The sequence below is a fragment of the Thalassophryne amazonica genome, chromosome 9, assembly GCF_902500255.1.
Source record: "Thalassophryne amazonica chromosome 9, fThaAma1.1, whole genome shotgun sequence".
NCBI lineage: Eukaryota > Metazoa > Chordata > Actinopteri > Batrachoidiformes > Batrachoididae > Thalassophryne > Thalassophryne amazonica.
The window spans coordinates 7,127,781-7,199,869 of record NC_047111.1 but is presented as its reverse complement, the minus strand read 5'-3'; the positions used below and the strand labels follow the sequence as shown (position 1 = coordinate 7,199,869).

The following is a 72,089-nucleotide window of genomic DNA, read 5'->3' as shown; positions in this document are numbered from 1 at the left end:
TCTCATTTCTAGAAATCTGGCCAATTTTCTTAAATCCTCCAAACCGTGACTATCCAGGGTTGGGACCAGGAAGCAGGGTTGTAGTCTTACACACCTCTCTGCAGCTTCTCTCCCCCTGCCATCCCCTCATTACCCCATCCCCGTAGAGACGGTGCCTGCTCCAAGACCACCAATAACCAGCAAAAATCTATTTAAGCATAAAAATTCAAAAAGAAAAAATAATATAGCACCTTCAACTGCACCACAGACTAAAACAGTTAAATGTGGTCTATTAAACATTAGGTCTCTCTCTTCTAAGTCCCTGTTAGTAAATGATATAATAATTGATCAACATATTGATTTATTCTGTCTTACAGAAACCTGGTTACAGCAGGATGAATATGTTAGTTTAAATGAGTCAACACCCCCGAGTCACACTAACTGCCAGAATGCTCGTAGCACGGGCCGAGGCTGAGGATTAGCAGCAATCTTAAATTCCATCTTATTAATTAATCAAAAACCCAGACAGAGCTTTAATTCATTTGAAAGCTTGTCTCTTAGTCTTGTCCATCCAAATTGGAAGTCCCAAAAACCAGTTTTATTTGTTATTATCTATCGTCCTCCTGGTCCTTACTGTGAGTTTCTCTGTGAATTTTCAGACCTTTTGTCTGACTTAGTGCTTAGCTCAGATAAGATAATTATAGTGGGCGATTTTAACATCAGTCAATCAATCAATCAATTTTTTTTATATAGCGCCAAATCACAACAAACAGTTGCCCCAAGGCGCTTTATATTGTAAGGCAAGGCCATACAATAATTATGTAAAACCCCAACGGTCAAAACGACCCCCTGTGAGCAAGCACTTGGCTACAGTGGGAAGGAAAAAACTCCCTTTTAACAGGAAGAAACCTCCAGCAGAACCAGGCTCAGGGAGGGGCAGTCTTCTGCTGGGACTGGTTGGGGCTGAGGGAGAGAACCAGGAAAAAGACATGCTGTGGAGGGGAGCAGAGATCGATCACTAATGATTAAATGCAGAGTGGTGCATACAGAGCAAAAAGAGAAAGAAACAGTGCATCATGGGAACCCCCCAGCAGTCTACGTCTATAGCAGCATAACTAAGGGATGGTTCAGGGTCACCTGATCCAGCCCTAACTATAAGCTTTAGCAAAAAGGAAAGTTTTAAGCCTAATCTTAAAAGTAGAGAGGGTGTCTGTCTCCCTGATCTGAATTGGGAGCTGGTTCCACAGGAGAGGAGCCTGAAAGCTGAAGGCTCTGCCTCCCATTCTACTCTTACAAACCCTAGGAACTACAAGTAAGCCTGCAGTCTGAGAGCGAAGCGCTCTATTGGGGTGATATGGTACTACGAGGTCCCTAAGATAAGATGGGACCTGATTATTCAAAACCTTATAAGTAAGAAGAAGAATTTTAAATTCTATTCTAGAATTAACAGGAAGCCAATGAAGAGAGGCCAATATAGGTGAGATATGCTCTCTCCTTCTAGTCCCCGTCAGTACTCTAGCTGCAGCATTTTGAATTAACTGAAGGCTTTTTAGGGAACTTTTAGGACAACCTGATAATAATGAATTACAATAGTCCAGCCTAGAGGAAATAAATGCATGAATTAGTTTTTCAGCATCACTCTGAGACAAGACCTTTCTGATTTTAGAGATATTGCGTAAATGCAAAAAAGCAGTCCTACATATTTGTTTAATATGCGCTTTGAATGACATATCCTGATCAAAAATGACTCCAAGATTTCTCACAGTATTACTAGAGGTCAGGGTAATGCCATCCAGAGTAAGGATCTGGTTAGACACCATGTTTCTAAGATTTGTGGGGCCAAGTAATCCTGCAGTTTAGCTAATTGGTGTGTGTCCTCTGGCTTCATGGATAGATAAAGCTGGGTATCATCTGCGTAACAATGAAAATTTAAGCAATACCGTCTAATAATACTGCCTAAGGGAAGCATATATAAAGTGAATAAAATTGGTCCTAGCACAGAACCTTGTGGAACTCCATAATTAACTTTAGTCTGTGAAGAAGATTCCCCATTTACATGAACAAATTGTAATCTATTAGACAAATATGATTCAAACCACCGCAGCGCAGTGCCTTTAATACCTATGGCATGCTCTAATCTCTGTAATAAAATTTTATGGTCAACAGTATCAAAAGCAGCACTGAGGTCTAACAGAACAAGCACAGAGATGAGTCCACTGTCCAAGGCCATAAGAAGATCATTTGTAACCTTCACTAATGCTGTTTCTGTACTATGATGAATTCTAAAACCTGACTGAAACTCTTCAAATAGACCATTCCTCTGCAGATGATCAGTTAGCTGTTTTACAACTACCCTTTCAAGAATTTTTGAGAGAAAAGGAAGGTTGGAGATTGGCCTATAATTAGCTAAGATAGCTGGGTCAAGTGATGGCTTTTTAAGTAATGGTTTAATTACTGCCACCTTAAAAGCCTGTGGTACATAGCCAACTAACAAAGATAGATTGATCATATTTAAGATCGAAGCATTAAATAATGGTAGGGCTTCCTTGAGCAGCCTGGTAGGAATGGGGTCTAATAAACATGTTGATGGTTTGGATGAAGTAACTAATGAAAATAACTCAGACAGAACAATCGGAGAGAAAGAGTCTAACCAAATACCGGCATCACTGAAAGCAGCCAAAGATAACGATACGTCTTTGGGATGGTTATGAGTAATTTTTTCTCTAATAGTTAAAATTTTGTTAGCAAAGAAAGTCATGAAGTCATTACTAGTTAAAGTTAATGGAATACTCAGCTCAATAGAGCTCTGACTCTTTGTCAGCCTGGCTACAGTGCTGAAAAGAAACCTGGGGTTGTTCTTATTTTCTTCAATTAGTGATGAGTAGAAAGATGTCCTAGCTTTACGGAGGGCTTTTTTATAGAGCAACAGACTCTTTTTCCAGGCTAAGTGAAGATCTTCTAAATTAGTGAGACGCCATTTCCTCTCCAACTTACGGGTTATCTGCTTTAAGCTACGAGTTTGTGAGTTATACCACGGAGTCAGACACTTCTGATTTAAAGCTCTCTTTTTCAGAGGAGCTACAGCATCCAAAGTTGTCTTCAATGAGGATGTAAAACTATTGACGAGATACTCTATCTCCCTTACAGAGTTTAGGTAGCTACTCTGCACTGTGTTGTTATATGGCATTAGAGAACATAAAGAAGGAATCATATCCTTAAACCTAGTTACAGCGCTTTCTGAAAGACTTCTAGTGTAATGAAACTTATTCCCTACTGCTGGGTAGTCCATCAGAGTAAATGTAAATGTTAAGAAATGATCAGACAGAAGGGGGTTTTCAGGGAATACTGTTAAGTCTTCTATTTCCATACCATAAGTCAGAACAAGATCTAAGATATGATTAAAGTGGTGGGTGGACTCATTTACTTTTTGAGCAAAGCCAATAGAGTCTAATAATAGATTAAATGCAGTGTTGAGGCTGTCATGCTCAGCATCTGTGTGGATGTTAAAATCGCCCACTATAATTATCTTATCTGAGCTAAGCACTAAGTCAGACAAAAGGTCTGAAAATTCACAGAGAAAATCACAGTAACGACCAGGTGGACGATAGATAATAACAAATAAAACTGGTTTTTGGGACTTCCAATTTGGATGGACAAGACTAAGAGACAAGCTTTCAAATGAATTAAAGCTCTGTCTGGGTTTTTGATTAATTAATAAGCTGGAATGGAAGATTGCTGCTAATCCTCCGCCCCGGCCCGTGCTACGAGCATTCTGACAGTTAGTGTGACTCGGGGGTGTTGACTCATTTAAACTAACATATTCATCCTGCTGTAACCAGGTTTCTGTTAGGCAGAATAAATCAATATGTTGATCAATTATTATATCATTTACCAACAGGGACTTAGAAGAGAGAGACCTAATGTTTAATAGACCACATTTAACTGTTTTAGTCTGTGGTGCAGTTGAAGGTGCTATATTATTTTTTCTTTTTGAATTTTTATGATTAAATAGATTTTTGCTGGTTATTGGTAGTCTGGGAGCAGGCACCATCTCTACGGGGATGGGGTAATGAGGGGATGGCAGGGGGACAGAAGCTGCAGAGAGGTGTGTAAGACTACAACTCTGCTTCCTGGTCCCAACCCTGGATAGTCACGGTTTGGAGGATTTAAGAAAATTGGCCAGATTTCTAGAAATGAGAGCTGCTCCATCCAAAGTGGGATGGATGCCGTCTCTCCTAACAAGACCAGGTTTTCCCCAGAAGCTTTGCCAATTATCTATGAAGCCCACCTCATTTTTTGGACACCACTCAGACAGCCAGCAATTCAAGGAGAACATGCGGCTAAACATGTCACTCCCGGTCCGATTGGGGAGGGGCCCAGAGAAAACTACAGAGTCCAACATTGTTTTTGCAAAGTTACACACCGATTTAATGTTAATTTTAGTGACCTCCGATTGGCGTAACCGGGTGTCATTACTGCCGACGTGAATTACAATCTTACCAAATTTACGCTTAGCCTTAGCCAGCAGTTTCAAATTTCCTTCAATGTCGCCTGCTCTGGCCCCCGGAAGACAATTGACTATGGTTGCTGGTGTCGCTAACTTCACATTTCTCAAAACAGAGTCGCCAATAACCAGAGTTTGATCCTCGGCGGGTGTGTCGTCGAGTGGAGAAAAACGGTTAGAGATGTGAACGGGTTGACGGTGTACACGGGGCTTCTGTTTAGGGCTACGCTTCCTCCTCACAGTCACCCAGTCAGCCTGCTTTCCCGGCTGCTCGGGATCTGCCAGGGGGGAACTAACGGCGGTTAAGCTACCTTGGTCTGCACCGACTACAGGGGCCTGGCTAACTGTAGAATTTTCCACAGTGCGGAGCCGAGTCTCCAATTCGCCCAGCCTGGCCTCCAAAGCTACGAATAAGCTACACTTATTACAAGTACCGTTACTGCTAAAGGAGGCCGAGGAATAACTAAACATTTCACACCCAGAGCAGAAAAGTGCGGGAGAGACAGGAGAAGCCGCCATGCTAAATCGGCTAAGAGCTAGTAGCTACGCTAAGCTAGCGGATTCCTAAAAACACGCAAAGTGAATAATGTGTAAATAATTTATAGGTGATTCAGCAGAAGGAGTGCTTTAGTTAAGGCACGTAAAGATTACACTGGGAAACAAATCGTAATCTAGATAACTAGATCAATCTAACTGCGCAGAGTAAACAGCTAACAGATACAGAAAAACACCGCTGTGCTCCGGAACAGGAAGTGATACAATACCGCCTCAGATCATCCACACAGATGCTGAGAATGACAGCCTCAACACTGCATTTAATCTATTGTTAGACTCAATTGGCTTTGCTCAAAATGTAAATGAGTCCACCCACCACTTTAATCATATCTTAGATCTTGTTCTGACTTATGGTATGGAAATTGAAGACTTAACAGTATTCCCTGAAAACTCCCTTCTGTCTGATCATTTCTTAATAACATTTACATTTACTCTGATGGACTACCCAGCAGTGGGGAATAAGTTTCATTACACTAGAAGTCTTTCAGAAAGCGCTGTAACTAGGTTTAAGGATATGATTCCTTCTTTATGTTCTCTAATGCCATATACCAACACAGTGCAGAGTAGCTACCTAAACTCTGTAAGTGAGATAGAGTATCTCGTCAATAGTTTTACATCCTCATTGAGGACAACTTTGGATGCTGTAGCTCCTATGAAAAAGAGAGCTTTAAATCAGAAGTGCCTGACTCCGTGGTATAACTCACAAACTCGCAGCTTAAAGCAGATAACCCATAAGTTGGAGAGGAAATGGCGTCTCACTAATTTAGAAGATCTTCACTTAGCCTGGAAAAAGAGTCTGTTGCTCTATAAAAAAAAGCCCTCCGTAAAGCTAGGACATCTTACTACTCATCATTAATTGAAGAAAATAAGAACAACCCCAGGTTTCTTTTCAGCACTGTAGCCAGGCTGACAAAGAGTCAGAGCTCTAATGACTTCATGACTTTCTTTGCTAATAAAATTTTAACTATTAGAGAAAAAATTACTCATAACCATCCCAAAGACGTATCGTTATCTTTGGCTGCTTTCAGTGATGCCGGTATTTGGTTAGACTCTTTCTCTCCGATTGTTCTGTCTGAGTTATTTTCATTAGTTACTTCCTCCAAACCATCAACATGTCTATTAGACCCCATTCCTACCAGGCTGCTCAAGGAAGCCCTACCATTAATTAATGCTTCGATCTTAAATATGATCAATCTATCTTTATTAGTTGGCTATGTACCACAGGCTTTTAAGGTGGCAGTAATTAAACCATTACTTAAAAAGCCATCACTTGACCCAGCTATCTTAGCTAATTATAGGCCAATCTCCAACCTTCCTTTTCTCTCAAAAATTCTTGAAAGGGTAGTTGTAAAACAGCTAACTGATCATCTGCAGAGGAATGGTCTATTTCAAGAGTTTCAGTCAGGGTTTAGAATTCATCATAGTACAGAAACAGCATTAGTGAAGGTTACAAATGATCTTCTTATGATCTCAGACACTGGACTCATCTCTGTGCTTGTCCTGTTAGACCTCAGTGCTGCTTTTGATACTGTTGACCATAAAATTTTATTACAGAGATTAGAGCATGCCATAGGTATTAAAGGCACTGCGCTGCGGTGGTTTGAATCATATTTATCTAATAGATTACAATTTGTTCATGTAAATGGGGAGTCTTCTTCACAGACTAAGGTTAATTATGGAGTTCCACAAGGTTCTGTGCTAGGACCAATTTTATTCACTTTATACATGTTTCCCTTAGGCAGTACTATTAGACGGCATTGCTTAAATTTTCATAATTACGCAGATGATACCCAGCTTTATCTATCCATGAAGCCAGAGGACACACACCAATTAGCTAAACTGCAGGATTGTCTTACAGACATAAAGACATGGATGACCTCTAATTTCCTGCTTTTAAACTCAGATAAAACTGAAGTTATTGTACTTGGCCCCACAAATCTTAGAAACATGGTGTCTAACCAGATCCTTACTCTGGATGGCATTACCCTGACCTCTAGTAATACTGTGAGAAATCTCTGAGTCATTTTTGATCAGGATATGTCATTCAGTGCGCATACTAAACAAATATGTAGGACTGCTTTTTTGCATTTACGCAATATCTCTAAAAATAGAAAGGTCTTGTCTCAGAGTGATGCTGAAAAACTAATTCATGCATTTATTTCCTCTAGGCTGGACTATTGTAATTCATTATTATCAGGTTGTCCTAAAAGTTCCCTGAAAAGCCTTCAGTTAATTCAAAATGCTGCAGCTAGAGTACTAACAGGGACTAGAAGGAGAGAGCGTATCTCACCCATATTGGCCTCTCTTCATTGGCTTCCTGTTAATTGTAGAATAGAATTTAAAATTCTTCTTCTTACTTATAAGGTTTTGAATAATCAGGTCCCATCTTATCTTAGGGACCTCATAGTACAATATCACCCCAATAGAGTGCTTCGCTCTCAGACTGCAGGCGTACTTGTAGTTCCTAGGGTTTGTAAGAGTAGAATGGGAGGCAGAGCCTTCAGCTTTCAGGCTCCTCTCCTGTGGAACCAGCTCCCAATTCAGATCAGGGAGACAGACACCCTCTCTACTTTTAAGATTAGGCTTAAAACTTTCCTTTTTGCTAAAGCTTATAGTTAGGGCTGGATCAGGTGACCCTGAACCATCCCTTAGTTATGCTGCTATAGACTTAGACTGCTGGGGGGTTCCCATGATGCACTGAGTGTTTCTTTCTCTTTTTGCTCTGTATGCACCACTCTGCATTTAATCATTAGTGATCGATCTCTGCCCCCCTCCACAGCATGTCTTTTTCCTGGTTCTCTCCCTCAGCCCCAACCAGTCCCAGCAGAAGACTGCCCCTCCCTGAGCCTGGTTCTGCTGGAGGTTTCTTCCTGTTAAAAGGGAGTTTTTCCTTCCCACTGTAGCCAAGTGCTTGCTCACAGGGGGTCGTTTTGACCGTTGGGGTTTTACATAATTATTGTATGGCCTTGCCTTACAATATAAAGCGCCTTGGGGCAACTGTTTGTTGTGATTTGGCGCTATATAAATAAAATTGATTTGATTTGATTTGAAAACACCACAAAGACAAGATATTTAATGTTCAAACTGATAAACTTTATTGTTTTTGTGGAAATATTGACCCCTTTTTTAAATGAAAGAAAAGAAGTGCACTGTATGGAAGCTGGACTGAAAAAAAAGACCCCTGAATTGTAATTATGAGAAAAGATGTTGTAATTATGAGCTCAGTTGTCTAATTTTTTAGACAGATTTAGCTTTTATTGTGTACGGTCAGGGCAGAAAATGTGTGTTTTTCCCTTGCAGGTTGCTTGACAACTGACTTGGAGCTTCTTGGTATTTTTTATTTTGTTATCCAGCAACCACCATAAGCACCTGTTACATGTTGTGGAAAATTACTCTTTCTTTCTGGTCAACAACTGCATTTCATTCATATCTGAAGGATGACGCGGGTTAACAGTCACTTTGTACAAGACGATGTCAGAACACTGGACCAGAACACTGTAACACTTCAGGGATTACTTACTTTTTCTACACTTACACCACCTGCTTGGAGGCATGTACGTGCATATTTAAAGGTAACAGAGTTATTAAGTTGAATATAGTAGAGTGCAATTCCCCCACCTTTTTTTTCCTGAATGCTCCACACCCAAACAGTTGGTGGGGGTATTGCACCGTGTCGGTTTGCAAAGCGCCAATAAACTCGACAGAAGAAGAAGGAGCGTCGCTGTGGGCGTTCCTCGCCTCACCCCTCTCTCTCTCTCTCTGTGTCTCTTCTCTCTCACACACATAACTTTGTTTTCGCTTCACTGCTCTGCAAAATAAACAAATAAAGGCTATTAGAGCTTACTATTTCGAGTGATAAGAACCGCAGATGGCAAGAATCGATATTCACGTATCCCTTATTGTAACAGTTTTTCCCTCGTGATGACATCCACGGGTTTTCTGAATAACTGTTTTGATGACGTCATTCTGCAGGCGGATCTGAATCCAAATCCCGCTTTGTTGTGTTGGCACTAAACGCACATGATTTCAGTCCAGATATCGGCACAAACATGTTCTGGATGTGAGTGGCGCTTTCTGGTGGTTTCGGAGGGGGCGGTCCTTCCTGTGAGCCACGAATAGATCTCGGACTTTCTATAATGACGTTGGGGATGATGGGGGATATAAATGCTGCGTGCCGACAATCACACAGCACTCTGGAAAACTTTTACTGAAAAGTAGTTGATCTGTGGTGTGCAGCCATGGCAGAGAGGCGGATTCCGTTCACCCTGCTCCGGACACACAGCTGGGACCCGCTCCGGGATTTTCACCACCGCATTTTCGACCAGGCTTTCGGCATGCCCGTCCTGCCCGAGGACTTCGCCACATTCCCCACCACCCACTGGCCGGGGTACATCCGGCCGTCCTTCCTGGGCTCGGAGCTGTCCGCCCTGATGTACCCCGGGGCCGTGATGGCCCAGCAGGCTCAGCAGGCCCGGGCCCTGTCCCGGCAGGCCAGCAGCGGCGTGTCGGAGATCAGACAGACCCCGGACGCCTGGAAGGTGTCCCTGGACGTCAGCCACTTCTCACCCGAGGAGCTGGTGGTGAAGACCAAAGACGGGGTGCTGGAGATCACCGGTGAGCTCCCGAATCCTACTGAATTCAGTTAATACTCACATGAAACTGGAAGATGCTTCAGTAATAATAAAACAAACGTTGTTTTCCCGTGGTAGGTAAGGTTTACTTAAAAAAATTAGAGTCTTTGGGGAGAAAAAGGCCACTTATTGATCTAATTTTCGAGTCTGTTTTGTGTTGTCTTCTCCTCGCGCTCAGCTCCGTGCCTGATTACACGGTCGCTACGCAACGCTGCTCTGGATAAATGTGATTGGTTGAACAGTGTCGCGTGGGATGAGTTACGGTGCACGTGCAATAAAACAAAGAGCCTGCGTGTGGTTAAAATACGACGACGAGCACATGCAGGGGGAAAGAAAACTCGAAATGATCCGTAAAATCCTAATAATAGGTCTGAGCGGGTTCTGGGTCTGGACCCGGACCGCAGGTCGATCAGAACTCGGAGGAGAAATTTGATCCTTTATCTGCCATTTCCTACGGAAGCGTATTGTGTTCATTGGGGGGAGAAAAAAATCTAACACTGATCTCATAATTACAAGAAAAGATCAGGTGTCTAAATTATTTTTTATATATACTGCTGTACTTCCAGCTTTCACTCACACAGCACCACGGGCCACTGAGGGACAAAGCGGGGTCACTCCCAGCCGGGTGCATGCCAGTCTGGGTGCCCTGCATCTCGCCTCGCTGGAGGAGTGTTACTAATCCAGGATCAGTTTAGGGGAAAATCCACACTGTGTGCATATAGAAGTGGTGTGCAATCACAGTGCAGTGTCGGAGGTTACAAATTGGCTGATTTTTGATTATTACTCTTGAATTCTCACGTTTGTCTTTACTGAGGTACTGGAAGTACAGAAGCCCATTGTATGGAAGTGATTACAAAAAGCAAAACTTATCTTGTAATTACGAGATCCTGATCTCATAATTATGAGATCTTTTCTCGTAATTACGAGATCAGTGGTCTGATCTTTTTTTATCCAGTGAATTCAGTGCGCTTCCATCATTTTTTTCATTTTTGCATATATTTTACCACAAAATACACCACAGAGAAAAGAAACTTTATAACCTGTTTTTGTGTTTGTTTTTTACTAGTACACAACTTTTTTTGGCACCCTTCACCTGGGGTATCAAAATAATGGACCAGATACATAAAGGGACCTAACATCAATGCTGTTCATTGATTGGCTCAGCAGCAAACCTCACACAACCATTGCAACTTCCATTTTTTTTTTCAAATATTAAAACATACATAAATATAAATATTTTAATTTTCTTTACTACAGCCTGACTCTTGCTGCTGTGACAAGTGATTTTCCTTAATTGTGGAATCGGTTTATCTTATCTTAAAGTCTTAAAGATTAAGACTTTAAGATAAGATAATCCGACTGAATTAATCTTTAATTCAGTCTGATTCATCATCACTGATGAAAGCTGTTATCCACATAAGATGCCCTTGTTTTGGAAAACAACATCTAGCAATGCTCTCATTCCTTATCATGGAAATTACTTAATAAACACAGTGTTTTTAAAGAAGTCCCTCTGTGTTTGTCTGCTCCGGGTGTGTTTTTCAGCCTAAACCAGAGGATGCTAGTGCTTTGTCCCACAACAAGAAGAAACAAATAACATTTTAAAAGTTGAGAACGTCACAGCATTCATTCACGCCAGTGTTTGCCACAGCCACCAGTCGTCTCTTCAGTGTTCTGCTCGTAAAGAAAATAAGTCCATCCGTGATCCACCAAGACAAAAATGAATTTAAGAAATGTTAAATTGCACGGTGTGGACTCCTTGTGAAGGGGGCCAGGCTGCACGACACGCTCTTGATGATGTGCTTGTCAGCGCCTACCAAACAAAGCGTACTGCTTGTGGTGGAAAGGCAAGCCAAGCCAGACTTAACCATGCTGCACCGACCCGGACCACTTGGTGGAAACGAGGCTTTAGAAGCCTGTTGTAAAGCAGAATGTCTTAGTTTAAGACATTTTAAGCCATAAATATATTACATCCGCCAAGGACGTAATAAAATCATTGGTGTCTGTTAGCAAGATTAGGTCAAAACAACTGCAAGGATTTTGACGAACGTTTCACCACAGAGAGATACTAGGCCGTGGAAAACTACATGAAATTTTAGAGGTGATTCAGGTCGGTGGACGTCACAAATCTGATTGCTCTTGTTTGGTGTGCTAATCTTTCTATATCTCATGATTTGACCCTGATTCATGGGGTCATGATTCATTTCAAAATCTTTGTCTGCCCCCCCCCCCCCCCCCCAAAAAAATTTAATCTAAATCAAGTCTGCTGCTAATTTCAGGATCTACTCAATATGCTGCAGTGTGTAAAAATATTAATCCTTTTATTTCAACCAATAATTTGCAGTATTTTTACTGAAATTGGAGCAACTTTAACCTTTGACCCCTGTAAAAACTGATACTGGCATTTGTCATTTTTGCTGTTTTTATCCCATAACTTCATAACATTCAGTCATAGATAGTCACAAATATACCTTTTTGGAATCTTTATGATCAGACAAAATATGGTATATTTTTCAACATGATTGGAGCATTTTTATATTTTGACCTCTGTAACCCTTCATTGACCCCTACTTGGCTACAACTACCACCCTGGGATGGCCACCATACATTTTAGGGTGCACTGGGGCTGGATTCTAAGTGTCGTTTAGTCCCCTTAAGAGGTACTGATTAGGTCAAAATTGATTACTGGCTCATAGACTGAGAGAAGAAACAGACAAAATGGACACTACATTATTTTAATAATTTTTTGTGAGTGGTTTGAAACGATGAATGCTTTTGCAAGTCAATTCATCTCTTATTTATTTTTTTGTACGGCTCGTCATCAGCATATTGTTTCAGTGTGTTTTGAAACGTCAAATAATTTTCTGAAACAACCGATTCATTTGGTGGTGAGTTCATTTGGTTTGTTTGTCTGTTGCCTGTGTGGAATATTTGGGAAAGGGGAGTTCAACCCCCCCACAGCTGCTCTTATGCTGTGGCACATTTTTGGCTGCACATTCACATTTGTGCCCCGTTAGAGGATTTATCTGACTGGCGGAGGCGCCGCGTGTCTCTTGCTTTAAAAGGACTGCTGGCTGGTCTGAGGCTTCGGTCACACACAGGAAGAGCGCCGATAAAGAACAGGACTCAGCCCAGATGGCATTTCTCACATCATGTTTTAATGTGAATGATGACATCACAGTTTGTGCAGCCATCATGTAGAAGTTTAAACGGTGCCCACTCGTCCAAAAACAGGCCAGCTTCTTCAGGAAAAAACAATCTTTATCTTCCCGTTGTCATAACAAACACAGTGTGTCCAGAGGTCAACATGACACCAGGCCGCCGTCTGCAGCCACGAGCTGGTCGACATCTGTGACACAAATAGTGCAACAAAGGAATGCGCAGACGCACAACGCCAACAAGCCAAAGCAAACATTAATACAACTAAATACAGAGATTCTAACAGCGCCCCCTGTCCTGGACGAGGTGGTTTTAAAGGAAATATACTTTTTATCACTAAATCATGTTTCATGGGCTGCAGAATCATTCATGGATTTATTACCCGAGGCTATCAAATATGGTCACCGGGTACTGCAAAGGGTTTGCGTCTGTCCGTCTGTCTGTGCTCAGCACAAGTCCAGTCCTTTTACTGCCAGACTTTTCAAATTGACAGGGAACATTCTTGAGACACAGACCTTGGACAAGTTCAAAGATGGCTAACCTTAACCTATTTTAAGAGGTTAAAAAGTCACATACTGTTCTTATTTTTATGGGGTGATTTCGTGGACATTTAGCGTGGTGACTTGACTTCCTGGTGTTGCTAGCTGCTAATTTCACTTTGTTTTTGGAAAATTGTGGGTAAATGTAAACTCAACTCCTTCACGATCTCCTGTTCGTTGCCCTTCTTGGCGGTGGCAGTGTTCCCCGTGGTGCTGGAAGACACAATGAACAGACGGACGGACGGCTAGCTAACGACGCTACTGCTGACGGTGGCGCTCCCGAGTTTTTTGTCCAAAAACAAAATAACACAACACAAAAGCCCAAATCGATACAAATAATTACTGTAGCAAAAATCAATAAACTTGAACCCCTTCTCACTTTGATATCCCTTCTGTCTGGACTTTTGTGGCGCATTGGGAGATCGAAAAAACACACTTTTCGATCTTTCAACTTATTGTCCTTGGTACAGCCAACTGCAACACACGATCGCAGCATACTGGTGTATATTAAGTAGAAAAAAAAGTGGCAGAACGATGCAAGCGCAATGGGCAGTAAAAGCTAGTGAGAAATAAACACTTCAAAAAAGAAAATGCTGTTTTTGTAACCTAATAACGCCTCTGGAGTGATTTAGAAGACATTTTGCAAACCTTAGCATGCACACTAACTTCCGCTAACTTCCTGTGGAGTTAAATTTGTCTCAATAGGTACGGTTAGGCCTACATCACTTCCGCTTAGTTACGGCCGCCATTCTGGATCACTGCTGAAAACAAACTGTACGCGCACTCAAGACTATTGTCTTTACCACTGTTTATTCACAAAGGCCTGCCAATTTGGTCATGTGGAGAGCCTTGATAGGTGTGCAAAGGTTGCTGCAGTTAAAAAGGTTGTAGTAGAATCTCGGGATCGAGTTGACGGCCTGCCGCGAGGCAAGCTGCCTTCTGTCCCAGTCCCTGCTTCTTGGCGCCTCCTCGATGCTCTTAGCTGAGTCTCCCGTGAGGTCCGAAGTGTTTACTTTAAAAAAAATTGGAGTGTTCAAAGCAGGCCGGTCGCCTGAATAGCCCCGCTAGGAATAATGGAATATGACTCTGGTTCTGTTTTGTGGGTTTCCTTTCTCTGAACTGGGGCCATGATTAAGAGGGACGGCCGGGGGCATTTGTATTGTGCGGCTAGAGGTGAAATTCTTTGACCGGAGCAAGACGGGCGAAAGCATTTGCCAAGAATGTTTTCATTAATCAAGAACGAAAGTTGGAGGTTCGAAGATGATCAGTTACAGTCATAGTTCCGACCATAAATGATGCCAACTAACGATCCGGCAGCGTTATTCCCATGACCATCCTCGTTTACTTGGCTGATAGCAGCCAGCCATTTATTCCTTCTGTCTGGACTTTTTTGGTCCTTTAGGAGCTCGAAAAAAACACACTTTTCGATCTTTTAACTTATTGTGGTTGGTACAGCCAACTGCAACACACGATCGTGGCATTTTCTGTGAAAACTGGTGTATATTAAGTAGAAAAAAGTGGCAGAACGATGTGAGCGCAATGGATGTCAAGTAGGACATGAGCGTGGTGGCAATTTGTTTTCAGCAGCTCGCTGGTTACTGTGCGCGCACATCAGGGACCGGCTGTCCAACCGTACCTATACCTGCAAATGCACAGAGGGTGATCTACAAATATTCCTTGATTTGCACAACTTCCATTCATGTCAAAACCTCATCTACACGCACACACAAGGCCTCCTGCAGACACCGTTAAAACGTAAATATTGATTAATAGAGGAGCTTTATTGAACATGTACAAATTGTACGTGAGACTATTGGATCTTAATCATGAATTAAACAACTGTAAATTATAAAGAACACACGGCTCATACGGTCAAGGGGATTTTAGCACTGTTGGATTTATTAAAAGCTGTCACATGAAGCATGAAATGAAAACATGAAAACAGTCTAGAACTGAAACAACTAATCGATTAAAATCGATTATTAAAATAGTTGTCAACTAATTTAGTCATCGATTAGTTGCTAAATAACTTTGTTTTACCGCAAATGTTTCATTTCTTCCATATAATCAACCGAGCTTGGCTTTGAATCTTGAACCAATGAAGGAGCGCTTCGAGCTGCTGCTTCATTGGTTTCATTTGTTTTATTTCGCTTTATCTAAATTTTTCTCCATTAAAACCCTAAAGAGCATATGTCTGTGAGGAATATTTACCTTTTTTATGTTAAACTGACCTGTTATGGTCTTCTGAAACAGTTGATAGATGTATTTTATGCTAACGCCGATGCTAATGCGTTAGCATGTTTGTGGCGTTTTCAATGTTAAAGTTAGCATTAAGCTGCTGGCATTTCTGCATGTTTGTTCGTTTTCTGTATAATAATTAATGGCTCAGCATTTGTTGTCGTAAAAGAGTCAAATGTATTACAAATTATAATTTTTTTAATTATTTTTATTTATATATTAGTAATAATAGCAACAGTAAGAGTAATAACTAATAATGCTACAATACAATTTTAGAGAAAGAGTCACATGTGTCATTGTGAAATGACCACATAGTTTACAAGTTATACAGAGAATGTTGAACATATAATGACTCAGGCTACAGTTTCTGATTTAGGTTTTATGGTTAACTGGTTATGCTAATTGCTCATTTGCAGCAACAAAAATACCTTTTTTTTTTCACCATATATTTTATAACATTTATATGTTTCAATGTTGTTTTATGGCAACTCAGCACTTTGATAAAGCAATGCCATTTGAAATAATTATTTTTGTTCTTTATTATAAACTGTTTTATTCTTTATTATTTTATATTTCAACAGCCAAGGGACATTTGATGATTTGTTGATTTTCAAGTATTTTAAGTTTTCAAATAATGTTCTGTTTTTAAATAAAGTGATGGAAGGAGAGAAAAATTGTTTCCCTGGCACATTTTTTAAAAATTCCCCGCTAATCCTATTAATCGTGTCGAAACCCCATCAGATTCATCGATGATCCAAATAATCGTTTGTTCCAGCCCTACTGCAGTTATCAGAATGTGAATGTCATCCATTGTTTTGTTATACACTCACATACTAAAACTACAAAAGTTTTTCTTAATTCAAAAAGCTGTGCTTTTTGTGTTAACAAACAATTACAACAAAAAAATCTTTGTCTTTATTGACAAGTTATTTATATGAACAATTCAACAATCAGCAGCTTCTAAAAAAATATTATTTTTAACAAGGTGATATTGTCTATCTATTTATATCCACAACAACTTCAAATCAGAAAACGGTGGGATGATTTTGAAAATGCAATTTAAAAAAAAAAAAGCAGTGATTCTTACATTTACTTTTACTTCTGCTTCATTACAGACTTGATGAAGCAGAGATATTTCATGTTATCATTTAATTTGTTAACATACATCCCTTCTTGCATTTAAAGCCTACAAAACATTACAGTAGTATGTGGAAAATCTGTGTGAAGTAGGTAATTCTCAAAAATAGAGCTGGAAAGAGAGTGGTGAGGGAAGACACCCAGACAGCTGTGAGGGAATTATAGGCCTCTGCAGTTGTGGCTGGAGACACTGCAGTTATACTGACAGCTTCATGATGGAGTCGTACACAGAAGGATTTTCTCCACAAGAACATGCACAATTTCAGCTGCAGTTTGCCAGAAGGCACATGGGAAACCTGAGCTCAGATTTGAGCTGTTCTCTTGTCTCACCGTCCTTCTTTGCTCCATCGTGAAGCTGTGAATGAGGGATGCAACCAGCAAAAGTTGCACAGTTTCTCCACTCAAATCCACAGGCGCCTGTCACTCTTTCTTGGTGGCTTCCCTCACTCGTCTTCTTCCAGCAGCATGGTGACAATCAATCAATCAATCAATTTTTTTATATAGCGCCAAATCACAACAAACAGTTGCCCCAAGCTGTAGCCATCATCCTGCTTCATCAGGTCTTTCTCGATTTGGTTTCAGCGTGTGTTTTTGTAAGACATGTGCACGTCAGTCATCGGCTGGTGTTTGTGTTCACTCACTTGGAGCCGTCTGTGTGTTTGTAGGTAAACATGAGGAGAGGAAGGACGAACACGGATTTGTGTCCAGAAGCTTCACCCGGAAATACACGTAAGTACCACAGTGATGTCACAGAGGACTAAACTGACTTTGCCTAAACTTATTTAATTCACATTAAATTAAATTTCCAGTCAACCAGTTGAAATTCCAGACAAACATTTGACTTTGAAGCCGCCTGGTTTTGGGTTGAGGCCCCAACAGCAGTCTGTCACTTTAGCTTCTGCTGCCCTCTAGAGGCCACCACCAGCACTGAGCTGATCTGAATGTGTCCCGTCATGTGGTTTCTGCTGTAAGATTCAGTTTGTCTCTGACCTCACTGCACTGTGACCTCTGACCCGATGATGCCGTGTTGCTCCCCTCCAGCCTCCCCCCGACTACTGACATCGAGAAGGTGACCTCGGCTCTGTCTCCTGAGGGGGTGCTGACCGTGGAGGCTCCAGCGGTCAAACCAGCCATCGAGGCCACAGAGACCACCATACCGGTGAAGGTGGAGAGCAGCGTGGCGACGAAGTAGACAGACACGCCGACGGGCAGCACCTCACAGCGACGCCACCAATCAGCCCACCTCCTCTTTAGATGTTTGTTCTTCTTAAAGCAGAAGAGGGGTCGGCCTCGCTCCCCGCAACACTGTTTCCTCACTTCTTTGCTCACCTTTCTTGTTCCTGTTAGTGATTGGCGTATGTGTGTGTGCGCTCCCGCTGCCTCACCAAAGTCAACAGCAAAGCCAACTGTAATGACAGCGATAAATAAAGGAGCCAAAGGTCCCAGAAGGGCGGAGCCCCACCCACATAACACCTCCCTGTAGCTGCTGCCATCTTCCTGCAGTCGCTGAACCTGCTGTTGTCTCTTGTAATCAGCTGTTCAAATAAAGAAGCTAAAACACAATGGGTCTGTAATTGTTTTTTGTTTTTTTTTGTAATTCTACAGCCACTTGGTTAATTACATCTGGATTTTGATGAACTTTTCACCACAGATATTAGAGAGTGGAAGACTCCACTGAATTTTGGAGGTGATCCTGATCTGGATTCAGGATCAGGATTTCAGTTTGTAGATTTTTAATGATTACATCAAAACTACTTCACAGATACAACATCATGATGTTAAACCAAGATCAGGAAGACACTATGTTGTTTCACCTTGTGAATTAAGTATCAGATTGCAACAGTATTCAATAATTGCATTGTGGAATCCAGATCCAGGTAAAGTCCAGGTCATGATGCGAGTTAATTATTTCTTGGAATCAAAGGTCAACATGAGTGTTTCCAGACATTTTCTAGAAAAAATATTTAAAGGTATTTGATTCTTAACGAAACTTGCTTTGACTTCCAGCTCTTATGAAGCCACCAAATATTTTGAGTATATGATTAGACTATAATGAAGTGACATGGCAAGTTGCCTGAGTTGCATGACTGCAAAATTCAGAACGCCATTAAATGACTAATTTAAATTCTTGGATTTGAGCACTCAGTTACCATATCCTGGTCACAGCACCATTTCTGTTAGGTTCTTTTATGTGGTGAGTGATCTCAAAAAGAATTGGACAGGGAAATGGACTTCTAAGTTTAGATGTTGCATTGAAAAAGTTCAACCACTGATACAGAGTCAACTGCAGTGCTGGGGTCTCTGAACCAGACCACATGGGACTAAGAGGCCAGATTTCCTGTTGACACCAAGTGGTTCTTGCAGCTGGCCCCCATGTGGGCGGTCCTTAGCCTGTCGTGAATCAGCGGCTATGTGATTGGCTGTACAGTGAAGTAGGCGGGTATTAACAGGCGTCTACTCATGTTGCGTTCAAGGTTATGTAAAATTCTTATTGTGTTTGTATGTCGATGCCAAACAATAAATCAGTGTTCCATCATGCTCTCCAAATAGATGCGAATACTTTGGTTTTATCAATTAGCAGCCATTTTGAAAAGTAGTTAGGTTAAGATCGGATAGTTACAAGGACATTTTGGATGTGCGTTGGCCATTTTGTGATATGCATCATGGAACACTGACGAGCAGATTTGGTAAATGATGTTTTGGAGATGTTCTGAAGCATAGTTACATCAAACAATCACAGCTGATAGTATGCACTCTGAAATTTGGAAATAAAGCACAAGTTCAAGTCCACTATCTGCACTAGGGTTGGAAAGACTGATGAAAGTCATCAGTCAACTAGTCGGCAACTAAATTAGACATTGAATGAATTAAGTCAGTTTTGAATCTTCGTGGTGAAATTCAAAGGTGACATTTATTTTAACAAATACAAGCACAAAATCTCAAATACAATAAACAGCACCAACATGAAGACACCTGCATTTGTTTACTAAGCACAGATGACACGATGGAGGTGACTAATTCACACACGTCCTTCACTGAGTGAAGGGAGCGGTGGCAGCTCCAGCAGGGCTGTTCTTTTAACCGGCCTCAAGTGACCGAGTGGGGTCATTTGATATTTTTGTGCAACATTTCTCTCATTTTAATTGGAAAAAGTTTCCTACCATGAATTTGTCAATCTATTTGTCCTGCATTTGTGCATAGAGTTTTGTAAGGATTGGCCGATCCGTGTGGCAAGTATAATCCAATTGTGATTGTGCATGAGCTGGACATGCCAGAACATGTCCTGGAAGGCTTCATCACGGCGTTGCTTTGCGCCATGCGGCTCCACCGCGACGCACGGTGGAGCCGCCCCTCTTTCCATGACAAAAACTCCTGTAACAGTGGAATGTGCCAGTTCATTTCTAAACTGGACGATGTCTTGATCCGGTATGTCGTCTGACTAGCACAGGAATTGTGAAAAGATGTGGACATCAGCACTTTAAGACAGACGTGTGGAGGAGTTCCGCGAGTCGCGGTGGAGCCGCATGGCGCAAAGCAACGCCATGATGGGGCCTTCCAGGACATGCTGGGGCATGTCCAGCTCATGCACAATCACAATCGGATAATCACACGACTGAAAAGCAACCGGAAGCCGTCTGAAATCCACCTGAAAGCCGTCCTGTGAGACCAACACGGAGGTGGTTTTGTGCCGCGTAATGAACGGCTCCGTGGCGCGTCCCTCCGCTTTTCTTTCCATGAAAAAACCTCCTGTAACAGTAGAATGTGCCGAAAAAGTGCTGATGTCCACGTCTCCTGCCTTTTTGTGAAAATCAGACGAGGTCCCAGATCAACAAAGCCTTCACGTTGGAAATGATCTGGTTGTTTGAGCATGTCGATCAGCGCTGGGAGCGCGCCGTGCTCTCAGCAGTTGTGGGCCGTCCTTAAAGCAGAAGTAACACTCCTTAATCTGTATAATCCCCATAAAATTGTCCCTGAACGGTGTCCACCTGGAGGTCTCTCACAGTTTCTGGAAATAAATTGATGCAGTAAAGCTCCAAATCGTTCAGACATTTATTCGCAATAAAAATCCGCCAAGAGGGGTGGACCACTGCTCACACAAAGCCTGCTCACAGGTGAATGACGCAACCGACAGGCGTGAAAAAACTCACGCATGCGCACGAAGGTTCAAGCTTGGCTGATGCAATCACACGTGATTCAAATCCATATGGTTTTTGAAAAAAATAAAAAGGTCCGATACTTTTCTCACAGACCTCGTATGTTACTGGGGAGCACAGTGACTTAGTGGTTAGCACTGTTGTCACACAGCAAGAAGGTCATGGGATTGATTCCCACTTGTGGCCTTTCTGAGTGGAGTTTACATGTTCTCCCCGTGTTTGTGTGGGATTTCTCCGGGTGCTCCAGCTTCCTCCCATATCCAAAGACATCCAGGTCTCCCAGGGAGACCTCAATCTCAATGGGACCAACCTGATTAAATTAAAACTGTTTTGCCGGGAAACATGGCCAACAGACCAAGAATAGCAAGATTTACAGCTGCACAAGCACCAAGACTGATTCTTGATGCCCAGAGTGAGAATGAAAATAGCTCATGATTGTCTCAATGGATGAGTGATGGGTTCACTGAGATTTGTGTTAAAATATTGGCGTATTTACTAGTCACCGGTTCTTCTATACTTGATGCTATAATTATCCTACCATATTAGTCGCTAAAACAGCTTAGTCGCTTGAGGGTTAAATCAGTTTAATAAATGGATTTTGACTATTCAACCAATAAAAAATAGTCCTCTAGTCGGATGTTAGCTAGTTGTAGTTGACTATTACGACTAGTTGTCCCGTCCCTGATCTGCACAGGATGCTGCAGCACAGCAGCACTCTCTATAAATAGATCTACCCTGCAGCTTTGGAGTGAACAGCAGTAATTGCATTTGAACGTTGGCATGCAGCAGAACTGGAAACTGACTGAAAAGTTAAAAAAAAAAAGGAAAAAGAGATGGGAGCCACCAAGTGGCACTGCTACAGCGGTTTGAGGTTGTCTTTCATTTTCTAATGAGTATGAACTGAGCATGTTGCAGGCAGTTTTGAAAACAGAACACATTTTTTAATTCTGTCTTAGTCAGTTGTCTTTCATTTTTGTTGCTGTTTAGTGTTTCCCATTCTGCCTTTTAGTCCATTTCAGCTGCATACCTCAAAAGGACATGAATTAACTTTAAGGTCAGCCATCACTCCACAAAAGAACTTTAAAATTGGTGTGAATTTGAATGAAGGGCTGGATTATGTCTTTGATCTTTGACATTGAGTCCCTTGATCCTGATTCTGCTACTGATGCTTAAACTGTAATCCAGATTGATTTGATCCTGTAATAAGGATTGGTGATTAGTTTATAATTCAGGATCAAAGATTGGGAGGTGATGGTCTAGTGGTTAAGGTGTTGGGCTTGAGTCCAGAAGATCATGGGTTCAAATCCCCGCCTGACTGGAAAATCACTAAAGGCCCTAGGGCAAGGCCTTTAATCCCCTATTGCTCCTGGTGTGTAGTGAGCGCCTTGTATGGCAGCACCCTGACATCGGGGTGAATGTGAGGCATTATTGTAAAGCGCTTTGAGCGTCTGATACAGATGGAAAAGCGCTATATAAATGCAGTCCATTTACCTCTTGATGTAGATTACTTTGATCTTGAGTATGAAAGCACAACAAACAATAAAATGGACCCTCCTTGTTGAGGTTAAAAGCTCTGTGATCATGTAAGATTAAAGACCAGAAATCAGTGTACAAGATCAAAGATGAGTTATCGGGATCAAAGTTCAGCAATCAGATCAAGGTGTAGGATGAAAACTCAGGATGAAAGATGGGTAAAGAGATTAAGGTCTAAATTTGATTATCAGGACAAAAGGTCAGTGATCAGAATCAAAGATCAACCACCAAAATGAGTGATTAATAACAATGTTCGGGATCACAGACCAGCAACTGGCAATAAGGTTAGCAAATGGGACCAAAGCTCAGCAATCAGGATGTAACCCCAAGCTCATATATGAGTTATCGGGATCAAAGTTCACAATCAGAAATGAGGATAATGTGTAATCAGACCAACATCAAGTGTGATCGGAAGTAAAAATCAGCAATTACATTCAAAGATCGGCCATCAAAAATTAGTGATCAGAACAAAGATCAGGATTACAGATCAGTTGATAATGAAAAACAGGAAAGAAAAAATGTGTTTTTAAAACATGACAGGAAAAAGGATTATAATGACTCATGTTTTAATATAAACGAGATGGACGACCGCCCTGCATACTGGAAGCCTGGGTTCAATTCTCTCTTTTTATCGCCATAGCAGAGACAAAATTCAAAGTTCAGTTGTGAATAATTAACAAGATGGTGGAGGCTGGAAACAGCAGAACACATCAATCAATCAATCAATCAATCAATTTTTTTATATAGCGCCAAATCACAACAAACAGTTGCCCCAAGGCACTTTATATTGTAAGGCAAGGCCATACAATAATTATGTAAAACCCCAACGGTCAAAACGACCCCCTGTGAGCAAGCACTTGGCTACAGTGGGAAGGAAAAACTCCCTTTTAACAGGAAGAAACCTCCAGCAGAACCAGGCTCAGGGAGGGGCAGTCTCCTGCTGGGACTGGTTGGGGCTGAGGGAGAGAACCAGGAAAAAGACATGCTGTGGAGGGGAGCAGAGATCGATCACTAATGATTAAATGCAGAGTGGTGCATACAGAGCAAAAAGAGAAAGAAACAGTGCATCATGGGAACCCCCCAGCAGTCTACGTCTATAGCAGCATAACTAAGGGATGGTTCAGGGTCACCTAATCCAGCCCTAACTATAAGCTTTAGCAAAAAGGAAAGTTTTAAGCCTAATCTTAAAAGTAGAGAGGGTGTCTGTCTCCCTGACCTGAATTGGGAGCTGGTTCCACAGGAGAGGAGCCTGAAAGCTGAAGGCTCTGCCTCCCATTCTACTCTTACAAACCCTAGGAACTACAAGTAAGCCTGCAGTCTGAGAGCGAAGCGCTCTATTGGGGTGATATGGTACTATGAGGTCCCTAAGATAAGATGGGACCTGATTATTCAAAACCTTATAAGTAAGAAGAAGAATTTTAAATACACATGAACAAACACAACAGACATGAAGCATCAACGGTCTTCAAAGCCAGAATGAGGATGCTGGACATAAAGGACACCTTCAGGAGCAAAGTAAACACAAAAATGAACATGACACCATGAAAACATACTGAATAAGATGAGTAAGGAACTCAAAATCAAAAATACAGTAATGTTCAGAATAATAGTAGTGCTATGTGAATAAAAAGATTAATCCAGGTTTTGAGAATATTTCTTATTGTTACATGAGAAACAAGGTACCAGTAGATTCAGTAGATTCTCACAAATCCAACAAGACCAAGCATTCATGATATGCACACTCTTAAGACTATGAAATTGGGCTATTAGTAAAAAAAAAGTAGAAAAGGGGGTGTTCACAATGATAGTAGCATCTGCTGTTGACGCTACAAACTCAAAACTATTATGTTCAAACTGCTTTTTTTAGCAATCCTGTGAATCACTAAACTAGTATTTAGTTGTATAACACCACAGTTTTTCATGATTTCTTCACATCTGCGAGGCATTAATTTTGTTTTGCTTTTGATACTGTTGACCATAAAATTTTATTACAGAGATTAGAGCATGCCATAGGTATTAAAGGCACTGCGCTGCGGTGGTTTGAATCATATTTATCTAATAGATTACAATTTGTTCATGTAAATCAAATCAAATCAAATCAATTTTATTTATATAGCGCCAAATCACAACAAACAGTTGCCCCAAGGCGCTTTATATTGCAAGGCAAAAGATTTCTCACAGTATTACTAGAGGTCAGGGTAATGCCATCCAGAGTAAGGATCTGGTTAGACACCATGTTTCTAAGATTTGTGGGGCCAAGTACAATAACTTCAGTTTTATCTGAGTTTAAAAGCAGGAAATTAGAGGTCATCCATGATGTCTTTATGTCTGTAAGACAATCCTGCAGTTTAGCTAATTGGTGTTTGTCCTCTGGCTTCATGGATAGATAAAGCTGGGTATCATCTGCGTAACAATGAAAATTTAAGCAATGCCGTCTAATAATACTGCCTAAGGGAAGCATGTATAAAGTGAATAAAATTGGTCCTAGCACAGAACCTTGTGGAACTCCATAATTAACCTTAGTCTGTGAAGACGATTCCCCATTTACATGAACAAATTGTAATCTATTAGATAAATAAGATTCAAACCACCACAGCGCAGTGCCTTTAATACCTATGGCATGCTCTAATCTCTGTAATAAAATTTTATGGTCAACAGTATCAAAAGCTGCACTGAGGTCTAACAGGACGAGCACAGAGATGAGTCCACTGTCTGAGGCCATAAGAAGATCATTTGTAACCTTCACTAAAGCTGTTTCTGTACTATGATGAATTCTAAAACCTGACTGAAACTCTTCAAATAGACCATTCCTCTGCAGATGATCAGTTAGCTGTTTTACAACTACCCTTTCAAGAATTTATGAGAGAAAAGGAAGGTTGGAGATTGGCCTATAATTAGCTAAGATAGCTGGGTCAAGTGATGGCTTTTTAAGTAATGGTTTAATTACTACCATTAATTAATGGTAGGGCTTCCTTGAGCAGCCTGGTAGGAATGGGGTCTAATAGACATGTTGATGGTTTGGATGAAGTAACTAATGAAAATAACTCAGACAGGACAATCGGAGAGAAAGAGTCTAACCAAATACCGGCATCACTGAAAGCAGCCAAAGATAACGATATGTCTTTGGGATGGTTATGAGTAATTTTTTCTCTAATAGTTAAAATTTTATTAGCAAAGAAAGTCATGAAGTCATTACCAGTTAAAGTTAAAGGAATACTCGGCTCAGTAGAGCTCTGAGTTTTTATCAGCCTGGCTACAGTGCTGAAAAGAAACCTGGGGTTGTTCTTATTTTCTTCAATTAGTGATGAGTAGTAAGATGTCCTAGCTTTACGGAGGGCTTTTTTATAGAGCAACAGACTCTTTTTCCAGGCTAAGTGAAGATCTTCTAAATTAGTGAGACGCCATTTCCTCTCCAACTTACAGGTTATCTGCTTTAAGCTGCGAGTTTGTGAGTTATACCACGGAGTCAGGCACTTATGATTTAAGGCTCTCTTTTTCAGAGGAGCTACAGCATCCAAAGTTGTCCTCAGTGAGGATGTAAAACTATTGACGAGATAATCTATCTCACTCACAGAGTTTAGGTAGCTACTCTGCCCTGTGTTGGTATATGGCATTGGAGAACATAAAGAAAAAATCATATACTTAAACCTAGTTACAGCGCTTTCTGAAAGACTTCTACTGTAATGAAACTTATTCCCCACTGCTGGGTAGTCCATCAGAGTAAATGTAAATGTTATTAAGAAATGATCAGACAGAAGGGGGTTTTCAGGGAATACTGTTAAGTTTTCAATTTCCATACCATAAGTCAGAACAAGATCTAAAGTATGATTAAAGTGGTGGGTGGACTCATTTACATTTTGAGCAAAGCCAATCGAGTCTAATAATAGATTAAATGCAGTGTTGAGGCTGTCATTCTCAGCATCTGTGTGGATGTTAAAATCGCCCACTATAATTATCTTATCTGAGCTAAGCACTAAGTCAGACAAAAGGTCTGAAAATTCACAGAGAAACTCACAGTAACAACCAGATGGACGATAGATAACAACAAATAAAACTGTTTTTTGGGACTTCCAATTTGGATGTACAAGACTAAGACTCAAGCTTTCAATGAATTAAAGCTCTGTCTGGGTTTTGGATTAATTAATAAGCTGGAGTGGAAGATTGCTGCTAATCCTCCGCCTCGGCCCGTGCTGAGCATTCTGGCAGTTAGTGTGACTCGGGGGTGTTGACTCATTTAAACTAACATATTCATCCTGCTGTAACCAGGTTTCTGTAAGGCAGAATAAATCAATATCAAATCAAATCAATTTCATTTCAACAAACAGTTGCCCCAAGGCGCTTTATATTGTAAGGCAAAAGCCATACAATAATTACAGAAAAACCCCAACTGTCAAAACGACCCCCTGTGAGCAAGCACTTGGTGACAGTGGGAAGGAAAAACTCCCTTTTAACAGGAAGAAACCTCCAGCAGAACCAGGCTCAGGGAGGGGCAATCTTCTGCTGGGACTGGTTGGGGCTGAGGGAGAGAAATGGAGGAATATTTTGTTTTGACTGTTGGGGTTTTTACGTAATTATTGTATGGCTTTGCCTTTCAATATAAAGCGCCTTGGGGCAACTGTTTGTTGTGATTTAGCGCTATATAAATAAAATTGATTTGATTTGATTTTGATTTGTGTTCAGACATCAAAGAATCCTGTGCAAATCCAACTCCACCAATGACACGGATAGAAAACAATCAGCCTTAAATGCAATTTGCGCTGTTCAGATTCAGAAAAACCTGTCAGGCTCGAGCAGGATTTGGCCCGAATCCAAGTGCATATGCCCCACAGGTAGGTTGTGAGATGAAGGAGAAAGAAGATTTCTGAAGTGAGTTAGATGAGGTGGTAGAGAGAGAACCCAAGCATGAAAGAGCGGTGATAGGAGCGGACTTCAATAAGCATGTTGGTGAAGGGAACAGAGGTGATGAGGAAGTAATGGTAGTACTTTACTTAGGTAGGCCTAAGTAAAGCTTAGCCGCCGCTAGTTCCCCCTCTGGCAGATCCCGGGCAGTCGGGAAAACAGGCTGACTGGGTGACTGTGAGGAGGAAGCGTAGCCCTAAACAGAAGCCCCGTGTACACCGTCAACCCGTTCACATCTCTAACCGTTTTTCCCCACTCGACGATACACTCGCCGAGGATCAAACTCTGGTTATTGGCGACTCTGTTTTGAGAAATGTGAAGTTAGCGACACCAGCAACCATTGTCAATTGTCTTCCGGGGGCCAGAGCAGGCGACATCGAAGGACATTTGAAATTGCTGGCTAAGGCTAAGCGTAAATTTGGTAAGATTGTACTTCATGTCGGCAGTAATGACACTCGGTTACGCCAATCGGAGGTCACTAAAATTAACATTAAATTGGTGTGTAACTTTGCAAAAACAATGTCGGACTCTGTAGTTTTCTCTGGGCCCCTCCCCAATCGGACCGGGAGTGACATGTTTAGCCGCATGTTCTCCTTGAATTGCTGGCTGCTTGAGTGGTGTCCAAAAAATGAGGTGGGCTTCATTGATAATTGGCAAAGCTTCTGGGGAAAACCTGGTCTTGTTAGGAGAGACGGCATCCATCCCACTTTAGATGGAGCAGCTCTCATTTCTAGAAATCTGGCCAATTTTCTTGGATCCTCCAAACTGTGACTGTCCAGCGTTGGGACCAGGAAGCAGAGCTGTGGTCTTATACACCTCTCTGCAGCTTCTCTCCCCCTGCCATCCCCTCGTTGCCCCATCCCCGTAGAGACGGTGCCTGCTCCCAGACCACCAATAACCAGCAAAAATCTATTTAAGCATAAAAATTCAAAAAGAAAAAATAATATAGCACCTTCAATTGCACCACAGACTAAAACAGTTAAATGTGGTCTATTAAACATTAGGTCTCTCTCTTCTAAGTCCCTGTTGGTAAATGATATAATAATTGATCAACATATTGATTTATTCTGCCTTACAGAAACCTGGTTACAGCAGGATGAATATGTTAGTTTAAATGAGTCAACTCCCCCGAGTCACACTAACTGTCAGAATGCTCGTAGCACGGGCCGGGGCGGAGGATTAGCAGCAATCTTCCATTCCAGCTTATTAATTAATCAAAAACCTAGACAGAGCTTTAATTCATTTGAAAGCTTGTCTCTTAGTCTTGTTCATCCAAATTGGAAGTCCCAAAAACCAGTTTTATTTGTTATTATCTATCGTCCACCTGGTCGTTACTGTGAGTTTCTCTGTGAATTTTCAGACCTTTTGTCTGACTTAGTGCTTAGCTCAGATAAGATAATTATAGTGGGCGATTTTAACATCCACACAGATGCTGAGAATGACAGCCTCAACACTGCATTTAATCTATTATTAGACTCTATCGGCTTTGCTCAAAAAGTAAATGAGTCCACCCACCACTTTAATCATATCTTAGATCTTGTTCTGACTTATGGTATGGAAATAGAAGACTTAACAGTATTCCCTGAAAACTCCCTTCTGTCTGATCATTTTTTAATAACATTTACATTTACCCTGATGGACTACCCAGCAGTGGGGAATAAGTTTCATTACACTAGAAGTCTTTCAGAAAGCGCTGTAACTAGGTTTAAGGATATGATTCCTTCGTTATGTTCTCTAATACCATATACCAACACAGTGCAGAGTAGCTACCTAAACTCTGTAAGGGAGATAGAGTATCTCGTCAATAGTTTTACATCCTCTTTGAAGACAACTTTGGATGCTGTAGCTCCTCTGAAAAAGAGAGCTTTAAATCAGAAGTGTCTGACTCCGTGGTATAACTCACAAACTCGTAGCTTAAAGCAGATAACCCGTAAATTGGAGAGGAAATGGAGTCTCACTAATTTAGAAGATCTTCACTTAGCCTGGAAAAAGAGTTTGTTGCTCTATAAAAAAGCCCTCCGTAAAGCTAGGACATCTTTCTACTCATCACTAATTGAAGAAAATAAGAATAACCTCAGGTTTCTTTTCAGCACTGTAGCTAAGCTGACAAAGAGTCAGAGCTCTATTGAGCTGAGTATTCCATTAACTTTAACTAGTAATGACTTCATGACTTTCTTTGCTAACAAAATTTTGACTATTAGAGAAAAAATTACTCATAACCATCCCAAAGATGTATAGTTATCTTTGGCTGCTTTCAGTGATGCCGGTATTTGGTTAGACTCTTTCTCTCCGGTTGTTCTGTCTGAGTTATTTTCATTGGTTGCTTCGTCCAAACCATCAACATGTTTATTAGACCCCATTCCTGCCAGGCTGCTCAAGGAAGCCCTACCATTATTTAATGCTTCAATCTTAAATATGATCAGTCTATCTTTGTTAGTTGGCTATGTACCACAGGCCTTTAAGGTGGCAGTAATTAAACCATTACTTAAAAAGCCATCACTTGACCCAGCTATCTTAGCTAATTATAGGCCAATTTCCAACCTTCCTTTTCTCTCAAAGATTCTTGAGAGGGTAGTTGTAAAACAGCTAACTGATCACCTGCAGAGGAATGGTCTATTTGAAGAGTTTCAGTCAGGTTTTAGAATTCATCATAGTACAGAAACAGCATTAGTGAAGGTTACAAATGATCTTCTTATGGCTTCGGACAGTGGACTTATCTCTGTGCTTGTTCTGTTGGACCTCAGTGCTGCTTTTGATACTGTTGACCATAAAATTTTATTACAGAGATTAGAGCATGTCATAGGTATTAAAGGCACTGCGCTGCGGTGGTTTGAATCATATTTGTCTAATAGATTACAGTTTGTTCATGTAAATGGGGAATCTTCTTCACGGACTAAAGTTAATTATGGAGTTCCACAAGGTTCTGTGCTAGGACCAATTTTATTCACTTTATACATGCTTCCCTTAGGCAGTATTATTAGACGGTATTGCTTAAATTTTCATTGTTACGCAGATCAATCAATCAATCAACTTTTTTCTTATATAGCGCCAAATCACAACAAACAGTTGCCCCAAGGTGCTCCACACTGCAAGGCAAGGCCATACAACAACTATGAAAAACCCCAACAGTCAGAACGACCCCCCATGAGCAAGCACTCGGCCACAGCGGGAAGGAAAAACTCCCCTTCAACAGGAAGAAACCTCCAGCAGAACCAGGCCCAGGGAGGGGCAGTCCTCCGCTGAGACTGGCCGGGGCCGACGGAAAGAACCAGGAAAAAGACATGCCGAGAAGGGGGGCAGAGATCGATCACTAATGATTAAATGCAGATTGATGCATACGGAGCAAAAATAGAAAGAAACAGTGCATCATGGGAACCCCCCCACAGTCTACGTCTAAAGCAACATAACCAAGGGATGGTCCAGGGTCACCCGATCCAGCCCTAACTATAAGCCTTAGCGAAAAGGAAAGTTTTAAGCCTAATCTTAAAAGTAGAGAGGGTATCTGTCTCCCTGATCTGAATTGGGAGCTGGTTCCACAGGAGAGGAGCCTGAAAGCTGAAGGCTCTGCCTCCCATTCTACTTTTACAAACCCTAGGAACTACAAGTAAGCCCGCAGTCTGAGAGCGAAGCGCTCTAATGGGGTAATATGGTACTACGAGGTCCCCAAGATAAGATGGGACCTGATTATTCAAAACCTTATAAGTAAGAAGAAGAATTTTAAATTCTATTCTAGAATTAACAGGAAGCCAATGAAGAGAGGCCAACACGGGTGAGATATGCTCTCTCCTGCTAGTCCCCGTCAGTACTCTAGCTGCAGCATTCTGAACCAACTGAAGGCTTTTTAAGGAACTTTTAGGACAACCTGATAATAATGAATTACAATAGTCCAGCCTAGAGGAAATAAATGCATGAATTAGTTTTTCAGCATCACTCTGAGACAAGACCTTTCTGATTTTAGAGATATTGCGTAAATGCAAAAAGGCAGTCCTACATATTTGTTTAATATGCGCTTTGAATGACATATCCTGATCAAAAATGACTCCAAGATTTCTCACAGTATTACTAGAGATCAGGGAAATGCCATCCAGAGTAACGATCTGGTTAGACACCATGCTTCTAAGATTTGTGGGGCCAAGTACAATAACTTCAGTTTTATCTGAGTTTAAAAGCAGGAAATTAGAGGTCATCCATGTCTTTATGTCTGTAAGACAATCCTGCAGTTTAGCTAATTGGTGTGTATCCTCTGGCTTCATGGATAGATAAAGCTGGGTATCATCTGCGTAACAATGAAAATTTAAACAATACCGTCTAATAATACTGCCCAAGGGAAGCATGTATAAAGTGAATAAAATTGGTCCTAGCACAGAACCTTGTGGAACTCCATCATTAACTTTAGTCTGTGAAGAAGATTCCCCATTTACATGAACAAACTGTAATCTATTAGACAAATATGATTCAAACCACCGCAGCGCAGTGCCTTTAATGCCTATGACATGCTCTAATCTCTGTAATAAAATTTTATGGTCAACAGTATCAAAAGCAGCACTGAGGTCCAACAGAACAAGCACAGAGATAAGTCCACTGTCCGAAGCCATAAGAAGATCATTTGTAACCTTCACTAATGCTGTTTCTGTACTATGATGAATTCTAAAACCTGACTGAAACTCTTCAAATAGACCATTCCTCTGCAGGTGATCAGTTAGCTGTTTTACAACTACCCTCTCAAGAATCTTTGAGAGAAAAGGAAGGTTGGAGATTGGCCTATAATTAGCTAAGATAGCTGGGTCAAGTGATGGCTTTTTAAGTAATGGTTTAATTACTGCCACTTTAAAGGCCTGTGGTACATAACCAACTAACAAAGATAGATTGATCATATTTAAGATTGAAGCATTAAATAATGGTAGGGCTTCCTTGAGCAGCCTGGCAGGAATGGGGTCTAATAAACATGTTGATGGTTTGGATGAAGTAACTAATGAAAATAACTCAGACAGAACAATCGGAGAGAAAGAGTCTAACCAAATACCGGCATCACTGAAAGCAGCCAAAGATAACGATACATCTTTGGGATGGTTATGAGTAATTTTTTCTCTAATAGTCAAAATTTTGTTAGCAAAGAAAGTCATGAAGTCATTACTAGTTAAAGTTAATGGAATACTCAGCTCAGTAGAGCTCTGACTCTTTGTCAGCCTGGCTACAGTGCTGAAAAGAAACCTGGGGTTGTTCTTATTTTCTTCAATTAGTGATGAGTAGAAAGATGTCCTAGCTTTACGGAGGGCTTTTTTATAGAGCAACAAACTCTTTTTCCAGGCTAAGTGAAGATCTTCTAAATTAGTGAGACGCCATTTCCTCTCCAACTTCCGGGTTATCTGCTTTAAGCTACGAGTTTGTGAGTTATACCACGGAGTCAGACACTTCTGATTTAAAGCTCTCTTTTTCAGAGGAGCTACAGCATTCAAAGTTGTCTTCAATGAGGATGTAAAACTATTGACGAGATACTCTATCTCCCTTACAGAGTTTAGGTAGCTACTCTGCACTGTGTTGTTATATGGCATTAGAGAACATAAAGAAGGAATCATATCCTTAAACCTAGTTACAGCACTTTCTGAAAGACTTCTAGTGTAATGAAACTTATTCCCTACTGCTGGGTAGTCCATCAGAGTAAATGTAAATGTTATTAAGAAATGATCAGACAGAAGGGAGTTTTCAGGGAATACTGTTAAGTCTTCTATTTCCATACCATAAGTCAGAACAAGATCTAAAGTATGATTAAAGTGGTGGGTGGACTCATTTACATTTTGAGCAAAGCCAATCGAGTCTAATAATAGATTAAATGCAGTGTTGAGGCTGTCATTCTCAGCATCTGTGTGGATGTTAAAATCGCCCACTATAATTATCTTATCTGAGCTAAGCACTAAGTCAGACAAAAGGTCTGAAAATTCACAGAGAAACTCACAGTAACAACCAGATGGACGATAGATAACAACAAATAAAACTGTTTTTTGGGACTTCCAATTTGGATGGACAAGACTAAGACTCAAGCTTTCAATGAATTAAAGCTCTGTCTGGGTTTTGGATTAATTAATAAGCTGGAGTGGAAGATTGCTGCTAATCCTCCGCCTCGGCCCGTGCTGAGCATTCTGGCAGTTAGTGTGACTCGGGGGTGTTGACTCATTTAAACTAACATATTCATCCTGCTGTAACCAGGTTTCTGTAAGGCAGAATAAATCAATATCAAATCAAATCAATTTCATTTCAACAAACAGTTGCCCCAAGGCGCTTTATATTGTAAGGCAAAAGCCATACAATAATTACAGAAAAACCCCAACTGTCAAAACGACCCCCTGTGAGCAAGCACTTGGTGACAGTGGGAAGGAAAAACTCCCTTTTAACAGGAAGAAACCTCCAGCAGAACCAGGCTCAGGGAGGGGCAATCTTCTGCTGGGACTGGTTGGGGCTGAGGGAGAGAAATGGAGGAATATTTTGTTTTGACTGTTGGGGTTTTTACGTAATTATTGTATGGCTTTGCCTTTCAATATAAAGCGCCTTGGGGCAACTGTTTGTTGTGATTTAGCGCTATATAAATAAAATTGATTTGATTTGATTTTGATTTGTGTTCAGACATCAAAGAATCCTGTGCAAATCCAACTCCACCAATGACACGGATAGAAAACAATCAGCCTTAAATGCAATTTGCGCTGTTCAGATTCAGAAAAACCTGTCAGGCTCGAGCAGGATTTGGCCCGAATCCAAGTGCATATGCCCCACAGGTAGGTTGTGAGATGAAGGAGAAAGAAGATTTCTGAAGTGAGTTAGATGAGGTGGTAGAGAGAGAACCCAAGCATGAAAGAGCGGTGATAGGAGCGGACTTCAATAAGCATGTTGGTGAAGGGAACAGAGGTGATGAGGAAGTAATGGTAGTACTTTACTTAGGTAGGCCTAAGTAAAGCTTAGCCGCCGCTAGTCCCCCCTCTGGCAGATCCCGGGCAGTCGGGAAAACAGGCTGACTGGGTGACTGTGAGGAGGAAGCGTAGCCCTAAACAGAAGCCCCGTGTACACCGTCAACCCGTTCACATCTCTAACCGTTTTTCCCCACTCGACGATACACTCGCCGAGGATCAAACTCTGGTTATTGGCGACTCTGTTTTGAGAAATGTGAAGTTAGCGACACCAGCAACCATTGTCAATTGTCTTCCGGGGGCCAGAGCAGGCGACATCGAAGGACATTTGAAATTGCTGGCTAAGGCTAAGCGTAAATTTGGTAAGATTGTACTTCATGTCGGCAGTAATGACACTCGGTTACGCCAATCGGAGGTCACTAAAATTAACATTAAATTGGTGTGTAACTTTGCAAAAACAATGTCGGACTCTGTAGTTTTCTCTGGGCCCCTCCCCAATCGGACCGGGAGTGACATGTTTAGCCGCATGTTCTCCTTGAATTGCTGGCTGCTTGAGTGGTGTCCAAAAAATGAGGTGGGCTTCATTGATAATTGGCAAAGCTTCTGGGGAAAACCTGGTCTTGTTAGGAGAGACGGCATCCATCCCACTTTAGATGGAGCAGCTCTCATTTCTAGAAATCTGGCCAATTTTCTTGGATCCTCCAAACTGTGACTGTCCAGCGTTGGGACCAGGAAGCAGAGCTGTGGTCTTATACACCTCTCTGCAGCTTCTCTCCCCCTGCCATCCCCTCGTTGCCCCATCCCCGTAGAGACGGTGCCTGCTCCCAGACCACCAATAACCAGCAAAAATCTATTTAAGCATAAAAATTCAAAAAGAAAAAATAATATAGCACCTTCAATTGCACCACAGACTAAAACAGTTAAATGTGGTCTATTAAACATTAGGTCTCTCTCTTCTAAGTCCCTGTTGGTAAATGATATAATAATTGATCAACATATTGATTTATTCTGCCTTACAGAAACCTGGTTACAGCAGGATGAATATGTTAGTTTAAATGAGTCAACTCCCCTGAGTCACACTAACTGTCAGAATGCTCGTAGCACGGGCCGGGGCGGAGGATTAGCAGCAATCTTCCATTCCAGCTTATTAATTAATCAAAAACCTAGACAGAGCTTTAATTCATTTGAAAGCTTGTCTCTTAGTCTTGTTCATCCAAATTGGAAGTCCCAAAAACCAGTTTTATTTGTTATTATCTATCGTCCACCTGGTCGTTACTGTGAGTTTCTCTGTGAATTTTCAGACCTTTTGTCTGACTTAGTGCTTAGCTCAGATAAGATAATTATAGTGGGCGATTTTAACATCCACACAGATGCTGAGAATGACAGCCTCAACACTGCATTTAATCTATTATTAGACTCTATCGGCTTTGCTCAAAAAGTAAATGAGTCCACCCACCACTTTAATCATATCTTAGATCTTGTTCTGACTTATGGTATGGAAATAGAAGACTTAACAGTATTCCCTGAAAACTCCCTTCTGTCTGATCATTTTTTAATAACATTTACATTTACCCTGATGGACTACCCTGCAGTGGGGAATAAGTTTCATTACACTAGAAGTCTTTCAGAAAGCGCTGTAACTAGGTTTAAGGATATGATTCCTTCGTTATGTTCTCTAATACCATATACCAACACAGTGCAGAGTAGCTACCTAAACTCTGTAAGGGAGATAGAGTATCTCGTCAATAGTTTTACATCCTCTTTGAAGACAACTTTGGATGCTGTAGCTCCTCTGAAAAAGAGAGCTTTAAATCAGAAGTGTCTGACTCCGTGGTATAACTCACAAACTCGTAGCTTAAAGCAGATAACCCGTAGGTTGGAGAGGAAATGGAGTCTCACTAATTTAGAAGATCTTCACTTAGCCTGGAAAAAGAGTTTGTTGCTCTATAAAAAAGCCCTCCGTAAAGCTAGGACATCTTTCTACTCATCACTAATTGAAGAAAATAAGAATAACCTCAGGTTTCTTTTCAGCACTGTAGCTAAGCTGACAAAGAGTCAGAGCTCTATTGAGCTGAGTATTCCATTAACTTTAACTAGTAATGACTTCATGACTTTCTTTGCTAACAAAATTTTGACTATTAGAGAAAAAATTACTCATAACCATCCCAAAGATGTATAGTTATCTTTGGCTGCTTTCAGTGATGCCGGTATTTGGTTAGACTCTTTCTCTCCGGTTGTTCTGTCTGAGTTATTTTCATTGGTTGCTTCGTCCAAACCATCAACATGTTTATTAGACCCCATTCCTGCCAGGCTGCTCAAGGAAGCCCTACCATTATTTAATGCTTCAATCTTAAATATGATCAGTCTATCTTTGTTAGTTGGCTATGTACCACAGGCCTTTAAGGTGGCAGTAATTAAACCATTACTTAAAAAGCCATCACTTGACCCAGCTATCTTAGCTAATTATAGGCCAATTTCCAACCTTCCTTTTCTCTCAAAGATTCTTGAGAGGGTAGTTGTAAAACAGCTAACTGATCACCTGCAGAGGAATGGTCTATTTGAAGAGTTTCAGTCAGGTTTTAGAATTCATCATAGTACAGAAACAGCATTAGTGAAGGTTACAAATGATCTTCTTATGGCTTCGGACAGTGGACTTATCTCTGTGCTTGTTCTGTTGGACCTCAGTGCTGCTTTTGATACTGTTGACCATAAAATTTTATTACAGAGATTAGAGCATGTCATAGGTATTAAAGGCACTGCGCTGCGGTGGTTTGAATCATATTTGTCTAATAGATTACAGTTTGTTCATGTAAATGGGGAATCTTCTTCACGGACTAAAGTTAATTATGGAGTTCCACAAGGTTCTGTGCTAGGACCAATTTTATTCACTTTATACATGCTTCCCTTAGGCAGTATTATTAGACGGTATTGCTTAAATTTTCATTGTTACGCAGATCAATCAATCAATCAACTTTTTTCTTATATAGCGCCAAATCACAACAAACAGTTGCCCCAAGGCGCTCCACACTGCAAGGCAAGGCCATACAACAACTATGAAAAACCCCAACAGTCAGAACGACCCCCCATGAGCAAGCACTCGGCCACAGCGGGAAGGAAAAACTCCCCTTCAACAGGAAGAAACCTCCAGCAGAACCAGGCCCAGGGAGGGGCAGTCCTCCGCTGAGACTGGCCGGGGCCGACGGAAAGAACCAGGAAAAAGACATGCCGAGAAGGGGGGCAGAGATCGATCACTAATGATTAAATGCAGATTGATGCATACGGAGCAAAAAGAGAAAGAAACAGTGCATCATGGGAACCCCCCCACAGTCTACGTCTAAAGCAACATAACCAAGGGATGGTCCAGGGTCACCCGATCCAGCCCTAACTATAAGCCTTAGCGAAAAGGAAAGTTTTAAGCCTAATCTTAAAAGTAGAGAGGGTATCTGTCTCCCTGATCTGAATTGGGAGCTGGTTCCACAGGAGAGGAGCCTGAAAGCTGAAGGCTCTGCCTCCCATTCTACTTTTACAAACCCTAGGAACTACAAGTAAGCCCGCAGTCTGAGAGCGAAGCGCTCTAATGGGGTAATATGGTACTACGAGGTCCCTAAGATAAGATGGGACCTGATTATTCAAAACCTTATAAGTAAGAAGAAGAATTTTAAATTCTATTCTAGAATTAACAGGAAGCCAATGAAGAGAGGCCAACACGGGTGAGATATGCTCTCTCCTGCTAGTCCCCGTCAGTACTCAAGCTGCAGCATTCTGAACCAACTGAAGGCTTTTTAAGGAACTTTTAGGACAACCTGATAATAATGAATTACAATAGTCCAGCCTAGAGGAAATAAATGCATGAATTAGTTTTTCAGCATCACTCTGAGACAAGACCTTTCTGATTTTAGAGATATTGCGTAAATGCAAAAAGGCAGTCCTACATATTTGTTTAATATGCGCTTTGAATGACATATCCTGATCAAAAATGACTCCAAGATTTCTCACAGTATTACTAGAGATCAGGGTAATGCCATCCAGAGTAACGATCTGGTTAGACACCATGCTTCTAAGATTTGTGGGGCCAAGTACAATAACTTCAGTTTTATCTGAGTTTAAAAGCAGGAAATTAGAGGTCATCCATGTCTTTATGTCTGTAAGACAATCCTGCAGTTTAGCTAATTGGTGTGTATCCTCTGGCTTCATGGATAGATAAAGCTGGGTATCATCTGCGTAACAATGAAAATTTAAACAATACCGTCTAATAATACTGCCCAAGGGAAGCATGTATAAAGTGAATAAAATTGGTCCTAGCACAGAACCTTGTGGAACTCCATCATTAACTTTAGTCTGTGAAGAAGATTCCCCATTTACATGAACAAACTGTAATCTATTAGACAAATATGATTCAAACCACCGCAGCGCAGTGCCTTTAATGCCTATGACATGCTCTAATCTCTGTAATAAAATTTTATGGTCAACAGTATCAAAAGCAGCACTGAGGTCCAACAGAACAAGCACAGAGATAAGTCCACTGTCCGAAGCCATAAGAAGATCATTTGTAACCTTCACTAATGCTGTTTCTGTACTATGATGAATTCTAAAACCTGACTGAAACTCTTCAAATAGACCATTCCTCTGCAGGTGATCAGTTAGCTGTTTTACAACTACCCTCTCAAGAATCTTTGAGAGAAAAGGAAGGTTGGAGATTGGCCTATAATTAGCTAAGATAGCTGGGTCAAGTGATGGCTTTTTAAGTAATGGTTTAATTACTGCCACTTTAAAGGCCTGTGGTACATAACCAACTAACAAAGATAGATTGATCATATTTAAGATTGAAGCATTAAATAATGGTAGGGCTTCCTTGAGCAGCCTGGCAGGAATGGGGTCTAATAAACATGTTGATGGTTTGGATGAAGTAACTAATGAAAATAACTCAGACAGAACAATCGGAGAGAAAGAGTCTAACCAAATACCGGCATCACTGAAAGCAGCCAAAGATAACGATACATCTTTGGGATGGTTATGAGTAATTTTTTCTCTAATAGTCAAAATTTTGTTAGCAAAGAAAGTCATGAAGTCATTACTAGTTAAAGTTAATGGAATACTCAGCTCAGTAGAGCTCTGACTCTTTGTCAGCCTGGCTACAGTGCTGAAAAGAAACCTGGGGTTGTTCTTATTTTCTTCAATTAGTGATGAGTAGAAAGATGTCCTAGCTTTACGGAGGGCTTTTTTATAGAGCAACAAACTCTTTTTCCAGGCTAAGTGAAGATCTTCTAAATTAGTGAGACGCCATTTCCTCTCCAACTTCCGGGTTATCTGCTTTAAGCTACGAGTTTGTGAGTTATACCACGGAGTCAGACACTTCTGATTTAAAGCTCTCTTTTTCAGAGGAGCTACAGCATCCAAAGTTGTCTTCAATGAGGATGTAAAACTATTGACGAGATACTCTAACTCCCTTACAGAGTTTAGGTAGCTTTATCTATCCATGAAGCCAGAGGATACACACCAATTAGCTAAACTGCAGGATTGTCTTACAGACATAAAGACATGAATGACCTCTAATTTCCTGCTTTTAAACTCAGATAAAACTGAAGTTATTGTACTTGGCCCCACAAATCTTAGAAGCATGGTGTCTAACCAGATCGTTACTCTGGATGGCATTTCCCTGATCTCTAGTAATACTGTGAGAAATCTTGGAGTCATTTTTGATCAGGATATGTCATTCAAAGCGCATATTAAACAAATATGTAGGACTGCCTTTTTGCATTTACGCAATATCTCTAAAATCAGAAAGGTCTTGTCTCAGAGTGATGCTGAAAAACTAATTCATGCATTTATTTCCTCTAGGCTGGACTATTGTAATTCATTATTATCAGGTTGTCCTAAAAGTTCCCTAAAAAGCCTTCAGTTGGTTCAGAATGCTGCAGCTAGAGTACTGACGGGGACTAGCAGGAGAGAGCATATCTCACCCGTGTTGGCCTCTCTTCATTGGCTTCCTGTTAATTCTAGAATAGAATTTAAAATTCTTCTTCTTACTTATAAGGTTTTGAATAATCAGGTCCCATCTTATCTTAGGGACCTCATAGTACCATATTACCCCATTAGAGCGCTTCGCTCTCAGACTGCGGGCTTACTTGTAGTTCCTAGGGTTTGTAAGAGTAGAATGGGAGGCAGAGCCTTCAGCTTTCAGGCTCCTCTCCTGTGGAACCAGCTCCCAATTCAGATCAGGGAGACAGATACCCTCTCTACTTTTAAGATTAGGCTTAAAACTTTCCTTTTCGCTAAGGCTTATAGTTAGGGCTGGATCGGGTGACCCTGGACCATCCCTTGGTTATGCTGCTTTAGACGTAGACTGCTGGGGGGTTCCCATGATGCACTGTTTCTTTCTCTTTTTGCTCTGTATGCATCACTCTGCATTTAATCATTAGTGATCGATCTCTGCCCCCCTTCACGGCATGTCTTTTTCCTGGTTTTTTCCCTCAGCCCCAACCAGTCTCAGCAGAAGACTGCCCCTCCCTGAGCCTGGTTCTGCTGGAGGTTTCTTCCTGTTAAAAGGGAGTTTTTCCTTCCCACTGTTGCCAAGTGCTTGCTCATAGGGGGTCGTTTTGACCGTTGGGGTTTTTTATAATTATTGTATGGCCTTGCCTTACAATATGGAGCGCCTTGGGGCAACTGTTTGTTGTGATTTGGCGCTATATAAGAAAAAAGTTGATTGACTGATTGATAATGGGTAGAGAGGAATGTGGAAGGACAGATGGTAGTTGATTTTGCAAAAAGGATACAAATAGTTGTAGTGAACACTTACAGTAGTGTTCAGAATAATAGTAGTGCTATGTGACTAAAAAGATTAATCCAGGTTTTGAGTATATTTCTTATTGTTATTTGGGAAACAAGGTACCAGTAGATTCAGTAGATTCTCACAAATCCAACAAGACCAAGCATTCATGATATGCACACTCTTAAGGCTATGAAATTGGGCTGGTAGTAAAAAAGTAGAAAAGGTGGTGTTCACAATAATAGTAGTGTGGCATTTAGTCAGTGATTTCGTCAATTTTGTGGAACAAACAGGTGTGAATCAGGTGTCCCCTATTTAAGGATGAAGCCAGCACCTGTTGAACATGCTTTTCTGTTTGAAAGCCTGAGGAAAATGGGACGTTCAAGACATTGTTCAGAAGAACAGTGTAGTTTGATTAAAAAGTTGATTGGAGAGGGGAAAACATATACGCAGGTGCAAAAAATTATAGGCTGTTCATCTATAATGATCTCCAATGCTTTAAAATAGACAAAAAACCAGAGATGTGTGGAAGACAACGGAAAACAACCATCAAAATGGATAGAAGAATAACCAGAAACCTGGGGTTGTTCTTATTTTCTTCAATTAGTGATGAGTAGAAAGATGTCCTAGCTTTACGGAGGGCTTTTTTATAGAGCAACTGACTCTTTTTCCAGGCTAAGTGAAGATCTTCTAAATTAGTGAGACGCCATTTCCTCTCCAACTTACGGGTTATCTGCTTTAAGCTACGAGTTTGTGAGTTATACCACGGAGTCAGGCACTTCTGATTTAAAGCTCTCTTTTTTAGAGGAGCTACAGCATCCAAAGTTGTCTTTAATGAGGATGTAAAACTATTGACGAGATACTCTATCTCACTTACAGAGTTTAGGTAGCTACTCTGCACTGTGTTGGTATATGACATTAGAGAACATAAAGAAGGAATCATATCCTTAAACCTAGTTACAGCGCTTTCTGAAAGACTTCTAGTGTAATGAAACTTATTCCCCACTGCTGGGTAGTCCATCAGGGTAAATGTAAATGTTATTAAGAAATGATCAGACAGAAGGGAGTTTTCAGGGAATACTGTTAAGTCTTCTATTTCCATACCATAAGTCAGAACAAGATCTAAGATATGATTAAAGTGGTTGGTGGACTCATTTACTTTTTGAGCAAAGCCAATAGAGTCTAATAATAGATTAAATGCAGTGTTGAGGCTGTCATTCTCAGCATCTGTGTGGATGTTAAAATCGCCCACTATAATTATCTTATCTGAGCTAAGCACTAAGTCAGACAAAAGGTCTGAAAATTCACAGAGAAACTCACAGTAACGACCAGGTGGACGATAGATAATAACAAATAAAACTGGTTTTTGGGACTTCCAATTTGGATGGACAAGACTAAGAGACAAGCTTTCAAATGAATTAAAGCTCTGTCTAGGTTTTTGATTAATTAATAAGCTGGAATGGAAGATTGCTGCTAATCCTCCGCCTCGGCCCGTGCTACGAGCATTCTGACAGTTAGTGTGACTCGGGGGTGTTGACTCATTTAAACTAACATATTCATCCTGCTGTAACCAGGTTTCTGTAAGGCAGAATAAATCAATATGTTGATCAATTATTATATCATTTACCAACAGGGACTTAGAAGAGAGAGACCTAATGTTTAATAGACCACATTTAACTGTTTTAGTCTGTGGTGCAGTTGAAGGTGCTATATTATTTTTTCTTTTTGAATTTTTATGCTTAAATAGATTTTTGCTGGTTATTGGTAGTCTGGGAGCAGGCACCGTCTCTACGGGGATGGGGTAATGAGGGGATGGCAGGGGGAGAGAAGCTGCAGAGAGGTGTGTAAGACTACAACTCTGCTTCCTGGTCCCAACCCTGGATAGTCATGGTTTGGAGGATTTAAGAAAATTGGCCAGATTTCTAGAAATGAGAGCTGCTCCATCCAAAGTGGGATGGATGCTGTCTCTCCTAACAAGACCAGGTTTTCCCCAGAAGCTTTGCCAATTATCTATGAAGCCCACCTCATTTTTTGGACACCACTCAGACAGCCAGCAATTCAAGGAGAACATGCGGCTAAACATGTGACTCCCGGTCTGATTGGGGATGGCCCAGAGAAAACTACAGAGTCCGACATTGTTTTTGCAAAGTTACACACCAATTTAATGTTAATTTTAGTGACCTCCGATTGGCGTAACCGGGTGTCATTACTGCCGACGTGAAGTACAATCTTACCAAATTTACGCTTAGCCTTAGCCAGCAGTTTCAAATTTCCTTCAATGTCGCCTGCTCTGGCCCCCGGAAGACAATTGACTATGGTTGCTGGTGTCGCTAACTTCACATTTCGCAAAACAGAGTCGCCAATAACCAGAGTTTGATCCTCGGCGGGTGTGTCGTGGAGTGGGGAAAAACGGTTAGAGATGTGAACGGGTTGGCGGTGTACACGGGGCTTCTGTTTAGAACTACGCTTCCTCCTCACAGTCACCCAGTCAGCCTGCTTTCTCGGCTGCTCGGGATCTGCCAGGGGGTAACTAACGGCGGCTAAGCTACCTTGGTCCGCACCGACTACAGGGGCCTGGCTAGCTGTAGAATTTTCCACGGTGCGGAGAAGAGTCTCCAATTCGCCCAGCCTGGCCTCCAAAGCTACGAATAAGCTACACTTATTACCGTTACTGCTAAAGGAGGCCGAGGAATAACTAAACATTTCACACCCAGAGCAGAAAAGTGCGGGAGAGACAGGAGAATCCGCCATGCTAAATCGGCTAAGAGCTAGTAGCTACGCTAAGCTAGCGGATTCCTAAAAACACGCAAAGTGAATAATGTGTAAATAATTTAGAGGTGATTCAGCAGAAGGAGTGCTTTAGTTAAGGCACGTAAAGATTACACTGGGAAACAAATCGTAATCTAGATAACTAGATCAATCTAACTGCGCAGATTAAACAGCTAACAGATACAGAAAAACACCGCTGTGCTCCGGAACAGGAAGTGATACAATACCGCAGTGAGAGCCAACCACCAGTAGAGGTGGTTGGCACTCACATTTATCATAGCATATTGTTTTTAAAGTAAAAATAAACAAGAATACTCTCAGTTTACCAATGTATTTATCAGGTATATACCATATTTTGTGTAGTAGTATTTTCCAAGTTTCTTTTTTTAAACTACTTTAGAAGGCCTTTGTGACTTACACTCTGGTGTGACATTTATACTGAAAAATCACACATTCACTATTAATACAAGCGAAGTGACGCACAGTGGCACGAAGCTCGCTCATGGTACAGGGAGTCCCAAACAGGAAGTGCCAAATTTTGAGTCCACAGTGAAACAGGAAATGTCAAATCTTCAAACACTTCCTGGATTGACAGATGGGATCCCATGGAATCTCGTGGGAACTCAGCAGCAAGTTCACACTGAAACAGGAAGTGCCAAATTTTGAGTCCCTAGTGAAACAGGAAATGTCAAATCTTGAGCACTTTCTGGCATGGGTGGAGCTAGAGTGGAGGCCGGGATTTCACTGGACTCCCCTAAAACCAGATGTTCAGTGCCGTGACATGTCAACCATCTGTGTCCAAAGAGCTGCATTTTGAAATCAGTGAGTCATATTGACTGCTAGGTTCCTCCTGTCCAGTAGTTGGTGCTGTGTACCACAAAAAGTTCTAATCCACCTTAGTAGAAGAAGAAAAATGTTTGCCTCAGATTTGAACTGAACACGTTAATGACACCAAAGTTATATTGGTGAGTAAACGACTGCATTTTATGCCAGAAATGACGTCCAGTTTGTTAAAAGCGGCATTTCTCCTTTAATTCGGGTTGTCTTATATATGCGTGTGTCTCCGATGATTTTTAAATGAGCAGGCAGCTGTTGATTAAATTAAATATTAAATTAGTTGATTAAATAATCTCTTAACTTTGCTGTCTGAAGCCTTAAATAACCTCTTAATTCTGCTTTCTGAGTTACACCAGGATGATCCATTTCACTTAAGAATACACCTGCCACGGAGTCTTTCTCAATTGTACTCAAAAGTATTGGAACACATTTTAATTTGTTTATGCAATTTCAAATACATATAAATAAATCAAAAGTTATCTTCCTTAAACTGAAACTGAAAGCAAATCTCTACAACTTGATATAAACGAATTTAAATACATAAAATACAGCTTCCTCATGAAGTGGTGTAGAGGAGGATTTTCTTAAAAAGAAGACCTGAACATTCATCTACAATTTGCCAGAAAGTACATTTGAGATGAAAGCCTAGATTTGATGTTTTGGTGAAAGAAACTTTTGTATTTTTTCATAATTAATGTAAATAAAGTCCAAGACATATTCAGTGACTTGGAAATGTTTCCATCCCCTGACTTGTCTAAAGAAAACTGACAATAATACTGATTATTATTTACAGGTTTTATCAAGCTTTAGAGATTTGCTTTCAGTTTGAGTTTGAGGAAGATAATTTTAGAATTTTTTTATGTTTGTATTTTTTGTATTTCTTGTATTTGAAATGGCATAAACAAATTAAAATTTGTGAAATACCAAGTGTTTCAACACTTTTGCAGGGCACAGTATCCTGACCTTATGATGAGTGCAAAATGAGTGTGGTATTATTACTGTTTTGTTTAAGAATGTTTAATTTTCATTGTTGCTGCACTTTGTGTGAAATTATAGTCATGTCGTACATCATATTAATATGACAATATTGTGATATGATAATTTGGCCATATTGTACAGCCCTACTGTCAACTAGCTGAAAACGCTGAATATTAATTTACATCTATATTTTAAAAAATGCTTTAAGTGGCAGGGTTTTAAGAGGGCTGTAATTAGGGGGGTCTGTGAGGTGGAGACCCCCTCCCAGAAGCTGAAGGTTTTAGCCATGCTCATGCTCCCAAGAACCATTTATAGAAAGAAAGTCTGAAGGACCTAAATGACCTGGTTAGATTGCAAGCTTCCACGCATGTGAGAGAGCAGATAAATAAAAATGCTTAAAAAGGCGGGGGGGTCTGGGGAGTGGAGCTACCCCCAAGAAGCTGAAAGGTTTTAGCCAAATGCTCCCCGGAAGCATTTATTAAAAAAAAAAAAAACAACGCCTAATTTTATTTCTGGTAAAGTATTTCTTTGTATCCACACTTCATGCTGCATGCAATGCAAACTGGAAATTTAGAATTTCCTACTTACAACTACAACCCCAATTCCAATGAAGTTGGGATGTTGTGTAAAATGTAAATAAAAACAGAATATGTTTTTCAAATCCTCTTCATCCTATATTCAATTGAATACATCCTGAAAAGACGTTGCTTGGATGCAGCATGTGTTGCTCCAAAACCTGGATGTACCTTTCAGCATTGATGGTACCATCACAGATGTGTAAGTTGTCCATGCCATGGGCACTAACACACCCCGATACCATCACAGATGCTGGCTTTTGAACTTTGCACTGGTAACAATCTGGATGTTTTTTTTTCCTCATTTGTCCAGAAGACACGACGTCCTTGATTTCCAAAAACAATTTGAAATGTGGACTCATCAGACCACAGCACACTTTTCCACTTTGCGTCTGTCCATTTCAAAGGAGCTTGGGCCCAGAGAAGGCAGCGGCGTTTCTGGATGTTGTTGATGTATGGCTTTCACTTTGCATGGTAGAGTTTTAACTTGCACTTGTAGATGTAGCAACGAACTGTGTTAACTGACAATGGTTTTCTGAAGTGTTCCTGAGCCCACGCGGTAAGATCCTTTACACATTGATGTCGGTTTTTAATGCAGTGCCGCCTGAAGGATCGAAGGTCACGGGTATTCAATGTTGGTTTTCGGCCTTGCCGCTTACGCGTAGAAAGTTCTCCAGACTCTCTGAATCTTCTATTATGGACTGTAGATGATAGAATCCCTAAATTCCTTGCAGTTGAACATTGAGAGACATTGTTCTTATACTGTTGGACTATTTTTTTCACTCAGTTGTTCACACAGTGGTGATCCTCACCCCATCTTTGCTTGTGAATGGCTGAGCCTTTTGGGGATGCTCCTTTTATACCCAATCATGATGCTCACCGGTTTCCAATTAGGTGTTCTTTGAGCATTCATCAACTTTTCCAGTCTTTTGTTGCCACTGTCCCAACTTTTTTGAAACATGTTGCAGGCATCCATTTCAAAATGAGCAAATATTTGCACAAAAACAATAAAGTCTGTCAGATTGAACATTAATTTTGTGGTGTATTCAGTTGAATATTGGTTGAAGAGGATTTGCAAATCATTGTATTCTGTTTTTATTTATATTTTACACAACGTCCCAACTTCACTGGAATTGTGGTTGTAAGAAAAATGCACAAATTGAGTCTAATGAAGTTAAGATAAAACTTTGTATCCCCATGCTGGCAAACAAGGTATAAACATAACCACCTTAATATTTTAGCTGTATGGCCTTTGAAATTTCACGAAACTATATGAAAAATTTTTTTTTTTGTTTTAAATTTAGTTTCTATTGAAATTCACCATTACACTGTAGATTTATTGTAACATGTTGCTAAATTACAGCTCATTTCAATAAAGAGAACATGTTTGCAGGAGGGGAATTCCACAGTGAATATTTTCTTTTTTCCTTGTAGATCAGTCATGCAGATGAAGTGCAGGAGGAAGTGCACATGCTCACGTGTGAGGTTTTGAGATTACACGTGACACTGAGGCGTGCACGTTGACATCCGGAAGATGCTTGTGAATCACTTCAGAGGTGTTATCAGAGTTTTTAGATTTTGAAGTGTTTACTTCTCACCATCTTTTACAAAATATGAGAAACATATTACATTTATACATAAATAAGTGTTTTCCACCATTTTGGTTGATTTTGTTTGCATGAGCAGCCAGCTGACGTCATGCTGCCTTTCTGTAATTCAGTTGGCTGTTGCAGTGTCTTTCCCAATACGCTCACACAGATCTGGTGAAGCCCCCATGTGATCTGACGTTGCTACCAGAGTAGGTCATGGCATCCGATCATTTGAATTTCTTCCCTTCGGGGGGAGAAATTCTAAATAGGTTTGAGACCGTACAAACTTATCATATAACGAAGGCCTTATTTAAATGCTAAGGAATAAAGTAATTGTGGTGCCAAAGAAAACTCATGACTTTTAAAAACTAGCCAGTACACCTTTAAGAACAGACACAACAGACCTGGATGATTTGTCTTTCCTGTCTGGCAGAGATCCAGCAAATGTTCATGCAAAATGTCCAGATTTGACCCTGAGAGCTTCCCGACGTTCTCTGCTCACGTGCTTTTAGTTGTGTCCATGCATGGTTCTTTCAGTTTCAGTTCTGCATTTTGTTTTTGGCACTTTGCACTGCAGCTGAAGGTCTACCACATTTCAACAACTCTGTGACACCAACACGAGCGCCCACGGTGTTGCAGTGCCCTTCAACACCATCCTCTGCCACAGAAAGTGTGTCATGGCACCTCATCTGTATATTTTAACTTATGTGAGTCAAAATCTCAAATCGTTTTCAGAGATGGTGAATTTTGATATTGGACACAGAATTGCGAGGCCGTTATTTTAATACTAAGGAACAGCAAGGTGGCACCGAAGAAAATCATTCATGACTTAAAATGGTTTAAAAAAAAAATCAATCAGAAGCGAGTACACCTTTAAGTATGCACAGTATCACAGGGAGTCACTGTGATTTCTTGCACGCTGATCCTTGTGGACAGTCTCGGCTCAGAATGAGCCTTGAATCCACTGGGCTCACTGACCTCAGTCCAGAGTTTGTGTCACATCTGGCCACAGAAAAGTGGTCTAACAAACTAGAAGGCTACAACCAGCATACCTCAGCCAGTGAGGAGAACAGCTGAAATCCAGCAGGTTTCACCCACAGAAACTGTGTGTACTTGTGTGCAACATATTTACTTCAGTACTTGTGTGCTTACATCACAACTACAAGGATGTGGGATTGGTTCCACCAATGCCTAGTTTCTGTCCGTGTTGGGTTTACTCCGCCAATCAAAAATTGGACAATTGGTTCGATCATCCGTCAGGGACTCTTGGCAGGATTTGGTCCTCCAACCTCTGTACAAATATTTATCCCATTCAAAATCATGAGTTTAGAGACGAGCACAGTGATTCATGTCCAGTAATTTATACAGGAACAAATCACAACAGGCTTCAAGGTGAGTGAGGCCTGGACCGGACCCACACCATGACCAAGCACACAGGTCCACACAGTGGTCACGAAAGAACTCCCTCAGCAGGTTTTTTGGATTGTAGAAGAAACCTCGAGAAAACAACTGTGAATTGTTCTTCTTTTAAAGATGTGGCAACATGTAAGTGACCGATTCTGTTTTGGGCTACAGATTCCCCGATGTGTACTACAGTACTTCAAAACGATAAAATCATTTTTGATGCAATCACTTTAACTGACCATTTTGATTTTTTTTAAGCTCATGCTTTTATAAGACCACATTTGACATGCGATTTTCAATACAATTAAGAACCTTTGGCTGCTCCCTTGATTTCACCCAGGGCCAAGACAAACCTGATTACGTTGTAGATTTTCAGGCTAGTACCCGAGTCCCTAAAGACAAACACCAAAATGAGCTGATCAAGATGTTTTTGTGAAACCACGAGATGGTTAAGTTTTGAGGATGAAACATAACCTTAACTCGTTCATTTTGCGTGACTCTTCTCTATAGATTGCCTGGTATTGAGAAGTTTGTCATTTACTTTCCTCAAGGTCAGTTGGTGCTCATCTCAGGATTTAGTAACAGAATTGCGTTTTTTTTTTCTTAAACTCATCAGGGATGTTATGGCTTCTGTTCTGTTCAGCGGTTGAGCTGGGTGGTGGAGTGCAGTGGTGACCTGTGTGTCTTTGTTGGTCAGAAGAGGCTCAAGTGACATTGCCTTTACAAACAGGATGTGATGTTTGTCAAATCAGTGGATGCCCCAATTGTGACTCTTGAGATGCTGAGTGATGGATTGGAATATCAGCTTGAAACAATCTTGATAAAGTGTAAGATCTCGGGTTTTATCTGAATCTCTCCTGGAATCGGTCATCAGACGTGTAGCTCTGTATCTGATCTTGTTCATGCATCTGGGCCCTTGACCTTTGGGGTTGACAGTAACAGAATACTTATCCCAGTTCATTGCGGACACCCTCCCAGGCCCGGTTTTCCAAGGTATAGACGAGTTTAAACCGTGACCTTCCAAGATGCATCGACGGTTAGTACGGTGGTTTTACCAGCCAGTTATGTGATGAGATCTCTAGATTAGAAATTCAAAGAACACCTCAATGGATTAGCTGTGATCATCAGTTCAACTAAAGCACAACTCAGATGGTGTATGTACCAATGTACTTTAAAAATCAATGTGACTTCAGTAAAAATACTAGGGGCTATATTCCAATTCTACTCATCTCAAGAACTGTGACCATAGTGATATTTTAAAAATGAGTTTATTGTTCAGTGATTTGGTATGGCATAGGTCATCAGATGGAGGAAAGGAAATTAAGGAGGGTCTAGCCAGCAATTCCATTAAAAAAGAAAAATTAAAGTCTTACAGTCAGTCAATTCTATAGTCACACAAATACATAATATCTACTGTATGTAAAGAAATTAAGGCTACTGTATAAATGCATCACCAGCAAGCACAATATTGTATTATGGAAAATATGTGATTGGTTTTCCCAGGAAGTGGTATATCAGACAGGTGCACTTACGGAATAATTGGAAACCAGAACCAAAGTAAGTAAAGCCTTTCAAGTGGTCCACCCACAAACTTTTATTTATTTATTTTTTTTAATTTGTGATCTTGTAAAGTAAGTCCCTTCGGCTGCTCCCTTGTTTGCATTTGGGGTCGCCACAACAAATCCAAGGTGGATCTGCATGTTGATTTGGCACAGGTTTTATGCCGGATGCCCTTCCTGACGCAACTCCACATTACATGGAGAAATGTGGCAGGGGTGGGATTTGAACCCAGAACCTTTCAAACTGAAACCAAGCGCATTAACCACTTGGCCACCACCCCTGTTGTGATCTTGTACCATTTCTAAATGCTTGACCTTGATCCCAGCACATTTTTCTCTTCCATCATAAATGTTGCCATTATATTTCACAACTATAGACATTGTAAATTTTTTTTTTTTAGCCACACTGCTAATTGTAACAGCTGTATTCGTCTTGTGAAGACGCAAAGAGCAACTTAAATCACATTTGTGTGGATAAACTCAGTGGAGTATCCTTTCGCATCATGGATCATGTCAAGGTTAAACTGGAGGTCATAGTTTACTGCCATTTGTTCAAAACGCAAAAAGCAACGCCAATCAAATCTGATGGATAAACTGAGGACCATGACTGGTTATTTGGGACTAACAAATGGATCAGACCTCTGACGTCAAGCCAAGTTGATAAATTAGCTGGCGGCGGTGAAACACTGCAATCATCCGGATGCCTCCTTGTAAATTTGTGTTGAAACTAATTCAATGACAAATTCAAAGAACTAACACGATATGATAGCAATGACAGCACGAACAATAAAAATTAGGTGTCCAAAACCCAGTTAATGTATTTATTAAAGCACATCAGCACACGAGGGACAAGCTGCACTAAGTTTACTTTATGAACTTGTATTCTAGTTACAGTATGATCACGTGGACACATACCTGACACAAAGCAAACACATTATGTTTTCCTTAATAACAGATATCCTGCTCTTAACGATCAGTGTGGGGCAACTGAAGATATGATGGAGCCATCTTCATCGCTGTAACCTGTCCCACTCAGTCTGTTTTCCTCATTAAGCAAAGCCAAGACATTAACGTTACTCTAATTTTCTTGTTGTTCAGGCGTCAAACTTTTATTATGAATGCATCGCCCTCAAATACAGTGAGACTGCTCGGATTCAACTGCATGAAAAGACCAGTCTGACAGTGGGAAGGTGTCGATCACCAACAGTCACACTGATGAATGTCATACCCATTTCTTCTAAGTGGTATATTGGCAAATGCTGCAGGAAGGCGGTTCAATCAATTATTTTATTATTACTTTTTCTGTGCAATTTCTCAAATTAAAATAATTCTTCCTTCCTACATTTTTCCTTTGAATTTGTGGGAAAACACAGAACAGGTATGTTAGTACCCGGCCAGTGTTCCACCTCCCCTTACCCTCTTTAAATTTTCTAAGATTTTTTTTTTTTTTTACTATTATTTTGTCATTTGTGAGCATGTGTGTTGCTTGGCAGATTGGGCTTTCGATGTTAATTGTTGCCTTCTCCTCCCTCGTCGTCCTGCTGGTCGCTCGTCCACAGCGTCAAATTGTCTCGTAGCAGCTGCATGATCAGGGTGGAGTCTTTGTAGGAATCTTCGTTGAGGGAGTCCAACTCGGCAATGGCTTCATCAAATGCAGTCTTGGCTAGTTTGCACGCCTTTTCTGGGTCGTTTTGGATCTCATAGTAGAAGACAGAGAAGTTGAGAGCCAAGCCCAGGCGGATGGGATGGGTGGGTTGCATGTGTTTCTTGCTGACATCATGGGCGTCTTTGTACGCATCCAAGGACTTTTTCACGGCATCGGCTCGCTTCTCCTCTGTGGCCACTTCGGCCAGGTAACGGTAGTAATCGCCTTTCATCTTCAGGTAGAACACACGACTCTCGTGCTGGTCACCATTGGAATTCTTGATCAAGTAGACGTCGAGTAGGTTGAGGACGTCGTTGCAGACAGACTCGAGCTCCTTCTCAATCTTTTCCCTGTAGGCTTTCACCATCTCAATCTTCTTCTCGTTACTATCAACTGAAGCCTTCTGCTCAATGCTGGAGATGACACGCCAGGATGAGCGCCTCGCCCCCACCACGTTCTTATAGGCCACAGAGAGAAGGTTCCTCTCCTCATTGGACAGCGGCTCATTCAGCTCCGTGACCTAAGGACAGAAAGAAGGAAACACATGAAGAAAATAATAATAATAATCCCAACTGTCTTATACTTGAAGTACATTCAGGCATGCCGCTGCCAAGCTTCTGTCTCCATAAATGAAAGTGCAACAAAATCAAAAATTAATTACTCAATATTAAAGGGAGACAGATACCCTCTCTACTTTTAAGATTAGACTTAAAACTTTCCTTTTCGCTAAGGCTTATAGTTAGGGCTGGATCGGGTGACCCTGGACCATCCCTTGGTTATGCTGCTTTAGACGTAGATTGTGGGGGGGGTTCCCATGATGCACTGTTTCTTTCTCTTTTTGCTCCGTATGCATCACTCTGCATTTAATCATTAGTGATCGATCTCTGCCCCCCTTCACGGCATGTCTTTTTCCTGTTTTTTTTCCCTCAGCCCCAACCAGTCTCAGCAGAAGACTGCCCCTCCCTGAGCCTGGTTCTGCTGGAGGTTTCTTCCTGTTAAAAGGGAGTTTTTCCTTCCCACTGTTGCCAAGTGCTTGCTCATAGGGGGTCGTTTTGACCATTGGGGTTTTTTATAATTATTGTATGGCCTTGCCTTACAATATGGAGCGCCTTGGGGCAACTGTTTGTTGTGATTTGGCGCTATATAAGAAAAAAGTTGATTGATTGAATATGACTCTTTCACTGAAAATGTAGCAGCAACTGCCAGATCATCAGTGGCGGAAGTAACTAAGTACATTTACTCAAGTAAGGCATCTGAGGTAGCTGTACTTCACTTGCATATTATTTTGTGTTACTTTACACTTCCACGCCAGTTTCTATCTCATATCATTAAAACTTGTCCTCAGCCGTCGTATACGATGGCGTCGGCCCCAGAGGGTTAATTAACGCAGCTGAACAGGTTCCTTAAAAGTGCATGTTGGTGCGTGATAGTCATGATATTCATGGAGCATGTTTCTGGCTGTCATTTCGCCTCATGTCGTGGAATTCGCAACTGAGCGTGTTGATATGTCTTGATCAGTGGTGATCCTTAATAGAGCATGACAGCATTCGTAGTGGTTCCTGTGATGGTTCTTGGAGACCATACTGTCACGTGTTGTTACAAATGGACACAAAAATTGCCAAGCTTTGACACAAATTGTAACGCAGTGTCACATTTCCTGTGCACCACTATAAATCACTTCTCTCATGTGCACAATTAAACCCTGCTGCACCACATTCAGTTTACATTGCTGCAGCTTGCAGAAGGACAGTGACGGCAAGTCGGCTAAGTCTCGTTCCAATGCTCCTCAGCGTGCTCCTGCAGGTGTCCTGATGTTCGGGAGAATGAGTCTGGACCAGAGGAGAGCCACGTGCAGCCAGACCTCTGGTGCAATCACAGAGTTCTTCTGGTGGATTTATCTGGATTTTGAGGAGCAATCTGGAGCGAACGGTTCAGCAGCTGACAGTAGAATGACTACGGGGGTGTGAGGAGACAATTCACAACATGACAGAACGTAACTATGCACTGTTACGCGCAATAATGTGGAACATTATTATTGACGTGCGTAATTGTTCCTGATAATTCTCCAGCAACACGTGCCATTAATTGTAACAGGTGGTAACAGGTTGCAACAGTTCCTGAGCACACCTGACACCTCTACCCCAAATGTTCACATTCGTGATCAGCGGCCAAGAACTTATATTTTGTGGCATTCGTAACTTGTCGTCGTTATGTGTAAACGCAGCATTAGGTTAAACATATCCCAGCATGCCTTAACCCAGCCACCACACCCTGCTATTGATATGGGTCCCATCACTGAGGTATTACCTAGATTTACAGATCTGATAGTATCTCATAGGGATGGGTACTGATATGATTTTTTTCGATATCGATCTCTGGACATGAATAAAATCTGTACATTGTGGATCCTTGATCTCTGGACATAAATAGAAAGAAAAAAACCCCCAAAAAACCTCTGTAGCTTTGTCAAAAGCATTTCCTTTCAGATATTAATGGCACAAATTTAACTCCATAGCGTTGAAGTTATTAATTCCGACCTGACTATCTTTCTAACTTGACTCAGCAGAGCGGTGCATTGTTTGGAGCCGTCCAAGCGTAACGGAGGACGATTCTCGTTCCTTGCCCGCAGCAAGATGAGAGTCCCAGTTAGCGACTTTAATCGATACAAAAGTGACTCATGATTAACATCTTTTAATGGCTTTGAGAGGGGTTAAGAAGCGGACTTGCTGCTTCTGAAAAGCAGCGAAGCAGAGAACCAACGAAGCAACGAGTCAAAGCAGTTCTTTGTTGCTTCAAACTCTGTCACTGCAGAAGCGGGTCTGCAATCAACGTAGAGATGATACTTTTCCCAATAAACACCTTCAAACACAACGGCTGCTCTGAAGGACCAATAAGAATAGTTAAGCAAAAAAGGCTATTGATGTTGGTGGATCGAATCATTTCTTAACGATTCTCAAAAAGAACCGGCTGTCGATACCCAACCCTAGTATCTCACTGGGTGTGCTGACGAAACTTGTAATGTCTACGAAAAGCACAACCTGCTTATTTGATCCTAGTGTATACCAACAAAACTGTTTAAGGACCTGCGGCCCACTCTTGGGCCGACTGTGCTGGAAATTATTAATCTCTCATTAACATCTGGATCTGGAGCTTGGGCGGGCCCTGTGGGGGTCAAGGGGGCAGAGCTCCCTGAAGCTATAGAGGTTTATACCTCTAAAACATTATTGGCAAGCCCTATTTTAAGTAGTTTTGAATGGTTTTAGATGCATTGAAAGAAAGAATAGAAAAAAAACATGTTCTAATATTTGTAATACCAAAGTTATTTTTTTAAATGTTTAAGTTAATAAAATAAACAACGCTGAAAAGATTAAAAACACATTAACATTTGATGGGCAGATAGCATTTGCTCGTTTCTTCAAAAATGACACACTGTACCTTTTAATCCTGTGAAGCAGGAAGTTTTTCTGTCATGATAGTTTTGTTTTTCTAACATGTTTATTATTTTTTAAACAATATAACCTCCAACTGCCTAGTTTTAACAAGAGCTGAACCTGGACTAATTTGAATGTCAGTTTTTCGCTTTTACTGATTCACTGAGGCTCCTCCCCTGCTCCTCCTCTCCTCTCGCTCTCTCTCCTCTGCTCCCCTCACTCTCAGAGCTTCTTGGAAACAGGGAGCCTTTAAACTGTAAAATAAACCGTAAACTTCTGAGTGTATTATCAGCATCTACCGACACAGAAGCAAATCTGAATTATGAAACATTTTTCTGGAGGATTGTTTTTTTCCCCCTTTATGCCAGAGCAGAGTGGGTCTGTATCTGCTCTGATCTTTGCTTTTGGCATTCTGCGGCTTCACAGAGCGCTGAAAGCAGCTGGCTGCTGTTCTCTCTGCTGTTTGTGCTTAGATATGAAGAAAATGAGAAATATATTTTATTTCTTTAATTATTTGGTTAAATTGGAAAAATAAAACAAAAGTACAACTCTATAAGCTTGAAATGTGACCGAATTGGTACATTTTCAGCAACATTTCAGTTCTTTTTTGGAAAATCTGTGGTGGGTGGGACAACCAATTTGAACGAGAGCAGGGCGGAAATTTGCAGTACTGGGCGGTACCGCCCGGCGCCACCCACCATAGCTAGAACCTTGCCATGGATCACCATATTCTACTTGATAGGCTAGAGAATCATTTTAGGATTAGTGGGAATGCTCTTGTATGGACCAGTCGTTCTCACTGTTTTGTACAATAACACTACCTCTAACCTTAGTGAGATGAAATTTGGGGTTCCACAGGGGTCTGTCTTAGGCCCCCAGCTTTTCTCCCTTTATATATATATATGTTGCTTTAGACGTAGACTGTGGGGGGTTCCCATGATGCACTGTTTCTTTCTTTTTTTGCTCCGTATGCATCACTCTGCATTTAATCATTAGTGATCGATCTCTGCCCCCCTTCTCGGCATGTCTTTTTCCTGGTTCTTTCCCTCAGCCCCAACCAGTCTCAGCAGAAGACGGCCCCTCCCTGAGCCTGGTTCTGCTGGAGGTTTCTTCCTGTTAAAAAGGAGTTTTTCCTTCCCACTGTGGCCAAGTGCTTGCTCATAGGGGGTCGTTTTGACCGTTGGGGTTTTTCATGGGTATTGTATGGCCTTGCCTTGCAATATGGAGCGCCTTGGGGCAACTGTTTGCTGTGATTTGGCGCTATATAAGAAAAAAGTTGATTGATTGATATAGCACCCCTTGAGCACATACTGCGGCGTTTTGGGATTACCTTTCATTACTCTGCTGATGATACTCGTCCACATAATATCCTTAGAAGACTGCCTTATATCAGTGAAAAGCTGGATGTCCAGCAATTTCCTACTTTTAAACTCTGACAAGACTGAAATAAAGGTTCTTGGTCCAGTGAGACATCGGCATCAATTCATCAATTTGACCAGTTAACGCTTAGCCTAGGCTCGTGTGTCATACATCACACTGACAAAGTGAGGAACCCTGGGGTAATTTTTGATCCTATGTTGTCTTTTGACCTCCAAATTAGAGATATTACGAGGACTGCTTTCTTCCACCTGCAAAATATAGCGGAGATTTCTCTCATCCTGTCTATGGCTGATGCCGAGACCCTGATCCATGTACCGTATTTTCCGCACCGTAAGGCGCACCTAAAAGCCTTAAATTTTCACAAAAATCGGCCATGCACCCTATAATCCGGTGCGCCTTATGTGCGCACTGAATTCCAAAATCTGTAAAAACGACTTATAATCTGGTGCGCATTATGGTGCAGAAAATACGGTATTTGTTTCTTCTAGATTGGACTACTGCAATGTTCTATCTTCTGGTTTACCGCAGTCCAGCATTTTATTAGTAAAGAGAGCAGGCCGCGCACTCAACTTTATCTAAAGTCTGGGTCTTTTAATGAAGTTTCGGGATAGTGGTCGGCGATCACCTTTGTATTTCTTCTGTTTTTCTTGTTGCTTAATGCTGACAAATTATACTGTATTTGTTGTCTTTCTGCCACCTGATTCAGTTTTTTCCCCTCTCTGAGGTGTGGCTCCATCCAGAGATGGGAGTGGTATCTTTTTCTGCAACCCTCCTGTCGCCCAAAAGTTCCTGTATATTTGTATTGTCAATTGTGTCAGTAGCATGGCCCAAACAGAGGGTCACCCCTTTGAGTCTGGTCTGCTTGAGGTCTCTTCCTTAAATCAGAGGGAGTTTTTCTTTACCACTGTCACCTGTGTGCTTGCTCTAGGGGTGGGTAAGGTCTCTTACTTTGTGATTTGGTGCTATATAAATGAAATGAAAGATATAGAGCATGTCTGAAAACGACGTATGGAAATCAGATTTTTACCACACTTCAAATTCATCTGTTGTCCCAAAAAAACAAAAACTAATGCACATCAAAAATTTTCATGCAACGGAACAAAGAATAAAAACTGTCCATTGTAACTTTCAAACTTTTTATGAACATGCTGCATTCATGCATTTCTGCAAAATTCTTATAGTATTACTCTGTCTATATTCAAATACACAAAGATTTTACAGTTTGTTTTGAGCAATTAAATTAACATTTCTTCCTTGTGCAGATTTCATAGCAACCAATCCCTCCTTTTATTGTAAAAGGGAGGGAGCAGAGGGCAAAGATCAAACTATGCACCAATGCGCAGTTTCCATGGAAACTACAAATCTGCTTTCTTTGTGCCAGACTCTCTCTGCTGGAGATGTTGGCTATAAGCTATAATGGCAAACAACAATATGTTCCCCATCACACACTTTGCAGCAAAATGGAACACTGGAAGTTGGCATTAATGTCAAATTTATGACCTGGTGCAAGTTCCTCAAAAGCAACTAAATAGTCTGGAAGTTAAACATGAGAGGATTGCAGAACCAAAAGAGCTGTGTGTGTGTGTGTGTTTTACACACACACACACTTTGCATTGGAGGTTTTGGCCACTGGGTCCGGGGACACGCTAGGTATAAGCTAGTTTAGAATTTGTCAGTGCGCATGTGTGGAGAGCTAGCTAACACTTCCATGTCACAGGTCAACTTACAAAAACGCTGCCGATGCCGTTGCTGACACTGTTGTTGCAACATAACAGCTTAAAGAGATGAATGAAGTTACACTGTGGACAAAAACAGTATGTAGATGGTTCAAAAGTCAGTACTTTCATTTATTTTTCGTGTGTTTTTGTGTTTGTGAACGCAATACGAGTGAGCTGTTAGTTCCGTTAACAGTTTATAAATATAATGTACAGATAAACTGACTAATTCTGTGATTCTTTAGATAAAGACGATGACCGTGTTTGGGATTTTACTTTTTATTAATTTATTTTTCATGCATTTGTTGTGTTTGTGAACTCAACACAGGTGAGCTGTTAGTTCCTGGAATGGTTTATAAATAAAATAAAGATGACGACCATGTTTGGGGTTTTATTATTCATTTATTTTTGATGCGTTTGTGATCATGGGAATGCGCAGTTTATGTGAGTTGACCTTTGAACTTACCCAGCAGCCCCTGCGACGCTCAAACTCGAAACTGGTCTATTTGCCCTATTGATGTTTCAAATCCCGCAAAACCTAAGAGAGGTCACCGCGCTGCGAGATCTCAGTAACATTGAGAACTGCATTGAGACGCTCTAATCACGCTGCACTTTAACCGCTGCACACAGACAACACCATTAACATCGCAACATAAAACTATTTTTATATTGTGCGTAAAACTCTCCTGAATATATTCTCTGGGTTTATAGACGTTGTTATTGCGTTTGTTTTATGTAAACGTGAGAATCACAGTCTGTCTCTTCGTTATTTTCAATGGGAGCTGCTGTGAGCTACAATCGCTTCCTGATCATGTCGTTCTGGGGGAAAGTGAAGTTTGCTCTTTAACGTCTTGATTATTGTTCGTTACAACACTGTTTGTCCTCTTTGTTCCAGACTAATATATATAATATGTCTGAAATTCGGTTTGCGTTTATTAAATTCCACGCAGATTAAACATAGCAGACACAGATTATTTGTTATAATTGTTTTAGCAGGTTTTCAGGGTATCATGCAGCAGTCTCTTATTAAACATGACGAAAAGCATAAAAAATTACATTTTTGTAGTATAATATTCATTTACAATTGTCATGTTGATTCTCTATATGTTGTTTGACTGCAGTGACTCTTTGGCATGCAAGGGATTATGGGATACGTCAATAGGGCAAATTAAAAATGTGAGTTCCATGGTCCAGCACGAGTCACAGCACCTCGAGGCAGCAAAGCCGCCTCGCATGAGCGCCAAATTCAATCCAATCCATCGAGCTGCTAATTTCAGGAGCTACTGAAGCATGCTAAGAAAGGTGGCAAACGATGCCATGAGGGCAAAGTGTGTCTAAGACTAAGCAATTTTATATTTAAATTATAAAAAAAAGCAAAGTAAAGTAAACAAAAGTAAATCCACAATGTTGTAGGTCTTCTGAAATTAAATATTTGTTGGGTCTTTTTGCATGTTCAGAATTGGCTGGAAATTTGTTCAACTTAAGCAGAATAAAATAAATCATTCAAAATTTGTTATTTTTTTAAAATCTAATGTAAAAGTAACAACTTGAACCATTTTAAATAAAATTCATCTATCATTATTTTGTTATATTCCATGCCAGTTATATCAAAAATCTACATGCCGTATTTTTAATCTGAGGGCTGCGTCAGCCACTTTATCACAGAGAGTAAATTACGGAACTGGCAGATACTCATGTGAGTACCCAGGGTATATTTTAACTCTGAATTTTATTACAGACAAATTTGCTATTTCTACATACCAACTCAGTTTAGCATTTACACAAACAAGGTTTTAAGCAAAGTTTAAACTCTTCTCATGAACAGCTAACTCGACACAAATTGAGCACATGAAATTATGGAATATAAGATATTTCAAATAAAGGACTAGCGATTGAATATTTCACAGGCTGATGTTGGGTTTGCAGCATGATAGCTTTTCCATCTTATTTTCATTTTATTTATCTGCAATGATTTTGTAACTACTGCAGGGGTCACTACTGAGTGACCAACACAGTGTCAGTACAGTGCTGACACAGTTAGTGTAGTGTGTCAATACACTCCTTGAGGTATCATCATCCCATCACTACCAAGCGACAACACTCGAGCCCTTATTTCCACCCCAACATGGAAATGCAGTTCCCTGATTTGCCGCTTGAGCCTGGTTCCAAAACAGTGCACATTACCACAGAAGTCCATTCTAAAATTTGTGTCCCACTTCAGAGCAGAAATAAACATTAATAACCAAGTTTTGGTCTCTATAGATGTTTCCTCATTCACAACAACTTAGAGATCAGGATTTGTCCAGTATGTACAGGGTTCTCAGCAGGATTTTTTCCCTCAATGTAATGGGATGGAATAAATAAATAAATAAACAAACAAACAAACAATCACAGTAAGCCGAGGGTTCGGGGACTGCTTAGGCTTCAACCCCGCTGAAGCTTTTGCTTTATGGGCTTATAAAGGGCCTTCTTTGGTGTTTTTTTTTTTTTAAAACTTCAATATGTAGCGTAATCAGAAATTAATCTTGCAGTAAAAAACAAAACAAAAAAAAAAGTTTGTAAGGATTTTCTATAGTAGACTGCAATGTATAAATTAGCTCCTGTGCAGTGACATTTCTACACTCTTCCATGTTTTGGTGTGATGCCTCTTTCTTTTGGCTTTTAAGTGAAGCTGTAACAAAGATTTAAAAAACAAAAACGATGGCTTTACTTAAGATCTGGCCCTCAAAGTGCAGGCAACAGTGTTTCAGAGGGATATACATGTAAAGGTTACTTTGGTCCTGGCCTCCCCTATAATACTTGCACCTGGAGAGCTGCTGTACTGCTGTATTCTTCCCAACGGAATGGAGGATGTCAGATGAGGTTATAGTTTGTCTGTTTTACAATATTTGGAAAGAGGTGTCATTTGATTTAAAACAGCGATTCGCTTTGAAGATACTGATTGCGGAATGATCTGTCTTTCCACCTCGGCAGAGAGCCGCAGCAAATCCCACAACACACAGAGACATGGAGCGGAGGATATTATCATTACTATTAATATTTTCATGAGGGACACTAACTTTAGTTTAGGAACCAGAGAAGTGGGCGATATTAAGGTTCCAATAAGGGTTGGGTATCGAGAACCGGTTCTTTTCGAGTATCGTTATGAAATGATTTGATCCACCGATATCAATAACCTTTGATTAATGATTCCCTTATTGGTCCTTCAGAGCGGCTGTTATTTTTGAGGGTGTTTGTCGGGAAAATGATCATTTCTCTACATTGACTGCAGACCCTGCAGCGGCTCTGTAATCAACCGTTTCTGCAGCGTGACTCCACGTCGAAGCATGAACCAATGAAGCAATGCTTTGATCCACTAGCTCGTTGGTTCTTTGATTCACTGCTCTTCAGAAACGGCAAATCCGCTTCTTAACCCCTCTCGGAGCCATTAAAATATTGTCAGTAATTTTTGTGTGTATTAAAGTCACTAACTGGGACTCTTGTCGTCTGGTAGTCAAGAAACAAGAATCATCCTCCGTTCTGTTGACAGCTCCAAACACTGCATGGCTCTCTGCCGAGAGAGTCCGCTTGGAATTAATAACTTCAAAACGAATTGCCGCTTTAAATAAAATGACATCTCTAAAACGTATTACAGACAAAAAACTACAATCGACTAAAACATTTTTTTCCTCTCAAAATGAGACATGCTGCATTCTTTACGAATTACATCCTGATGTGCAGCACAGCCGGCTGCAACAGCTCAGCTCAGATGTATGGAAAGACATTCATGCCAATAGTGTCTGAAAGGAAATGCATTTGACAAAAACTACAGATTGTTTATTTCTATTTATGTCCAGAGATCAAGGATCCACCATGTAGAGTTTATTATGTCCAAAGTTTAAGGATCCAGAGATCAAGGATCCACCATGTAGAGTTTATTATGTCCAAAGTTTAAGGATCCAGTGACCAATTTCATATTTATTTACTTTAAGACTCAATAAAATGTTGTTCAATTTCAATTTAATCGGCTTATAAAGCGCCAAATCACAACAAAAGCCGTTTCAAGGCGCCTCACATAGAACAGTTCAACATAAAAAATTAAAAAAATTCAAATACGTAATTAAAAACAGAAGAATAAAACGGACAAAAAATAAAAACTAGTCATAAGAAAGAATAAAAATAGGCTATAAGTCTTGACTTAAACATGTCCACGGACTCTGACTGTCTCACGGTCGCACGTCACCGCTGGTCTGAACAGGGCTAGATGGTTTAACTGCAAAGGGTGTGGTGGCGGTGGGGAGCAGGACGCTGGATGTGTGTTAGTAACCAGAATGGCACAGAAGCTACAAGCAGCCCTTTGTTGCAACGTAACCGCAACTGTAGTTAGTCAGTGATTACATCAGCTGTGCACGGGCAAAAATAAGAGGTTTATAAGTGAAGAGGAATGAGAAGGATGTGCCGGCGTATTGAGGCTACCGGATTTGTAGGGTGAAAGGTCACACACTGGTTCATGCACGCTGTGATGTTCTCCTGCCTGGACCTGTAATGTACTCAGGAACATGGGCGCAATTTGGTGGGGGATGGGGGGAGACATGTCCCCCCCACCTTTTCAACCGACGGGGCAGAATATGGTATGCCCCCCCCACCTTCTGACATAAGTGTGTACTTGAAACATGCTATGCCAGTCTTATGTGCAAAACCACGTCAGAATAGTATATTTGTTTCTGCAAGTTTGTATTTTTAGCAGCATTGACTTGTTTACAACACCTGTTTGTTGTTTGTCACATTTGGAATTTTCTGGGACTGCATTTGCCCAGATTTGAAACCAAAAATAGTTGCCTCTAGGGACTAGTGTCTACACATAAGTATCAATGGACCATATGCTAATTTACTAAATTCTGAAAGTTAGAAAAAGAAATCAGAAAAGCTATCTGGGACCTCAGAAAGCCCATCTGCAGTTATTGCTTGATCTCCAAAATCAGTCTATGCAAGCGAAATTATGTTCATTATGAGTGTTGTCATTAGTGCCACTTTGAAAATTAAATTCATGATAAGTAATTTATCCTAAACTTTGTTAATAATTATTAAGAGCCTGTTCTTTCATATTTATCAATCAATCAATTTTATTTATATAGCGCCAAATCACAAAAAACAGTTGCCCCAAGGCGCTTTATATTCTAAGGCAAGGCCATACAATAATTACGTAAAAACCCCAACGGTCCAAACGACCCCCTGTGAGCAAGCACTTGGCGACAGTGGGAAGGAAAAACTCCCTTTTAACAGGAAGAAACCTCTGGCAGAACCAGGCTCAGGGAGGGGCAGTCTTCTGCTGGGACTGGTTGGGGCTGAGGAAGAGAACCAGGAAAAAGACATGCTGTGGAGGGGAGCAGAGATCAATCACTAATGATTAAATGCAGAGTGGTGCATACAGAGCAAAAAGAGAAAGAAACACTCAGTGCATCATGGGAACCCCCCAGCAGTCTAAGTCTATAGCAGCATAACTAAGGGATGGTTCAGGGTCACCTGATCCAGCCCTAACTATAAGCTTTAGCAAAAAGAAAAGTTTTAAGCCTAATCTTAAAAGTAGAGAGGGTGTCTGTCTCCTTGATCCAAATTGGGAGCTGGTTCCACAGGAGAGGAGCCTGAAAGCTGAAGGCTCTGCCTCCCATTCTACTCTTACAAACCCTAGGAACTACAAGTAAGCCTGCAGTCTGAGAGCGAAGCGCTCTATTGGGGTGATATGGTACTATGAGGTCCCTAAGATAAGATGGGACCTGATTATTCAAAACCTTATAAGTAAGGTTTTGAATAATCAGAGAATTAACAGGAAGCCAATGAAGAGAGGCCAATATGGGTGAGATATGCTCTCTCCTTCTAGTCCCCGTCAGTACTCTAGCTGCAGCATTTTGAATTAACTGAAGGCTTTTCAGGGAACTTTTAGGACAACCTGATAATAATGAATTACAATAGTCCAGCCTAGAGGAAATAAATGCATGAATTAGTTTTTCAGCATCACTCTGAGACAAGACCTTTCTAATTTTAGAGATATTGCGTAAATGCAAAAAAGCAGTCCTACATATTTGTTTAATATGCGCTTTGAATTACATATCCTGATCAAAAATGACTCCAAGATTTCTCACAGTATTACTGATAAAGCTGGGTATCATCTGCATAACAATGAAAATTTAAGCAATGCTGTCTAATAATACTGCCTAAGGGAAGCATGTATAAAGTGAATAAAATTGGTCCTAGCACAGAACCTTGTGGAACTCCATAATTAACCTTAGTCTGTGAAGACGATTCCCCATTTACATGAACAAATTGTAATCTATTAGATAAATATGATTCAAACCACCGCAGCGCAGTGCCTTTAATACCTATGGCATGCTCTAATCTCTGTAATAAAATTTTATGGTCAACAGTATCAAAAGCAGCACTGAGGTCTAACAGAACAAGCACAGAGATGAGTCCACTGTCTGAGGCCATAAGATCATTTGTAACCTTCACTAATGCTGGTCTAATAGACATGTTGATGGTTTGGAGGAAGTAACTAATGAAAATAACAGACAGAACAATCTGAGAGAAAGAGTCTAACCAAATACCGGCATCACTGAAAGCAGCCAAAGATAACGATACGTCTTTGGGATGGTTATGAGTAATTTTTTCTCTAATAGTTAAAATTTTATTAGCAAAGAAAGTCATGAAGTCATTACTAGTTAAAGTTAAAGGAATACTCGGCTCAATAGAGCTCTGACTCTGTCAGTCTGGCTACAGTGCTGAAAAGAAACCTGGGGTTGTTCTTATTTTCTTCAATTAGTGATGAGTAGTAAGATGTCCTAGCTTTATGGAGGCCTTTTTATAGAGCAACAGACTCTTTTTCCAGGCTAAGTGAAGATCTTCTAAATTAGTGAGACGCCATTTCCTCTCCAACTAACGGGTTATCTGCTTTAAGCTGCGAGTTTGTGAGTTATACCACGGAGTCAGGCACTTCTGATTTAAAGCTCTTTTTTTCAGAGGAGCTACAGCATCCAAAGTTGTCTTCAATGAGGATGTAAAACTATTGACGAGATACTCTATCTCACTTACAGATTTTAGGTAGCTACTCTGCCCTGTGTTGGTATATGGCATTAGAGAACATAAAGAAGGAATCATATCCTGAAACCTACTTACAGCGCTTTCTGAAAGACTTCTAGTGTAATGAAACATTCCCCACTGCTGGGTAGTCCATCAGAGTAAATGTAAATGTTATTAAGAAATGATCAGACAGAAGGGGGTTTTCAGGGAATACTGTTAAGTCTTCTATTTCCATACCATAAGTCAGAACAAGATCTAAGATATGATTAAAGTGGTGGGTGGACTCATTTACTTTTTGAGCAAAGCCAATAGAGTCTAATAATAGATTAAATGCAGTGTTGAGGCTGTCATTCTCAGCATCTGTGTGGATGTTAAAATCGCCCACTATAATTATCTTATCTGAGCTAAGCACTGAGTCAGACAAAAGGTCTGAAAATTAACAGAGAAACTCACAGTAACGACCAGGTGGACGATAGATAATAACAAATAAAACTGTTTTTTGGGACTTCCAATTTGGATGGACAAGACTAAGAGACAAGCTTTCAAATGAATTAAAGCTCTGTCTGGGTTTTTGATTAATTAATAAGCTGGAATGGAAGATTGCTGCTAATCCTCCGCCCCGGCCCGTGCTACGAGCATTCTGACAGTTAGTGTGACTCGGGGTGTTGACTCATTTAAACTAACATATTCATCCTGCTGTAACCAGGTTTCTGTTAGGCAGAATAAATCAATATGTTGATCAATTATTATATCATTTACTAACAGGGACTTAGAAGAGAGAGATCTAATGTTTAATAGACCACATTTAACTGTTTTAGTCTGTGGTGCAGTTGAAGGTGCTACTATTTTTTATTTTTGAATTTTTATGCTTAAATAGATTTTTACTGGTTATTGGTGGTCTGGGAGCAGGCACCGTCTCTATAGGGATGGGGTAATGAGGGGATGGCAGGGGGAGAGAAGCTGCAGAGAGGTGTGTAAGACTACAACTCTGCTTCCTGGTCCCAACCCTGGATATTCACGGTTTGGAGGATTTAAGAAAATTGGACAGATTTCTAGAAATTAGAGCTGCTCCATCCAAAGTGGGATGGATGCCGTCTCTCCTAACAAGACCAGGTTTTCCCCAGAAGCTTTGCCAATTATCTATGAAGCCCACCTCATTTTTTGGACACCAGTCAGGCAGCCAGCAAATCAAGAACATGCGGCTAAACATGTCACTCTCGGTCCGATTGGGGAGGGGCCCAGAGAAAACTACAGAGTCCGACATTGTTTTTGCAACGTTACACACCGATTCAATGTTAATTTTAGTGACCTCCGATTGGCATAACCGGGTGTCATTACTGCAGACGTGAATTACAATCTTACCAAATTTACACTTAGCCTTAGCCAGCAGTTTCAAATTTCCTTCAATGTCACCTGCTCTGGCCCCCAGAAGACAATTGACTATGGTTGCTGGGATCTGCCAGAGGGGAACTAACGGCGGCTAAGCTACCTTGGTCCGCACCGACTACAGGGGCCTGGCTAGCTGTAGGATTTTCCAAGGTGCGGAGCCGAGTCTCCAATTCGCCCAGCCTGGCCTCCAAAGCTACGAATAAGCTACACTTATTACACGTACCATTACTGCTAAAGGAGGCCGAGGAATAACTAAACATTTCACACCCAGAGCAGAAAAGTGCGGGAGACAGGAGAAACCGCCATGCTAAACCAGCTAAGAGCTAGTAGCTGCGCTAAGCTAGCAGATTCCTAAAAACACACAAAGTGAATAATGTGTAAATAATTTAGAGGTGATTCAGCAGAGGGAGTGCTTTAGTTAAGGCACGTAAAGATTACACTGGGAAACAAATCGTTATCTAGATCAATCTAACTGCGCAGATTAAACAGCTAACAGATACAGAAAAACACCGCTGTGCTCCGGAACAGGAAGTGATACAATACCGCAGTGAGAGCCAACCACCAGTAGAGGCAAGCAAGAGAGCGTGAATTAATGAATGAATGAATAATCAATTAATCGGATTAGCTGGGATTTTTTTTTTTTTTTTTTTTAAATGTGCCAGGGAAACAATTTTTCTCTCCTTCCATCACTTTATTTAACAACAGAACATTATTTGAAAACTTAAAATACTTGAAAATCAACAAATTGTCAAATGTCTCTTGGCTGTTGAAATATAAAATAAAGAATAAAACAGTTTATAATAAAGAACAAAAATAATTATTTCAAATGGCATTGCTTTATCAAAGTGCTGAGTTGCCATGAAACAACACTGAAACATGTTATAAAATATATGATGAAAAAAAGAGGTATTTTTGTTGTTGCAAATGAGCAATTAGCATAACCAGTTAACCATAAAACCTAAAACAAAAACTGTAGCCTGACTCATTATATGTGCAACATTCTCTGTATAACTTGTAAACTATGTGGTCATTTCACAATGACACGTGACTCATGTCTCTCTCTAAAATTGTATTGTAGCATTATTAGTTATTATTACTATGCTTATTGTTACTATTATTATTATTATATAAATAAAAGTAAATTAAAAATTATAATTTGTAATACATTTGACTCTTTTACGACAACAAATACTGAGCCATTAATTATACTGAAAACAAATGCACAAACATGCTGAAATGCCAGCAGTTTAATGCTAACTTTAACAATGAAAACGCCATAGACATGCTAAAGCGTTAGCGTAAATTACATCTATCAACTGTTTCAGAAGACCATAACAGGTCAGTTTAACATAAAAAAGGTAAATATTCCTCACAGACATATGCGCTTTAGGGCTTTAGTGGGGAAAAATTAAGATAAAGCGAAATAAAACAAGTGAAACCAACGAAGCAGCAGCTCAAAGCACTCCATTGGTTCAAGATTCAAAGCAAAGCTCGGTTGATTATATGGAAGAAATGAAACATTTGCAGTAAAACAAAGTTATTTAGCAACTAATCGATGACTAAATTTGATGACAACTATTTTAATAATCGATTTTAATCTATTAATTTGATTCGTTGTTTCAGCTCTATTGGAAACATCTTTGTTAATAGTTTTCATTTTTCAATGAATAGCTGAACAGAAGTTTGTGTGAGGAAATGTTTACTCAGATTTTAATCCAGTTTGTTACCACTGTATGACCTGCAGGCTCTGCAAGTCAACTACAAGCTGTGACAGGCTTCCTGTGCTTGTCTGTGCCTGTCAGTACTTAATGAAGGGAAGGAGGTTCCAACAACCCCAGAAAACCCAACCTCAAAAGAATGACTCATTATGGTAAACTATTTTGCCTCTCAGCAAAATTCTCACAGTTGATGCAAGTTCCTGCTGGGCACGGGCAAAGTATGTTAAGAACTTTTATTCTGAAAGGAAACAGGAGTGGTTGGTTTTTGCATTTTATTTGTGAAAGATGTTCTTCTCTACTGTCGATCAGAGCTGCCCTGGAAAATGAGCAAAACAGGACATACGGTTGCGCAAAAAAAAAAAAAGAGAGACATGCGTTATAGGACCTTATTTCAGATGCAGAAACGATGGTGACGACCAGAAGCGGGTACACTGTTCACCTCACAACATACATTGCAAAAAAACAAAAAAAAAAAAACATGTCAGTTGTTTCCAAGACTGTGCAGGATTATTGTTTGCCAAATTAATAAAGCTAATTATGGTCACAAAATAGTCAGTGTGCAATATTGCGCAAGTGCAGATGCTGGAACAATAGCTGGTATATGTCAGCGTGCAGAGCTTCCGCAATAAAAATTCAAATATCCTGCAGAGACGCGCGCGCACACACACACACACACACACACATCTGTGATCCTAAGGTCCCGAGAAGCTTACAGACGCCCTTCACGTGAATCGGTACCGCCTATGAAATGGTGCACTATGGGCGGGCCTGTGCTGCACCCCGGCAGATGCTGCGGCGCCGAACACACAAGCGTGCTGCACTTAAAACGTCTGCACAAAAAACACACGCATCATCTGCTGCCATGGGGCATCTACGGAGGTTTCTGGAAAGCTTCTCTCCCCCCCCCCCCCCCACACACACACACACACCTTTTCACTCAGCAGCCTTCCGCCCACACTGCGCCAAACCTGCTGGTTTAAACAGCGCTCGGTTCGCGCGCACGTGAAGCTACAAAAAGCAGGTATTTTTGCACGCGCACCACAACCTCCACATTTAACCTTACAGGTGATTCAAAATCGTACTGGAATGACGTTTCATTTGATGCTTTGTACCTACTAACTCATTCACTTTCTTTTGTTTAATCGCAGAGTCCAATCATTAAAAAAAAAACTGCAAGGGTGAAAGGCACCGCCCCAAAATCAAACAATCCGCATTCTGCCACTCAAACCAAAAATCATCATCGTGTCGATTTACTATAAAATACAGTTTCCCCCCCTTCCCCGCTCAAGCTGATCGAAATTTAAATAAAAATAATTCCGCGTAAAAAGGAGCCAAACGGGCGGAGGCTTCCCCGGCCGGGGCCTCGCAGCCCGGAACTAAACGGTGTCACCGTAAAGGAACATCGTGGATCCGCATCTGCGTGTCCGTACCGACTGAGTCGTCATAAACACACACTTTAACACTCACTTTCACACACCGACTTCACGTGGCTTTATTCGGTTAACCACCGGGGCGCACGTGCTCCCCCCCGTGGACGTGCAGCTCGCGCTCACTTAGCCGCGCATTAACATGACAGATCCGACTGTATTTATGTAAAAATAAATAAATAACGAAAAAGATTAAAAAAAAAAAAAAAAAAAAAAAACCAGACGCCTACTCACCGATTTCATGGCAGCAGCCATGTCGTCATACCGCTCCGCCTGCTCGGCCAGTCGGGCTTTTTGCACCAGTTGTTCGCGGTCTACCATTTTAGTCGTCGTTTTTCTTCAGCTGTCCAACGGAGTTCGAACAGGGGAAAAAAAGCGTAATGTAACTGTCTGAACGCAGCAGAAAGACAACAGAATGGACACCTTCTCAGAGCTTCTATCCGGAACTATCTTCCCCCGCACAGCAGTTTCACTCACAGAGGCACCGCCCAAAAAAAGGCGTGTCCTGCCCCCATGACGTCAACACACTTCCTGACCAAATAAATAAATAAAATGGCTGAGACAACTTGCTTTTTTTTTTTTTAACTTAGCTTACATTGTTCTCATCTGAGCTCATGTTTCCTTGATGTATTTATTACTTATGATGAATTTATTACCATATATTCGAGATGGTTTATATCTTGAATCTCCAACGTAATAAATAACTCTGTATTCTGAAGGACTAGCGTGTGGTCCATGGGGATCCACAGGCTCTAGATTGGGTAGTGTTTGTAAAATTGGTAGCTAACATTTCTCAAGGCTGGTAATAAATTAAGCAAAGCTTCTACAATTATTTTAACTGAAAGTTCCAGAAATTAAAATTGTGTGGTGCGATCATCAGATGCCTGAACAAGTGCTGTGACTTTAAAATTAAAACCTCATCGCTGCATGTCGGTGCGATCATCAGAGGCCCTGATAGATCAGGTCTGATCAAACCTGAATAAGCACTGTGACTTTACAATAAAAACCTCATCGCTGCATGTCGGTGCGATCATCAGAGGCCCTGATAGATCAGGAGGAGTTATGACATCTTGAATGCAGTATGTTTGTTTATACAAGTAGTTCCAAGTTTTGCCACCAGAGTCTGGCCGTGCGAATAGCCAAATGAGAGTTATGGACACGGCCGCCGTGCGAATAGCCATGGCCTTAAAAGTTTAGAGTCACAGCGCTTCATTCACAGCAGCCTTTACCACAGCCAGACTCAGCAGCATCTGTACCCAATGAAAATGATCCATGACAAAAAAAAAAAAATAATAATAATGTTAAATGACTCTGTTTCTGACGTGCACCACACCATGCAGTAGAGGACTGAGCGCACTTCCACAGAGGCAGAAAATAGCAGCTTTGGCTACATACGTGGCAGTAATGCACCTTTATAAACCTCATGATACAGTCCACTGTTTTCCAAGTGCAGTGATGTATTCTGCACAGCCGGCATGAGTGAACTGGGTTTAAATAGCGGCAAGGGCTACACACGACTGTGTGCATACATTAAAAAGTGAACACATGCAGCTGCAAGCAGATCTACGAACTCGGAAAAAGGCTGAGTACGCGCGCATTTCGGGCGTATTTAAATGAAACACAACGCCGT

General features: G+C 40.8%; 2 protein-coding genes and 1 long non-coding RNA gene across 4 annotated transcripts; 2 read left to right on the top strand and 1 right to left on the bottom strand.

The window, feature by feature from the left end:
* Window positions 1–9,058: 9,058 nt before the first annotated feature.
* On the top strand, window positions 9,059–18,307 carry hspb1 (heat shock protein, alpha-crystallin-related, 1). The gene is made up of 3 exons (XM_034177538.1): window positions 9,059–9,652; window positions 17,408–17,471; window positions 17,784–18,307. Exons 1-3 carry the CDS (start codon window positions 9,277–9,279, stop codon window positions 17,932–17,934), a joined length of 591 nt encoding a protein of 196 aa, XP_034033429.1. The 5' UTR covers window positions 9,059–9,276; the 3' UTR covers window positions 17,935–18,307.
* A 17,838-nt stretch (window positions 18,308–36,145) lies between these two features.
* Window positions 36,146–52,064, top strand: LOC117516698. Its single transcript, XR_004562521.1, has 3 exons — window positions 36,146–36,158; window positions 48,531–48,540; window positions 51,143–52,064. It is a non-coding gene; the product is annotated as an uncharacterized LOC117516698 (long non-coding RNA).
* Window positions 51,497–70,954, bottom strand: ywhag1 (3-monooxygenase/tryptophan 5-monooxygenase activation protein, gamma polypeptide 1). 2 transcript variants are annotated; one of them, XR_004562520.1, is made up of 3 exons: window positions 70,694–70,954; window positions 51,999–52,866; window positions 51,497–51,938 (listed from the first exon to the last, which is right to left on the bottom strand). XR_004562520.1 is itself a non-coding variant. In XM_034177536.1 (2 exons), exons 1-2 carry the CDS (start codon window positions 70,778–70,780, stop codon window positions 52,210–52,212), a joined length of 744 nt encoding a protein of 247 aa, XP_034033427.1. In that variant the 5' UTR covers window positions 70,781–70,954; the 3' UTR covers window positions 51,497–52,209. The 2 variants fall into 2 exon arrangements, 1 of the variants encoding a protein (XP_034033427.1); XM_034177536.1 differs by having other exon boundaries at window positions 51,497–52,866.
* Between the last annotated feature and the right edge of the window lie 1,135 nt (window positions 70,955–72,089).

Bases quoted from the DNA above. Each gene is read 5' to 3' on its own strand.
- hspb1 (XM_034177538.1), top strand. From the start codon at position 9,277: ATGGCAGAGAGGCGGATTCCGTTCACCCTGCTCCGGACACACAGCTGG. The intron at 9,653-17,407 runs GTGAGCTCCCGA...GTGTGTTTGTAG, and splicing joins CGGGGTGCTGGAGATCACCG to GTAAACATGAGGAGAGGAAG. The intron at 17,472-17,783 runs GTAAGTACCACA...GCTCCCCTCCAG, and splicing joins AGCTTCACCCGGAAATACAC to CCTCCCCCCGACTACTGACA.
- ywhag1 (XM_034177536.1), bottom strand. From the start codon at position 70,780: ATGGTAGACCGCGAACAACTGGTGCAAAAAGCCCGACTGGCCGAGCAG. The intron at 52,867-70,693 runs GTGAGTAGGCGT...TTCTGTCCTTAG, and splicing joins TGGCTGCTGCCATGAAATCG to GTCACGGAGCTGAATGAGCC.